This window comes from Fukomys damarensis, unplaced genomic scaffold, assembly GCF_012274545.1.
Source record: "Fukomys damarensis isolate Sample0158 unplaced genomic scaffold, DMR_v1.0_HiC HiC_scaffold_11, whole genome shotgun sequence".
In the NCBI taxonomy this organism is placed as follows: domain Eukaryota; kingdom Metazoa; phylum Chordata; class Mammalia; order Rodentia; family Bathyergidae; genus Fukomys; species Fukomys damarensis.
The window spans coordinates 1,036,999-1,106,714 of record NW_022900923.1 but is presented as its reverse complement, the minus strand read 5'-3'; the positions used below and the strand labels follow the sequence as shown (position 1 = coordinate 1,106,714).

The following is a 69,716-nucleotide window of genomic DNA, read 5'->3' as shown; positions in this document are numbered from 1 at the left end:
AAGTTCTGGGCATCTTCCAAGTCTATGTCTGGTTACAACCAGACCCATCTCCCTTCTAATAGCACTTGAAACAGAGGAGTTCTATTTCCATTTAATGTTTCTGTGCTTCAAAAGCAGTTATTGTTCCACTTCCATGCTGCAGATGTTCTAACTCGAAGGAGCTGGCAGGTCAGCTTTACTGCCAACTTTATATTTTTGAGCTTAAGTAGAGGTGAGCTCACTCCACAGAGTTGTGTTCGCCCACTGACTTACCTGCCACGTGCACTGGGCTAAGGTTCCAGCAGGCAGCGGCAGTCAGGAGGCTTTGGTCCCAGGTGCCTCAGCGAGAGGTTCTCCCACAGCTGTCCGGTGCACCTGCTGCCAGTGACAGCCGCTCAGAAAATGGCCTGAGGCAAGGGATCAGGCAGGGAGGGCTGGCTGAAAACGGGACTTGTGATGTAACCGAAGCCGAAGGAAGCTGCTCAGCGGGGTGTGAATTGTCAGTCACAGCCAGGACCCCGCAGAACAGCTTCCTACACATCGGCTCTGGGAGGGTATAAAGATGATGGCCACTGGCTTTGCTGCCACCGTGACCGTGCTATCCTGTGGCCCGTCCTGCTTGCAGGAAGAATCTCTTCTTGCTCTTCTCTTTCCTTCACTCTTGTCATTTCTTCCTTTCTTCTCTTTTCACTTTTTCCTAATTCTTCCTTAACTTTAAACAAAAGTCACGTTTACCTATTTTCCTGGTTGTCCTGGCTCATTCTTTGGGCGGGACAGAAAGAGCCTGGAATCACCAGCCAGGGTGCCGCCTGGCAACAGGCCGTGTGTTACTGAAGCCTAGAGGTTCCCCCGTCCAGCGGGTAGAGCAGACAACCACCCAAGCCTCGGGGTTTGTGTATCCCATCTGCAACCCACGAGAGACCTGGCCCTGCTTCCGGTATGGAGAACTGCAGGAGAAGACTTGCGTGGGCCGGCGTGGCTGGAAGGCCTTCCCTGACTGCAGCCTGCACACTGGGTCTTGTGGCTCCACTGGGCTGGTGTGGAGTGGGCAGGGGCTTTTGGGCTGTGGAACAGAGGGAGGGCAGTGGAAAAGGTTCCCCACACAACACCACCAGAGAGCAGCTTCAAGACGAGCCGTGAGAGAGCCCGGGCCACAAAGCATAATTCACATTGCTCAGGTTAGTCAACTCTGGTGGCCATGAGATGCTTCTGCTTTCCCTGGTTCTCACACTCCTTCCTCTTATTTGTGTACAAACCAGTCCAGGCTTCTGTTTTCTGCAGTGCACAGACTCCAACGCTCTCCTGCTTGAGAGCACCTGGCTCCACCACAGCACAATTTCTTTAGGTTGCTGGGATTGTGGAAGGAAGGGGACTTCACACACACACACACACACACACACACACACACACACACACAGGCAGATTGCTTGAGGACAATTCCAACAACACGGCAAGAGGGAAACGCTTGAGATTCCCATTTAGATCCCGGCAGAAGCAAGCACAAACCCACCCCAGGTGTACAGCCCTCACTTTCAGTCTGGGGTTGTCCACTGACTGGGATCAGTCAAACATGAGCCCATTGCAATCAGGACATAAAGAAGCAAATCTTAATGAGCGATGACCAGCAGAAGTAAAATGATCGGACCCTTAGAGACTTGAAACATTGGCGCCATCAGAACAGGAACAGAGTAACCAGCATAGCATTTTTAAAGAAAAAATGGAATAATAAAAAGAGCAACGGCCTGGGATTTAGTTCAGCACCTACCTCCCAAGTGCAGGGTCCAGAGTTCAATGCCTGGTAACAACAACAACAACAACAACAACAAAAAAAAATCAATAATAAGACCAAGCAGAAAAGAATAGCACATATGAAATACAGATTTGAAAAAAAACAGAACTTTTAAAAAATGAAAAATATAGCTTTGCTATTTAAAAAGAACCCAGAAAGCAGGATAAGATCCTACTTAACACAAGAGAAGGTGAGTGGGCCTGCAGGGAGACCGTCAGTGAGCCCTAGGGCACAGCACGGCTCAGACAGGCGGAGCCAGGTGTGAGCAGTGGCTAAGAGATGTCACATGACGTGGAAGAGAGAGGGTCTCCAACGGCAAGCCAGAGCCCAGAGGAGGCACAGGAAAAATGGGCTAGAACTGCAATTGAAAGATTCTTTTCCAGCACCAAACAAAGACAGCAGTCTCCAAACAACACAGAGAAAAAAAATCCAAAGCTGGGCATATTAAGAATAGCACAGGGGGGCCAGGGATTTAGCTCAGTGGTTCCGCCACCTGCCTTGCAAGTGCAAGGTCCCAAGTTCAATCCTCAGTAACAAAGGGGGAAACAAAAAGAATAGCATGTGGAACACTACACAAAAAGAAGGTCTCAAAAGCATTGAAAAGCAAAAATGGGTCTCCTAAAATGGTGTGGCGGTCACCCCCATGGCAACTTAACAACAAAAACCAACGCTGAAGACATGGGAGTGAAATCTAAATGCCACAAGAGAGGACAGTCAAGCCAGGTGTGGTGGCACACGCCTGTAACCCTGGCACTCGGGAGACTGAGGCAGGAGGACCGCTGTGAGTTCGAGACCAGCCTGGGCCACATAGTGAGTTCCAGGTCAGTCTCAACTACGTAGTGAGACCCTGTCTCAAAAACCAAAAAAAAAAAAAAAAAAAAAAAAGAGAGAGGGAGAGCGAGGACAGTCATCCCAAGATTTTCCACTCAGCAAAATTCCCACGCATGAGGGTGGAAGAGAAGCAAGTGGAGGGCAGGAAAGCTGTGCACTGGGAAGAAGGAAAACGTACTGTAGCGAAGGTCGGAGCTGCAACAAAAGAACCAGGTAGGTAGATGGTAACATTGTCTGTAAAGAGTTTACCATTTCCTCTCCATGCCTAGCTCATGGGTATACAAATGTTCAAAAGCACAAAATCAAAATATGGAGAGACAAGAGTAGGGGAGTAATGGCTACGTGGTTGGTAGGAGAGTCGAGGCGTTCGTAGCAGAGGTTAGCAGTTTTGCACATTAAACTTCCAAGGGAAACCACGAAAGAATAGAAATAGCGTGCGCTCTAACATCTAAACAAAGAGAAAAGATGGGATAAGAAACAAAAAGTGCAACGTTCTTAGGGAGAGGAATACAGACGCTCAGAAAGTTGAGATAAATAAACAGCAAAGAGAACAAATGGCAGAGGAGCACAGGGCTGTCAGTTGTCATAATGCGTGAGAAGACGCCACACGCCACACAGTATACATCAGCACTGTCACTCCAGGTATTGTACACTCAGCTACGTGTATTTGCTAGGGACACATTTAAACGTAAGTGTAAGGATAATGTGGGAAATCAAAGCTACACAAGGAAGGATTAACCGAAAGAAAGCTGTCATTTGAGAAAAGAACATGTCAACACCAAAAACCGTTCCATTACAGAGAGCCTGCTGTGGAGCTGCTGTCAGTCCGCCCACAAGATGAGATGGCCCGCAGGCCAGCCCTGGCAGGACACTTGGACATCCCGCCTGCCTCGCCAGACACTCTCGAAATACTTCTTCTACACGCTGTTGTGCAAAAAAGGGCAAAACACAAAAAGTGCAGTTAGTATGGTTACTGGGAATATATAGATTACATGGGACAGTAGAATATTTCTAGAAAACTCACCACGGGTCAGACTATGAAAGAACTGTCAAAGTTTCAAATATCTGTTCCGTGCTGACCACGTTTTCTATTCACCCCGCTACTGAGTTAGAACTAAGAATCATATGCCTCGGTGTTTAAAAGCACACTCTTAAATGCTTTGTGGATTAAAAAATCATAATAGAAACTTAAAAATATTTAAAACAAGATAATAATTTTAAAATACTATATTCTGAGGCCTACAGAATGCAGAAAGATAATGTAAGAGAAACTCAAATGCTTATCAACACAAGAAAAGAGCGGCTCAGTATAACAAGCTCAGCACTCAAGATATTAGAAAAGGGACAGAGTAAACTCAAGGAAGTTGAAAAGGATAACTGTAAATGTAGGAATCGATTAAGTGGGAAACAAAAATGTAATACAGGGGACTAACAGAACCAAAAATTGGATCTTTGAAAACACAAAGAAGTTAAGTAGGAATTCTACAAGGAACGTTCAGGAAAAACTGGATTTACAAATAATGTTAAAGATAAAAGCAAGGGTATAATGAGAGATCCTACAGAGAACGAAAAGATAATAGCGTACTTTAAAAAACCATACACCCAAGAATGCATAAAATGGCATTAACTTAGAAGAAATAAAGGCAATCCTTCAAAAAAGTTAACGAGTCCAAAGAGCCCACAGCCACTGGCAGAGTGACTCGATTTCCTGGAGAATTACCAGGCAATCAAATTCTCCCCAGCACGGACACGACTTGTCATACTGATCCCACACAAATCCTTTGAGAATAAAAGAATGCTCCCTAACTTATTATGTGAGTTCACTGTATTTTTTATACTAAAACTCAAAAAACACCATTAAGAAAAGTCATAAGAAAACCTTCACTCATTAACATAAATGCAATAATCCCACACGAATATCAGCAAAGTGAACCTTGTACTTAATGAAGAAAGATAATGCATCACGACTAAGCTGGGTTTATTCCAAGAATATAAGGCTTAACTTTAGAAAGTCTGTAATTATCATTCGCCACATTAGCATATTAAAGAACAAAAGCAAGATGGTTATTTCAATTGATGGAGAAAATACATTTGATAAAATTCAAAATAATGAAAAAAAAAACTAGCTCAGAAGAAAAATGAATTTCTCTAATCTGATAGTCTACTAAAACCCCACTGTAACCATAATTTTTAATGATGAAGCAACAAAGCCTTTTTTAAAGGCAAGAAGAGAATAGAGAAGTAAAAGGTATGAGGCTTGCAAAGTGAAAACCTTAAGCTCTCATTATTCTCAGATGATATCGTTCCCACATAAACTGTTTTACCTGCAACCCCGAAAGCTTACACATGCTTAGGTTGCTTTTGTGACTGCCAAGGACTGGAAACAATATGGTATCCATGGTGAAATGGACAGACGCACAGGGGCAGGCACATGGTGGCATCTGCTCGTCAGGGGACAGAGACACAGCCCGGGGGGCCGCGGTGGGTCTCATAGCTGACACCAAGTGGAGATGCCAGACCCAGTGCGCACTTGGCAGGTGAAGGACGGACAAGCCTGGCCATCTCCACAGTGGGGATGGGGCGGCCACCTGGGGGCAGGGCCATGGACAGTGGCACAGGCACAGGGGGCAGTGTGGGGCTTAGTCAGTGGCTCTGCATTCTCCCAGCTGACCAACCTTCCACAAGGAACAGAGCCACTGTGAGACTCAGTTTCCCAAGTGGGAAGTGCATGTAATTACAGTGCTCACCTTGCTGGACTACTGAGAGGCACCAGGGTATCGTATGTGAAGCTTCTAGCTCAGAAAGTTCTGGAAAATGGCAGCTGTGGCTATCAGTGTGATTGCTCCTCACAGCCCATGCTCTAGGAGGCCAGCGACTGCTGGGCAGACAGGAGACCAACACAGCTGCCCTCTACAGATGGCTTTGGCTTCCCCCACGTGGCCTGGGCTCCACAACTGTGCCACTGCCCATGGCCCCGCACCCTAGGTGGCCTGTACCCCGGTGAGCCTGTGCTGGTCTCACTATCACAGGAGCTCCTGCCAAGGCCACACACATGGAGGGTCTGCGTCCTCAGGAGATGCTGAGGCATTGTCGTATTTCCCACCCTTGTGCATCCTAAAAAACCTCAGAACTAGGCGAGGCAAGGCCTGATTCTGACCCTTAGTTGGACCTGCTGGAGTCCAGGCGCTTGCTGTGGAGCTGAGGCTGTGGACCGCACCCCACCCTAAGGATCCAGGGGCAGCCGCCGCCACCTGTGTGCCTGGGAGACGGGTTTAACAAGAGAAGAGGGCAGCACCTGCTTCTCTGCCCCAAATCTCCTGCTTTTTGTAAAAGCATCTAAAATCAATTTTGGAGTGCAGTTTTCCTACAGTGCTGTTTTTGCAAAGTGTTTGTCACTTAATTGTTTGTGCTTAGTGTTTGAAGAATAGCCCAGTTCAGGGAGAATGAACACAATGTGCCTATTCAGTGTAACCTGTGTGATGTGGCACCAGGGCCAAGCCAAGCCCTGGCATGGAGTGGGCTGGCAGGGCCGCTAGGGAGACACAAGGGCCCGCACACATTCTCTGAGGACGGGACCCCAGGGGCCCCAGGTGTGTGCCAGTGGGACTTCTGCTTTGCACCAGGATGACCTGGGGCTTCCGGAGCAGTGTGGAGAAGGAAATACTCCCGTAAAAGCAGGAAGGAGCACGCGGCCAGCTGTGCTGCAGGAGGGGCTGCACCCTGCTTCTCAAATCAAGGCTTCCTGCTGTGCGGCCTCTGCACTCCGGGTGGGGAGCCCAGGACTTGACACAGCAGCCGGCTCCCCAAAGGCGGTGTTCAGCTCAGCCTTGGGAGCGACTGGATTACAGCTGACTTGCTCCTGGAGGAGGGGTCGCAGGGGCAGGACGGGAGGGGAGCCTTTCGGCAGCTTCTGGGTCACCATCCTGAGCAGCTTCTTCCACACCCTTTCACTGCACAGAGCCAGCCAACCATGGACTGAAACGTCAGGAATCGTGAGCCAAATAAAGCTCTCCTCCTTCGAAGAGCAGGAGTCAGGTGTGGTGTCCAGGGAGGACAAAGTGACTGAGACGGGGCCCTGCTAGGGCTGCTGACTCCGGCCTTGACAGGGCCGTCTCTCCCTAGCCTTCCACGTCCCAGGACACTGGTGCCTCGGTCACGGTGCTGCCCAGGGAGCACGTATCACCCCTCAGTCTCCACGCAGACTCCTTGTTCCCATGGTCCAGCCCTCTCCCCTCCTCACTGTCTTCCCTGGCCACCGGGTCTCATCCTTCACTTCATCCTTTTATTCTATTTTCTCCTCAGCTCATATCAGCTTATGAAATTGACTTTTTAAAAACTACTATTTTTCAGAGCACCGTGAGGAACCTGCCCGGCTGGGAAAGGCACGGGCACAACGCGCGTCTCCAACCTGCTCCTCTGCTCCCTCCTCTCAGCTGTTCTCTCCGCTCCCTGAGCAGTGGCCGCGCCGTCTGCATCCACAGAGCTGGCCTGGGCCTGTGTGTCCCATGGGTGCCCCCTGGCTGCACAAACTCACAGACCTCCCCTTCCCTCCTGACTGACAGCTGCAGATGAACTGGAAGCTGGCGCACTGCAGCCTGCACCTGCAAGCAAGGTGGATGTGAGCTCCCTTGCGCTTGTCCCGGAAGGCAAAGGAGACAAGGAAGACGACGGGAAGCCAGGCCGGCAGCAGAGGGAAGTCCGCAAGGGCTTGTGCCGGCTGCGCTGAAGCCCTGAGTCGGGACGACGGCCCGGAAGGGACCTGCTCACCCAGAGTGCTGTGCTTCGTGCTGGGGAAGTGACTCGGGAGCTGGCGGGCGGGGACGCAGATGGGGCACAGCAGGGGCTCCGAGACCCTCCGGAGCCCCTGCGGCTGGGCACCTTGGACTCTGCTGATGAGGCTCACGGGGCAGCGGCCCCGCAGAGACCCCGGCCACCCTCTTTGCTCTGGGCCTTTGCTAGGACGGAGGGAGACAGTTTTGCCCCCAGGGCTCGGAGGGTCTGCACCCCAGAGGGGGGCTGTACTTGGGCCTCCTCAGAGCAGGCCGCTCACCAGCCGTCACCGGTGCCCACTGCCCACCCTCCTCGCTGCCCTGGGCCCTGCACAAGCTCCTGCTCCCCACTCTGTCGTCTCTTCCTCGGCGTCACAGGAAGTGCCCAGCCCCGGCCCTCTAAAGCTGCTTTCTCACTGTCCCAGGCCTGTGAGTGGGGACAGCATGTGAAGCGGGGCCGGCCGACGTGGATCTGTGTCATTCCTCTCAGATGGGACTAGGAAGACACTGCCGTTTACTCATTAGCCCATCTGTCGTCCAGAGCCTACTGTGTGCTCAGAACGGGCATCCTGGAGGGAAAGTGCAGCGTCCCAGGGCCCTGGGCCTCTGAGGGGTCATTGGCCTACCCGGAACGACCTGCTAGGGCAGAGCAGTGAGACGGAGCCGGGCTTCAGTGTGAGGTGCTGCACCGTGTGAGCTGCTGCACCGTGTGAGCTGCGGCCTGCGCAGCGCATCTCCCTCAGCTATTTGGGGGGTGAACTGGGCCCTTCCTTCCGAACGCAGTGCTCCTCCTGCAGACACCAGGCAGACGTCCGGGGACCGGGACCACCTCAGGACAGCACATCCCTCGGGCCTGGAGGTCCAGGCGTCCTCGCCCCTCCTCCAGCCAGACTTTCCAATGTGTCTGCACCAGGCACGCCTGCTCCGGCTTCCTCACCGGGCCTGTGGGGGTGTCCAGCAGGTGAGCACCTGCTGCCCTCGCCTCTTTCTGTGGGACTTGCAGGGGTGGGAAACACAGGAGCTGTTGCTCTCTGAGAAAGCCCCCTTGGTGGTTGCCACCCATGTGCTGGGTCATCCAAGCAGCCAGGGACGCTGCTGTCCTTCAGGACTGAGCCCTAGGGTTGTGCTGTTGGGATGCAGGGAATCAGGACAGGAAGAAAAGGTGTGAATGAAAGCGGCTGAGAACCGACAGGACGGGGATGATTTCCAGGTGACGGTGCATCCGGGCTCCTGAAGACCCAGCGAACACGGCAGGTGAGAGTCTGGGATAGCCCTGCTGTGTGCCTCTGTTTTCCCACCTGTGAAGGGGGCGTCACAACAACCTGTAAAGCTATGAGGGCCACACCGGGATGACACGGAGCAGGTAGGCAGGGCTGGTTGGCAGAAGCCGTCACCACTTCTGTGATCTCCAGAGCTCGGCGGGGACACTGGAGACAAGAGGAGGTGGCAGCTCTCCCAGGGGCTGGGGCGAGGGGAGGGAGGAAGGACAGAAAGCAGTAGGGAGCCTGGGGCCCCCGGGCGAAAGCAGCCAAGAACACTTCAATTGTGAACACGGCCTTCCAACTGGAATAGGAGGAACTCAAGGCAGGAAGAAAGGTCAGGAGCCACAGCCATTAATCTACTTCTGTGGAGCCGAAGGCCTCAGTGGACAGAGTGGTTTTTCCCAAAGTTAAGGCAAGCTCCCTGCACGGGCAGAGCTTGACCTGGACCAAAGTGAGACTACTCATAGTCTCTACCCTCCCAGCCTGAACACTGATGCTTCTCGGCAGAAATATTAATGAGTGGGTTGCAGTCACCGCCCACGCTCCCCTGGTGGCCCCAAACCGTTGCAGTAAATCCGGAAGACCCGGAACTAGAGACCAGCCCGGCTCCAGGGATTCTGCACAAGAGAGTAGGGTCTTAGATTCTGCACCAGTTTTCAGATGCAAGCAAGCAATCATCCAACTCCAGTTGGCTTTAATAACAGAATACGCTGTCACAAAAATTAAGAAGCCTAGAAATTGTGTAGCTGTAGTTCCTAAAGCCCCTGTTTTCTCTCTTCTCCCTGCCCCCGCTCTCCTATCTGCTGGGTTATCTTTACTCAGTGCAGCAAAACAGCTGCACGGGTGCAGGCCTGGCGGACACCTCTCGGCTCAGGGAAGAACACACTCCTTTGGCCTGGCCCTCCGAGGAAAGGACCCACCACATGCAGGTCTGCCCCATGCCTGTGCTTCCGGCAGCACAATTCATAACAGCTGAATCTCAGAAGTAGCCTGTATGTCCTTCAGCTGATGAATAGATAAAGGAAATGTGTATTTATGCACAATGGAGTACTACTGTGCCTTAAAGAAAGGTAAGCTTGGAGCCAGGGATTTAGCCCAGTGTTTCCACCACCACCTGCCTCACAAGCGCAAGGTCCAGAGTTCAATCCCGGGTACAAAAGAAAAGGGGGGATAAGCTTGTGGAAAAATGGATGCAACTTGAGACATAACGTTAAGTAACTAAACCAGACACACAAGCTTCAGTCCTGCATGGTTTCTATTACAAAAGAAACCCAAAGTATAAATAAGAGCAAAATAAAGCATAAATGATAGGAAGTGGGAAGAGCTACCTCAAATGGGCAGGGGGTCAAGGGGTGGAGGAAGGGGAGCAAAGCGGATGAGAAGAGGAATGGGGTGCACTCATGAGGCTGCACCAGCTCCACCGAGGAAGGTGAGCATTACACACTGCACATATATTAATACAGACTTTACCTCGGCCAGGACACACAATCAATGTTCTGAGTCTCTGCTGCAGAATAAGAAACAAATTAATTTAAAAGATTGGCTACCGGATCAGACTGAGAGCTACACAGGAAGTCGTGCAGTTACAAAGCCGGAAACCCTCCTACAATTGGAAAATGGCCCGCTCTCTCCTGCGGGCCAGATTGCCAATCCTGAGTTGGGAGCAGGAGCACAGGAGGGAGGCATGAAGGGTACTGCCCAGGAGGGCACAGGCACTGGGCCGCTCTCGCAATTCCACCACAGGCCAGAATCTGCAGACCCGAGTAGCTGTCAGGAACAGCGCTGGTGAGAATCCCTAAAGAAAAAAGCTCAGGGTAACCTTGTTCTGCAAAGGAGTTCCAAACCAAGCCTTGGTGATGACGCACTCAAACACTGAAACATGGAGACGCGGGTGATTGGAGCCCTGCCACATCTGTGTGTGGTCACAGAGCCCAGCGGAGCCATGGTGTGCACCCAGGGTTCGGCTGAGAACCACGAGACACACGCCACAGGGCTGCGTCCCCAGGCAGCCCCCCAGCACGTGTGCCTATGCATCTGAACCATTCTGAATGGCTCTACCAAAGTGGGAACCTAATAACATCCAAGTGGCATGGTCCCATCTGTCCCCAGCTTTGTCGAAACACCTGGTGTGATAAACCATTTTCTGGAGAGCCACACTGAGGTACACTGGCTGGACAGAGAAAGAATTGTGTCAGCAATTTATGAATGAGAGGAAAAGTGGAAAGTTATTTTATGAATCATTCACACTATGCTGATGAACTCGAGAACAGCTAAAGACTTAAAAAATAGTTCAATTGTTTTGAAGCTTCTGATTGAAATAATTAAAAATTATAAGAAGTACTAAAAGCATAAATGTATGTGGACAGCTTTGAATAAGTAAGGCTAATATGATTTACCAATGGAATTAATTAGAACTAATGTATGCATCCTAGAAATGATTAAAGACTGACAGAGGAACATCCATGCGGGCTTAAGGAAAAGCTTTACCATCATTTAGAAAAACTCAGTATGATCAAGACTGATTGCATTCTAGATCCACACACATTATCATAGCATATTACATTCATCAATTTAAAAAGAGCACTTGTTGGATCAGATTATCCTCAAACTATACCTGAAAGAGAACGAATTACCTATGTTCTGGTTGATGGTGAGGAAGTTTTGGCCCACTGAGGAGTAATGGAAACCATCCTAGCTTTTGCTCCAACCTATGTGTATGAACAAACTTTATTTGTAGGCTTCCTATTAACATCTTGGTTAAGATTTATATGCAGCCACCTCAAGTACAGAAACTGAAAAAAAGTAAAGCTTATGAAAGCACGCTCACACTTCTCATTATAAGTTATTTTTGAAAAGCAAGACTCCATGTTTTATTTTCTAATCATAAGTATATAATATGAAGAAAAATGTAATATATGTAAACATAAATCCCCTCCTGTTTTCCCTGGTGGGCCACAGAAGCAGAGTTGTCATTTTCAGCGCGTGCCGTGACATGAAATATACTAGAAGCAGAGCGTTAATGTGTGGCAGGCGCTGTGTATTCAAAGGCAGCCACAGTGCATCGCTCTTCCCAAACTCAGCAGCGGGCATCCTTGCTGAAACACTGTGCAGTGTCCTGGGTGACACCATTGTTAGTGAGACACTGGCCGGGAGACTGACGCCCAGGAGGAGGCCGGATCCAGGGCCAGGCCCAGGGCACACGGTCTCTGCAAAGCTGCTGCTGGAGGGGCCCACGCAGGCTTCAGTAAGCCCATGAATAAGCCTTTCTTTTTCTTGATGATGAATTTTCATCATTTTAATATTAGCACCATAGAAACTAGAGCAGCATCTTTCCCATGGCTTCCAGTCTGTTTCTTTAGAGCTATCAATCCCTATCTTCTATAAGTTCATTATCCCCAAGACTGGCTGAGCTTGTATACTTCCTTCTTTTTGCCATCCTTTGGCTAGTCATTGCTGATATTTTTCAAATATTTCATATTTTCTAAGTTCATCCAGGAACTGGAAATATGGATAGCCATTTGAGCCTTCCTGGGTCTCAGAACCCATGAAGCCACAGTGGGTGTGGGGTGGGAGCAAGGGGCTTCAGCTTCAAGTTTCTAATCTTTATGTGTAACCCTTTGCTCCAGACTGAATCTCATACTGCGTCTCTTGGCCCATGTAACAGGCGGACACAGATGTGGGTGAGCCCAGGAAGCTCGGGGGTGTGAGCAGCCAGCCTGGGCAGAGGGAGGAGCTGGGTGATGGGGTGGACAGCCAGGCCACAGCCACTGCATGGGATCTGGAGGAGCCATTGCTTCAGAACCATCTCCGGTGGGACAGGAGTCCCAGGCCTTGGTCCCCCACAGACAAGTCACTGCACGCGGACTAGGCCTGAAAGGACGTGAACATGACACTTGTCCTCAACATCCACGGTCACCAGACGTGAGCTGGCAGCAGCCTGACAGAGTCCTTTCTCAGGGGTGATGGGCAGCGAAGCCCAGCAACTCCTCTCCTAACCAATGAAGCTCCAGTGATGTTGGGCTCCAGTGCTCTGCTGGAGAAACCTAGGAGCCGCCTCCCTCTGCCATGAAGGACAGGGCCAGCCCCAGACTGCCTCATGCCACTCAGAGCAGCAGGACCCATGAGCCCTGGAAACGGTGTACAGCCCTTGTGTCATGGCTGGTGTCCCTCTCTGACTGTGCCCTGCCCCTCGCAATGCGCCCCCACTGACTTCTAAGAGACCCCAAACTGTATCACTCGGGCTTAGATTTGGCTCCAGCCCTTTCTTCTGGAAACCTCTGCATTCACCAGGTCCTGGTATGGCCACCTTCAGAGGACCAGGAACCTCAAGTGCCAAAGCCATGGCCTATGCTCTGACCTGCTGAATTCTGCAGACTCCTGGGGCCTGAGAAAGGCGCTCATGTTCATAAAGCTCTTTGTAAAGCACAGCTCCCTGTTGTTTCTGCATTCACCCCACAGGGACCCAGTGCTTGAGCTATAATTCTTACTGTTGTGCACAATACTGTCTGTGTGTACAAACATTCACACACCTACATACACACACACGAATGCACACATGTACAGAAAGTTTGCCTCGACTGGTACAGGGTGGTAAATTTTTGCATGCGTGTCCACTTGTGTTACCACCACTCTGATCAAGGTGTAGACCATTTTCAGCTCTTCACAAAGCTCCCTCAGCACCCCCAGAGTCAACATTCCACAGAGGGTACCTCCCGTTTTAACCTCTTAGTACTTTAATTTCACTTGGCTTTGAGTCTTATGTGAGTGGGATGGTGTGGTAGCCTTTACTCAGTGTTGCTGACTGAGTACGGCAGTGAGTTTACTGTCTGTGGAAAGTGGGGTTTTCCCAGGCTTTTGTCTCTTATGAGGAAGGTGGTTGTGGGAGTGCCTGTTCACTGACTATTACGAACAAAGCAGGTAGAGAGTCCTCATTCATGTCCTTTAAGGGACGTGAGCACTCGTTTTTAGGGCCGTACTCATGTCTCGGTTTCTATCTGGATGAGCCCCCGAAGTCTCATATGCTCACAGGCAAGGCTTTTTTGAGAGCTGACTGGATTACGGGACTTACAGCGGGCCTGCTGCTAGAGCCAGGGTCTGGTCAGAAGCGGCGGTCCCTGGGGTGTGGCCTGGAAGGGCGCAACTCCCTCCGGCTCCTCCTCTCACGCTCTGCTTCTTGGCTCCCGCGCCATGAGCACCTTCTCCTCCCCCAGACCTCCACCGTGCTATTTCTTCTTGGGAGCCAGCTGAGCATGAGCTTAACTGCAAGCCAGAACAAACCCCTCCTTTAAGGTGTGTCGGCATTGTCTCAGGGATGAGAAAGTGAAACCCCTAAGTATGGAATTGCTGGGCTGTAGCTTGTGTCTGTTTGCTGTTAGTTACAACTGCCAATCATTTTCCTAAGTAGCTACCATAGTTTACATTCACAGTGGCGCCACACACCTAGCAACCCTTGTTATTGTCACTGCTTTTCAGTTTGACTCCTCTGGCGGGTGCAGTGGGGTCTCCTGTTGCTTAGACTTGTTCTTCCACAGTGAGTACTGCTGTTAGCACATCTTCCTGTGCTGGTGACCAGCAGATACCCTTTTCTGTGAAGGGCCTGTTCAAGTCTTTTGCCTATTTTTAAAAAGCTGAGTTAAGCTCTCTGTCTTTTATTTTGAATTCAAGAAGTCTTTCTATATTCTATGTGTGACTTCTTAGACGCCCATTCGTGACTCCATCTAACAATCCATGACTTACACTTCTGCTCTCTCAATGGCTTGTTTTGAAGATATAACTTATTAACCTAACTCCTTTCCGTGGCCAGCTCACTTTTTTATTTCATGCCCAGTATTTATGATGTCAGTTGACATTATAATTATTTATGGGGTACAGAATAATCCCATACATGTGTACGTTGTGTCATGATTGAGCCAGGATAACTAGGATTTCCCTAATTTCTATTTCCTCAAACATGATCCATGTGTTGGGAACTTTCCCTTCTTCTATTCTCATTATTTTAAAGATATACAATCAATTGATATAGACTATAGTTACCCAATTGTGCTATATAGAACATTGAATCTGCTTTCGCCAACGAACTGTGTTTTGGTACCTGTTACACAACTTATCTTTATCACCTTTCCCCCTCCTTTCTAGTCTCTGGTGACCTCCATTCTACTCTATTTCTGCCAACATCTTTTTTTCATAGTTCTGGAGACCTGAGGTGAAGGTGCTGGCCAACTGGGTCCCTGGTAAAGGTACTCTTCCTGGCTTGCAGAGGGCTACCTTCTTGCTGGGTCCTCACAACGTGTGCAGGGATGGGAATGTGGGGAGTCGGTCTTTTTTATTCCCTAACAAGGCTTCACATTCATGACCTTATCTAACCCTGTTTCCAAATAACAGTCACACTTGAGGTTAGTGTTTCAACAAAACACTATGGTGGAAAGTGGACATAATTCAGTCCACACACTATAAATACTCTTATTTTCATTTTATAGGGGGCCAGATGGAGACATAGAGGGGTCAGAATGTTTCCCCATATCATTCCGCTAGTAGGTGGCAAAGCTGGGATTGCCATGGCTCCATCTGGCTCCAGGGTGGCCGGCACATTTTCAAAGTCCTGTTTGTTTGCCCCAGGACCATGGGAGTGCTCTGTGTCACCCTCACCATCCGTATTCATGCCGTGACCTATCTCAAAGCGCTTTGTGTGTGGTGCGCAGTGGAGGACCAAGGCCCTCTGCATGTGTATACGTAAGTACACGTGCGTGTATGTAATGTGTGTGGGCATCGCACAAACCCAGGATCACTTGTGCAAAAACCCACCCTTTCTCCACCTCAAAATTGCCAGGACACCACTGATTCAATCAAGTGATGACATGTGTGTAAGCTTGTCTCTTAATTTGCTATTCTGCTCAGTTGGTCAGCTTCTCCACCACGGGGACCAAATGCCCGATATCCACAACCCGAAGGAGGAGAGGTTTATTTGGCTCATGGCTCAGGGTATTCAGTCCATGCTTGGCCAGTTGCAGGGCAGAAACCTCATGGTAGAAAGTCATGGTGGAACAAAGGTGCTCAGTTCATGGTGGTCAGGAAAGCAGAGCAGGGCAACCGTGCCAGGGAGGAAAGTTTAGGGGACCAGATATAGCACCCAAGGTAATGCCACCCAGACACCCAGAAGTGTGTTTTACTAATTCGCTCAGCAGCTCCTGAGCCAATCAAGTTGACACCCGACCTGAACCATCACATCCTCGGTGGCCTGATTGCTGGACATGGAGCCAGAGGACTCTACATTTGCCCTGTTGGGTTTCATTCTTTCTTTGGTCTGATTCTTTTCTAGCTCCCTTTTGTAGTGAGAATATTTACCTTGTACCATTGTTCCTTGGGATTGTGGAATTTGTATTGATTTTGTACAGAGATTCACAACTAAGAGTTTGCTTTGAGTCTCAGAAAAGACTTGGCCTTGGCCTTTTGAACAATGCTAGAACTGTTGAGACTTTGGGGAAGGGATTATGTGGTTTAGGTTGCATGCACCTTCAGCTGCAGGGTAGTACAATTGAGCAGGGATTGGCTCTGCTAAGGCTCCCTTGCCCGTGGGTCTCCCTGCTCCCTGTTGTACCCATGGCCTCCTACCCTGAGCCAAGCCGTGGACACACCAGTGAAGTGTGGGTTGTGCTCTGGTCCTCAGGGCCCTGCCCCTCACAGAGCACCGCTCCCTCCTGCTGGGTCCTCTCCTTGCCGTGTGCCACCTCTCCCCACAGCCCTCCTGTGGATGTCTGGCTCCCTTGGGCTCCTCAGCTTCCTTTGAGCCTCATCTCTCCCACCAGGCTCTTGTCCCTTGCCATGGCTGTCCTGTGGCTAAAGTGTGCAGGTGTGACAGCCCCTGCACATTGGTGCCAGGCCCTCAGTGTGCCCCCAGTCTAGCCCTGAAGCACACACACTACTGTTGCTCGCCAGAGAGCACAGACCCGGCCTTCCTCAACCCGCTCTGCCTTTGTCCTGCAGGCTCGCCTCCCATCCTTAGTGCTGGGAATCCTGCCCTCAACTCGTCACCTGCACGGGGTCTTTGCCCACCATCCTCAGGTGGCTGTGACTCTGGTCTCATGCCTTTCTAAGACGAGGTCCACCTTGCACTAAAGGTGATTGTGGATGTGGACAGTGTCACCCCTGGGCCATGCTAATCCAGCACACAGTGATTGCAGTGAGCCTCAGTTGACTCTACCAGCAGACAGAAGCTGGGCTCTGCATGCAGCACCTCTTGGTCAAAGCCCGGAGCCTCAGTGGGGATTTGCTCTGAGGGTGGGGTGGGAGGCTGTGCAGATTTAACTTGAGGATTTGGCTGGTGGCCCATCCATGGCCCCCAGCAGGATGCATCAAGGACTCCAGGGCTCTCCAGGCTGCTCCTTGGGTACACAGGCCACCCTTCCACCCTTCTCCCGTGGCAGGACTACCCCACCCCGGCCGGGCGGGTCTGGCTGTCTTGCACCCACTCCTCGTAGTCTCACCTGCTGCCTGCCGTCTGCCACCTGCAAACAAATTATCCTTCTTTTCTCACTTCCAGGCTTGGCTCTAATTATTTTAGCCACCACAAACACCTCTTCAACAAAAGAACCCAGCAATTAATTTTCCCTTATCAGGGTGAGTGTGACGGATCCCTCTAGGAGAGACAGCTCTGAGTGTCGAGAGCAGAGAACGGGGCTTTCAGGACGCAGTTGTCGCCTCTAATCCACCCCCCGGAGGATGCTGGTTTCCTCGTCTGGGACAGGTGCCCTCCTGGAGCAGAGAGTTATTTGCGCCTGGGTCCTCAGGCGGTGACAACCCCACTGTGGTCGGGGCTCTGGCTGCTCCTCACAGCGTCTGCGGGCGGACAGGCCCAGAATGCAAAGGCCGTGATCGCTCTCATTAACCGTCTCTGCGTGACTGTGTCATTTCAGTAATTAAAACCCTCACTAATGTATTCCACGTAGCACCAGAATGGGACGTTAATGTACGGCCCTTATTAATTTTTGAAAGAGAGGTGAAATTTGAATAACCTGCTTCCGGCACACGTACGTGCTCCGAAAAGAAAAAAAGAAGCTGAGTACAATTTTGATTAATGTAAACTAATTAGCATTCATTGTTTTTATTCCCTTTCCTCACCTGAAAAGTCACACCGAGCACTGCATTGTCATCACCTGCGTTAGTTTTAGGACGGCGGCTGCACTGGCATTGGCGCTGGCACTGGCATCTACCACAGAGGTAGCATTCACATTGCTGATTGCACAGAATGAGCCTTCGCACTGCCCGCTGCAGTCTTAAAATCCTATCTCGCTCCTGTCACACTGTTGGATTTTTTACCAAAAAAGAAAGAATCCCTGAAATTACAGCGAGAGATCCAAACGTCAGCGGTTAAGCCCATGGCCAAGGGCGGGGCGAACCCCCGCGCGACTCTAGGAATTCCTATTTCCTGCAGCACAGTCCGGCTGTCCGAATGCCGACACTCGATTCTTTAACATACCTGCAGGTGTGCGGTCCCGTGTGTGCTCACCGTCCCAGGCACCCCCAGGCTCCCCAAACGCCGGGTGTGTGGCCGCCCCCGCCGTACGGAAAGGTCAGCGGAACTGAGTCATGGCATACAGATGGGCTCCATTTGATCTGAAAGCCAGCCTCCTGCGTGGTTCACCTGGCACGTAGCCAGGGAGCCTGCTGTTCCCACTCAGTGGTGACAGCTTCAAGATGCACACCGGGACACAGCAACTGAATGCTATTTAATCCTTAGTCTAAAAAATCGTCCCTGTTACTGCAATACGTGTCCCAGAATTTCTTCTGAAAAAGAGCAGTTTCCATCACAGAAGCTGAAGAGGACAGTGTTTTGTTCCTGCCGCACACTGAAGCAGGCAGGTGATCAGCTGGGGCTTGTGTGTAGGTAATTTTGCTATCTAAGTTTGATTGTGCTGGTGTGTGCTGTAATTCAGTACCCATCAGCCCCAGTAGCAGCTTTTGGCAATTGTTTCATAACCTCTGACATGTACTAGGCTCCGCGCCGAGCTGGGGTCTGAAGCTGTCAGTGGCTCCCCGTTGCCTTAAAAAATAAAGAACCTTCTAAGTTCTGCAAGATCTGACTCTAAGCCCAGCTGTCCTAAAGCCTCTCCACCACCTGCCTTCGGGTCTGCTCGCTGCTCTGGGGACACACGGTGCATAATCAGCCTGCTCTTCCTGTCAGAAGGCCCTGCCCAGTCTGTATGTCCCTTGCCTGTCCTGCCTGAGGCCGGGTACACATGCCGTCTCCTCTCCAAGGCCTTGTAGTGCACAGAAGTGTGTCATCTGTGTCCCACAGCCACTTGTGCACATGGAATGAGAGTTCTCTGATTGTAGAAATCAGCCTAAGAAACCATCCCCACCTGGGCTGGTTCCCCAGCCCCGGCCCACACCTTGAGCTGCCCTGCCTGCCTCTGCCCCTCACTGTGACCCTGATGGGAGGCACCGGAAACACCTCGGGATAACGTGCAGTGACACAAAGCCCAGTGGTGGGTCCCGGGGAGAGTCCCTAGGGTCTCAGAGTAGTGTTGGAGCTGAGGCAGAGCCACTGCCCAGAACGACTAGAGAGGAGGGGTGCCAGAGGGGTTTGGGAAGCCATGACACTGACGCTGAGCAATTCCGAGGGCCCTGGGGGCGTGAGGGAAGCCCTCGGACTTCTGCGGGAAAGAGATAGCCCTCTACTGAGTCTGCGGGAGTCAGGAGAGAGGAGCAGGAGGGTCTGGTGCAAATCTCACAGTTCTGTCTAATTACACAGGAAAGCTCTCTAATAAATTCAGTTTTCATTAATTCTGAAAATAGGGAAAACTGTAATTGTGAATTAAATTGTGTTAATCAAGATAAAATAATTTTATTCATAATTTTTAGTTTTAGTTCTCAAGGAAAGCACCAGTCAAACAACTTTTGCCCTGTTTGCTACACATTCTCCCATTTCCGGGAGCTTCTCTGAGGCCCAGTTCCCCTTGGGTAGCCAGGGCCTCCTGGGCCCCTTTTCAAGGACATTTCTTCCTTCTCTGAAAAGCTGTAGCCTTCTTCTATGCCACAGAATATTGGTCAAACTTCCCATCACCGGGGCACAATACCTGACAGCCGCAACTTACGGGAAGAGACACTGAATCTGGCTCATGGTCAGGAGCTGCAGTCCATGGTCAGCTGGCTCCAAGGCAGGAATATGGCAGATGCACATGGCAGAGCGGATTGGCTCATTTCATGGGGCAGACGGAAGCAAAGCATGAAACAGTGCGGGAGAGGAAGGGGAAAGGGACAGTATAGAATGCCCAAGGCCACCACTCCCTGGCCGGCCCAGACACATTCAGGAGTGTGCTTTGCTAACCAGCTAGGCTTCTCTCAATCCGGCTGACGTATGAACATTAATGGCCACAATTCCCTTTTTCAACTTCATACCCAACCACATCTCCATAAACCGAAAGGAATCTCCAAATAGAGGCAATGACAAGCTCGTGATTCCACTAACAGCCATCTCAAGTACAGATGGAAATTCAATAATCCCTTCCCCAAAGGCTTAACGGTTCCAGCATTTTTCAAAAGCCCAAGTCTGAGTCTTTTCTGATCCTCTAATTCTTAGCTGAAAATGTCTGTAGAAATAAAAACAAGTTACATAATCCCAAAATACAATGCCAGGGTAGATATTCCCATTCCAAAAGGGAAGAATGGGAGGATAGGAAAGAACGGTGCCAGGAGTGTGGCACATGCTTATAATCCCAACAGTCTGGAGGCCAATGCAGGAGGATTGCCATGAGTTCAAGGTCAGGCTGTTAAAGCAAACAAACAGCAGACTAAAGCAAGACTGAAACCAAGCGGGACAAGCCCTAAGTCTCATAGCTCCATTCCTGGCACATGGGGCACACGGTGGTAAAACGTGAGCTCTGCAGGACTCAGGCAGCCCTACCCACCACGCTAGCCTTGCCAGGTGCTGCCCGCATGGCCTCTTTCTCAGCCTGGCTCTGCTCATGGCCTGCAGCTTTTCTCAGCAGACGTCCCACGTTGCTCGCGTCTCTGACCTCCTAGAGTCGCACTGCACTTCCGGCTTCATTCCCACAGCTGCAGGCACTGCCCTCTCAGGAGCTCCTCGCCTGGGTTTCCAGGACTCCCTTTGAAATCTTGGGGGAAATGTGTCTGACACCACAGCTCCTGAATTCCTCATGCTGGTGAAACCAGCATACACGGACAGCACCAAGTTCTGCCAAGAATCTGGGCAGTAGCCAGGACTCCTGGGGCCACGTCAGCAGCAGTTTCCGAGTATCTGGATGGCTAGGCACAACAAAGTGAATCGGTCTCCTCCGAGGTTCCTGGGATGGCACAGCAGTGTTTACTGGATAAACAGACACACCGAGGCGTCAATTCTAGAGTCCAGTTTCGCATCTGGCAACATCGCCCTCCAGATAAGACTTCGGTGTGAGGCCTGTACTGTGTGCCAGTCCAGTGGGGTGCTCTGCGCAGGGCACAGGCTCATCAGAGGGACAGGCAATGACACTGCAGTACAGAGCTGCTTCCCAGTCCAAACGCTGATTGCCACTTCAACAGACCAGGAGACCCTGAGGCCTTGTCACTTGCTCCCAGGAGGAGCTCTGAGAGCCCTGGGTGCTCGTCACCGACTTCCTGGTCAGAAATTCACAGCATGAATAGACAGACAGGTGATGTGGTCGGGCCTGAGCGGGGCCTGACAGATCTGCTCAGAAACCTTCTCCTTGCGGGATCTTCCCTGGCACACACCACCAGGCCTGGTGCCCCTCATTGCCTGCCGTCCCTGTGCCAGACTCCTGACCCTAAAACCACAGGTGGAGGGAGCACTGCAGCCTCTCCTGAGTCTTTGGGCTGGCAGCCAGTGGTGCTGGCCACACGTCCACTGTCTGCCTTGCTTGAATTCCTCCTGTTGCCCCCCAGTAGACTCCTGACACCACCCTTTACAAACCGGCCCCACGGACGATGCAGCTCTGTGCTGCCACCGTGGATGCTGGTCCCTGACACCTGGCTCTCCGCTTCCCTGCTCTACCGACCTCCCCAGGCCTTGGGGCTCTGTGTCCTCATCTGACCCCTGAGCCGACTGTCCAGGACACCTGCGCCTGGCTCTGCTTGCAGTGGGACCTGCCCTCCTACCCTCTGACCACAGCAGTCGCCTCCTGCTCTCTCGTCCTCAGGCATTTCAGGGGCCTCTGTGTACCCACCTGCCTGGCCTTCATACCTCCCCACACGAGGTGCCCACTGCCCTCTGCCTTCCCTGGGCTCTGATCTTCCTGCACCGTTCTTTCCAAGAGGTTGCCACAGCTGGTGCTTTGTGCAGAGTTCGGCAAATGTCCTGGAGCCAGAAGCAGGGCACTGTGGTGAAAGGCCCAGAGTTGGGAGCAAGCTGGCACCTTCGTCCGGAGCCAGCAGACCACCCTGCCTGGGTAAACTGGGCTCAGAAATTGGACCCACAGGAGACACTGCTGCAGCCTCAAGACCCCTGGCAGGGCACTGAGCCTCAGAGCCCTCGCATCCGGTTCACAGGAGCTCACTGGGGCCCAAGGGATCGAGGTGGGCACAGATGCACAAACCCAGCCATGGTCAGGGCCAGGCTGGAAGGGCCAGGGACCACCTGGAGGGGCCTCATTTGATCCTCTCTGTCCACTCACCTATCTGTCCATTTGTCTGTCTATCCATCTAGCTCTGTATTTCTATCTCCATAGCTGTATCTGTCTATCTATATCTCTCTCTCTCTCTCTCTCTCTCTCTCTCTCTCTCTCTCTTCTCTCTCTCTCTCTCTCTCTCTCCTGGTATATTTTAGATTTGATGTCCCCAAAGGCTGTGTGCTGAGGGCCTGGTCCCCAGCCTGTGGTGCTTTCAGAAGGGCTGGAGCCTTTAGGAGGCAGGACCTGGAGGAGGAAGTGAAGTCACAGAGTGTGGCCAAGAGGACTTTGGGAACCCAGCCTCTCCCTCTCTGCTCTTGGCTTTCTGGGCTCCCTGCAGTGAGCGCCTCCTCTGCCACCGCAGCTGGGTCTAGTGGCCATGGGCTGGAACCTGAAACCATGAGACCGAACCTTTCCTCCTTGCAAGTTATTTATCTCAGGCATTTTGCCACTGGGGTAGAAAGTGATCTTTCTGCCTGTCTGTCACTCTCTCTCGGGGTAAAATAACACTACGAAAAACTCACCGCCTCAACCACATGCTGTGGGTGTGCAACTCAGTGGCATGAGTCACCTTGCGCTGTTTCCAGCGGTCCTCACCCTCCATCTCCAGAACATTTTCATCCTCTAACTAATGTTGGACGCTGACACCCGCTGCCCTGCCTGCAGCCCCAGCCCTCTCCACATCCCTGCTGGCCAGTGTCCCCTCTGGCTGTGGCCGTGCCTGCTGGGCCCCTCAAGAAAGTTTTCCTGAGCAGCTTATTCTCCTGAGAACAATGTGGCTGAGGCTCCCTGTGCCCCAGCACAGACCACCGCCGGCATCCACCTGTGGGCTCCACGCCTTACCCGACTCAGGGCTTGTGTCCTTTGGCTGCTCTGAAAGTGCTGCTGGCAGCACCGGTTTACCTGTTGTTTCTTTTTTGAGACAGGGTCTCACTATGTAGTTGACACTGACCTGGAACTCACTATGTAGCCCAGGCTGGTCTCGAACTCACAGCGATCCTCCTGCCTCAGCCTCCCGAGTGCTGGGATTACAGGCGTGCACCACCATGCCCTACCTGTTTAACATTTTTAATTTTAATGTTTAACTACACAAGAAACCTATGCTCATTGTAGAAAAGCTAGAAAATTTAGATAAATATAAGAGGAGCAAATTAAAACAATCCTTCACTCATCCTCAGAAAGAACCACCATGAATACTCAGCGCCCATCCTTCCAAACGTCTCCCTCTGCAGCTCTTTCTTCTTGATATCGGTGTCTGTAAGCAAGCTGCAAATACACCATGCATATGAGTTTGTCAACTACTCAAACTTACTTGATCTTGTGCAGCATCCCCATGTCTTCTTCCCTCAGACAGACAGACAGAAGGCAGGCAGGCAGGCAGGCAGAAAGACAAACACAGGCAGGCAGCCAGAAGGCAGGCAGACAGGCAGACAGGCCAGCAGGCAGACCTGTGCAGGTACAGCCACTGCCGTGGTGTGGATGTTGCCTGCCCAGGGCACCTGTGTGATGTTTTCCCAGCGCTGCTATTGCTGTCTAAGGGATTGGCAGGGACTCCTGCAGCTCAGCCTGGGTGTCATCTGGTTATCTCTGAGGTTAAGCTCCTCAGTGGTGTCACTGACAACTCCCTCATTTTACACATGTGGAAACCAGGACCCAACGCTGGCACATGACTCGTCTACCTCCACACGTGACTTGGTTGTTGGCATGGAAACTGCACAAAGTGCACTTTTGAGCTCCTCTGGGTCTGCCAGGAGCCCAGCTTTGGCCGAGTAGTGGCAGTAACCCCACTGTGCTGCCCTGCCGCATCCACCCTCTTGCGGCTGCCATGATGACCCTACCAGCTGCTGCCAGGCTCCGGGTAACCCTGATCCCCGGGCTGAGCTGCTCGTGGTCGGGGGCCTGCAGGTGGCACACGTGCCCCAGGGTAGATAGGGTGGGCACCGGATATGGGGAACACACACTGGATCTGCAGCTGAAATGGAACAGAAGAGGGGTGCGTCTGCTTCCTGACCTGGCCCTTCTCCCCACCCCTGCACCACCCTCCACCTGGATGGAGTGGACTTCTCCCCGCCTCCTCGCTCCTCCTGAGCCCTCTTCCTCTCCCTGCCTCCTCCTCCTCCTCCTCCTCCTTCCTCGGGAGGAGCCACTGCCCTCCTCCCCAGCTCCCCAGCCTGTGTGGCTTGCAGGCTCGGTGCCTCGGGTCTACACTTTGCCTGGGCAGGGCGCACCATGGCAGAGTCCTGTAGAACTGTGATGGAGCCCAGACCAAGGGACACCAGCCTGGCTGTGGCAGCGCCAGGGAGGGCAGACCTGGGTGGCCCCACCCCTGCAGAGGCTCAGGGCTGTGCAGGTGGCAGGAAGCCTGGTGGCCTTACTACTGGGGCAGGGCATGAGGGAGCCAGGGCAGTGCTGACAGGGAGGGAGGGACGAATTGGAGCAACAGGAGGGGCAAAGAGAAAGCTGCTGGCAGTGGGCGGTGGAGACGGCTTTGCCCCTGCAGCTGGCCCAGGAGTTGCCTTTCATGCGAGTCACACCTGCCAGGTGCCGCCTATTCCTCCAGGGAAGACTACAGTCGAACGTGAGAGAGGTGCTAACCAGCAGATAGGGACAGCACTGGGCAGGAGTGATCAACAGCTTTGCCACTTTGAAATGCACATGAGGGCGCCCAGGTGGCGGCAAAGCCAGTGGAGGGTGGGGGGTTCAGTCACATCCACCCCACTCCTGGCAGGGAACCTCAACCTCGGGATGGTGCTGTCAGTGTGCTTCTTCTGGGACCCAGGTTTTTGAGCCTTTACTGTGTGCCAGGCACATCTGAGCTTGAAATAGAGACAGTGACTGCTCTGGGAGTGTCTGGAATACAAATGCAGCTGGGGTGGAGCCAACTCCCCTGTCGGCGTTGGCATTGCGGCAGGACGGAGGTGGGCATCGCCACGGGGTGAGAAGCATACGCAGTGCTGAGGGCCGTGTCCCGGGACAGCCGTGGGCACAGTGGGGCAGTGGTGCACAGCGGGCGCTGGCCACACACTTGGCTCTGGGTGCTGGGGGTCTGGGGCTGGTGGGGGCAGCTGCTGTGGCTGTGACCATGGCTGTGACGTCAGACGGAGCATCAGGGAGCACCCTGCGCGCGCCTGTCCCATTCCTGCTGCAGCCACTGCCCGCACAAGCCCCATCTCCTGGCACTTCTCTGCCCACGTCCAGCTGACCACCCTCAGTCATGGTCGGGCACAGTGAGGTGGGCATCACGGCCTCGGAGGCCGGAGCTCAGGGAGTAGCCGAGTGGCACAGGCCCAGAGAGGCCATGTGAGGAGGGCAGAGCTGACTGCTGGGCCGGGAAAGGTGGCTGAGACAGCCAGGGGCTGGTGGCCAGGGAGGCTGGGCTGAGGACTTGCAGGGAGGCTAAGGAGCAAGAGGCCGGGCCCAGGACACTTCCGGGCAGCCGGGTGCAGGTGAAGGGGCGGGGCCTCTCCTCCCCTGCTTCCCTCCCTCCTCCCCTCTCCTCTGCGTCCAGCACCCCTGGAGACACTGAGCCGGTGTCAGCTCTGTTGGGCCATGCGGGTAACCACAGCCTGTGTGAGGGGATGGACGGTGAGTGCTGGGCCACAGCAAGTGCCATTCACCGGATGCTGTTCCCTCAGGTCACAGCGGGCTGTGGGTGCGACACCCCGGCCATGCTGGGGCTGCACCATGGAGGAACTCGGCTGCGGCTCCATGTGCTGTGGGGGCTGGGGGCGCTAAGGTGAAGAGTGGCACCAGGGCCCTCAGCCCAGGACCAGGACCAGGACCAGCGCCCGCCTGCTGCAGCGTCCCCTCGTCCTGTTGGCCTGGGTGCTGTGGCCGGGTCCTCAGAGTTGCCGATTTGCCCCTGCAGGCTCCTCCTGCCCGGCTTTCACTCCCTGGGCACAGGGGCTGTCAGACGGGCACTCTGACCTCACCCTCCGCAGCAGGCCACCCACCACGCTCCTCCCAGGTGTCCCGGCTCCTGCTCCCTGCTCTCCTGCTCTCCCCATGTGCACACATGGGGTGCTTCCGAGTGCAAGACATGGGGCAGGGGAGGGCTAGGGGACACTGACTTTTACCCATGCAGGAGCCTCATCTGTATCACTTCCTACCATACCAGCCACCCCACTTCTAGGAAGACTCTGTTCCCCAAAGGGATGGAAAGTACTCAGACACCCATGTACATGGCAGTGTGGTTCATGGTGACCCAAAGAGGGAAACAGCCCAAGGTCCACTGACAGATAAACAGAATGTGGTACAGGCAGTTGGTGGAGTATTACTCAGCCTTGAAGAAGAATGCAATTCTGATACACAACACACACCACAGGATGAACCTTGAAGACACGGTGCAGAGAAAGAAGTCAGTCACAGAAGAAATGCTGTTTAGATCCCACTCGTCCACAACTCCCAGAGGAGTCAGTCAGATTCCTGTTCACAGGAAGTGGAGTGGTGGCTCCCTGGGGCTGGAGGGAGGGGAATGGGGTATGAGCATTCCAGGACCAGGCTCCGGCTCGGGATGGTGCAAAGTCCAGGACAGGGATGGTGGTGTGGCCGCCAGCAGTGTGAGTGTGCTCACTGCCACCTGCCGCATACCTGCAAGTGGCTACCAGTTCATGGTACACATGTTTTACCATGCTTGTGAAAAAGCAAAACCTGGGGATCCTGCCCCAGACTTCTCTCCATGGCCCCACAGGTATCAAAAGAGGCAGCTCCTCCTGCCACACGTGCACAGCCTCCAGAGGGGGCTTTGTGTGTCCCTGCGCAAAGCAGGACGTCAGGGTACAGGTGGGCAGGGACCAGCATGCTGCAGATGACCCATCTCCACCCCTTCCCTCTGAGCTGCCCTCCCTGGCCCCTGTCCGCCCTCCTCCAGCTCCTGAGTGCCTCTGGGGAGCTGGTCAGAGCAGGGAGCAGGCGGCCCTTGTTTTCCGGTTGACTTGATGGCGTAGTCTCTTGGTTTCTGTTGCATGCTGGGCCTTGCACTGGCGGGAGGACAGCACCTGGGGGAGAGGCACCGCCTGCTGCTGCCTGGCTCTGTGCCCAGGGTACAGCCCAGGACACAGTGGAGCAGCTGTCATCGTGACTGATGCATGTGCCCAGGGCCTGAGGGCCAGACGGAAAGGTGGGGGCAGAGATGACCAGATCAGCAAGCTGGGCCTACTTCGTGGCCGAGGGAGCCATGGAAGTTTCCAAAACAGTAAGTAAAACGGGATACTGAGACTTCTTCAGTCTTTGAGCAAATTAACAAACACATGAGCAGCCCATAGCCGCACGCAGAAGCAATCGGCGGGGGACAGACCAGCCCGGTGTCCCTCAGCCTTCAGCACTTGGGTTAGCAGCTTCTGCTGCTTCACAAGGTTGAGGTGCAAGTCAAGTCATACCTGCTGTGTTGTACGAATAAAAATGAAACTGCTGTGTTTGTCAGCTTTCTCCTACTGCGACCAAACAGCTAAAAGATTAACTTGGGCTTATCTGGCTCACGGATTCAGAGGGTTCGTCCATGGTCAGGGCCTCCTTGCTCTAGGCCATGGTGAGGCAGAACCAGCAGGGCAGAGGGGCCCAGCGGAGCACAGCTGCTCACCTAATGGCTTCCAGGAGGCAGAGAAGGGGCAGGGGAGCCCCAGTGAGCATCCTCCTCCTGCTGCTTTGCCTCCGTCCGGCCTGCCCTGTTGGATGGTGCCGCTCACAGTCGGGCAGGTCTCCCCCTCAGCTTGCCGTTCCCATGCCCATCATCTCTGGAGACACCCCCACCCCCCAGGGGCATGCTCTCTGTGAGTCTCCTAGGTGTCTCCAGCCCCATCAAGTCACAGTGAAGATTAATTGTCTGAATCGCACCCCAGATAGAAGTCTGGGGTCTCCCTCCAGGTGCCCCTCCTCACCTTTGCTGTCAGCTGCCTTTGCCACTGGTCCTCTGAGGTGCTTGGCTCCCACCTCAGTTGCTCCCACCTGGGCTCGCCCTGCCTAGGTCTCAGCCCTGACCCCCCTTCTGGGGCCCCTTCCCCTTTCCAGCAGTGGGGTCATCGTGATATTCCCAGGAGCCCAAGGCATAATCATAGCTTTTTCTCTAACGAGAAAGTCTATTGCCCTCCTCAGCTGGAGACCCAGATCCTCTCCTGGGATCCTCAATCCCTCCCTTACTTGGGTACAGGACTTAGTGCCTCATAGATGATCTGCCCAGCTAAGGAAACCCAGGAAGCTCCGAGGTTCATCGTAAAAGAGAGGAAGAAGAAGGGGCAGAGTTCCCTACATGTGGACTGCCAGTCTTCATACTGTGCCGGGGTTTCTCTGGCTTTGCTTGGAGTTTTGCTGAATACTGTACACCCTATGTACAGCTATAACACCTGGGGTTTAACCCCAGCACCACAAAGAAAGGACTACCCCCCCACTATTGACCTCCCTGGCTCAGGGTCCAGGTGCAGTGTACAGGAAGGAGGGGCTCTGGATCTCTGTTCCTGTGGGCACAGCTCCCTGGTTCCTCTGGCAGGAAGGACAAGGCAGCCACCCAGGCCAGCTGCCCTCGACTGTGGGTGACTGAGGTCCCTGCACCATGAAGTCTCACCCCACCACCCCACCTGACAGCAAGGGGCACCTCCAGCTGCTGACCAGCTCAGGAAAGGAGGAAAAGCCAGGAGCCCCAGGTCAGCACAAGGAGACTGAGTTAGAACCCAGAATGGAGGGGTAGCCCCAGCCAGGAAGATCCCAGCCCCAAGGCCCACCTATGTAGGGCCAGTGGGGCTTGGGGACGCCCCAGGAAGACCAGAGATGTCCGCTGCTGTGCCACGGGGAAGCTCTGTCCAGGGCCAAGTCCAAGGAGTCCACAGGCACAGTCAGGGCCACTCAGGAGCTGCTGGGTGAGGTGACAGGGGTGGCAGAAAGGGGCAAACCAAGCACAGTGCAGGAGCCAGAGAGCCAGAGCTATAGCCAGAGCAGGATGCAGTCCAGGCAGGACCAGGCCCGGCCCTCTGCCGGACAGAGCACCATGACCTTGAGCAAGGACTATCACTGTCCCACCTCAAGCCACTTCCTCACTAGGAGGTCCAGGGGCACAGTGTTCGTCTGCTTCTGTCCCATTAATTAATTAACATTTATGAGGTAGCTCTGGGCTCCTCCAAGAGAAGTGGCATGGAAATATTATTATTGTTTTAAACAATGCCAGGCCTGGATCACAAGCCGCCACTGGAGGGTCTGTTATCTTACCTCAGTGGCTGTCTGCAAGCTGATTAATTAGAACTCAATTTTTCAGACTTTCTAATTTAGATGTTAATAAATTCAGTAATTTTATCGCTTTATTGTTCTAGATAAGCTCCTTCGGGGACAGTGTCTCATTTCCGAAGGAGACCTGTGTGAGAAGCCTCACGACTGCATTGTAAATGCCTGGCATAGAAATGATGGCAGCTGCACTCCGGAGGCCTCGGGGGATGGGGCCCCAGTCTGGATGCCACCGGGGAGGTGAAGCGATATTCCGTGGGCAGTGAAGTGCTTGCACAGCTGGATATGCTGTCTACTTTCTCTCCCTGACCATCTGACGTTTCCTTCAACTGGCTGCCTCAGTGTTTATCCAAAAAAAGAAGATACGGAAGCAGAGAGAAGGGACATTCACGTGTCCCTCTCCGCTGCCCCTGGGCCACCGTGTCCTCTCAGGGGAAGGCAGGTCGCCAGCCTCAGCCATCAGGGCCTCGAGCTGTGGATGGGGGCAGGGAAAGGGCAGTGCCATCCCAGAGTCAGATGCTAGGGCTGTGGGGTCCTAGCAGCACAGGTCCATGCTGGGCACGGGGCCAGGGCTGTCACCTTCTCCGGGAGCCCGGTCAGGACTGTCCAGGACCTGTCCGTCTCTCCTGGCCGCTTCCCGTTTGCTCCATGGAGCTCCAGCCCTGATGGCCACTGTTCCCGATGCTCACAGACGTGGTGGGGGCCCAGTCTTGGACCGGAGCCTGCAGAACCATGAGCTAAGTCCCCGCTGCTCTTGCTGCTAACTGCCCCAGGCATCGGTCAGTGATGGGAGTGAGGGCCACGGGCCAAGGACGGAGCCATGCTAAGAGCAGCACCGCCCTGGCCTCCAGGCAGGCTGTGACCGGGAGTGAGAACTTTAGCGGGTACCACAGGGCTGGAGTCCTCGCCTGCTTCCTAGCTGCACTGGCCAAGCATCTCAGGACGGCTCTTCCTGGATCTGAGACCCCCAGAGCAAAGGCTACTTTCATAGTGAGCCTTTTATCATGGATTAGTCCTCAGAGTCGCTGAAGCTTTAGGCTGAGAAGAAAGAAGACTAAGACCACCCACAGCCAGGTGATTACAGCTCGGATGGTTTCCGGCTCACACAGTTCCCCACAGGTTGTTTAACCTTACAGTGAGCAAAAGCTAAACACAGACAGCGAAAGCCATGCTCTGAATCTGATCTTGCCTTGTGCAGACTCAAGATGCATGGCAGGATGGACTCTCGCAGCAGGGGCACCGGCAGCAGGACCCTGTCCAGTAGCAAGCACACAGCCCAGTCCCACAGAGTGCTATATGGCCAGCGTGCATGGCTCAGCCTCCAAACTGTGTCAGGCCCTGCTCTGTGGGAGGTGCAGGGCTCTGGGCTTTTGTGAGGTGGGTTAGGCCACGCTGGGGTGCCTGCCAAGTTTGGTTCTTGAGTGCATTATCTCATTATTCTATTTCCAGTGTAGGTGGCTTTAGCAGGACAGAACCCTACCTAAGTCGCACAGCATCTGTTCAGCACTCTAAACCTGGGCATTACTAGTTGGCAGCACTCTGAGGTTAGAGTTGGAGACATAGAAAACAGTAGGCTAGGGCCCCTCTGGGCAGCACAGAGGGCCGGGTAGACACTGGTAGGGCCCTGATGCCAGGGTTCTGTTCCTGGCCTGTGCCCATCATGGACAGGGAAGGACCTCTTTTCTTCCAGGACCCACAGGCCACTAAAGCAAATGTAGGCTCACAGCCCTCCCTGACCCCTGGAGGTCGAGGCCCCCCCCACATACCCTGGGCTGCAGGTGCTGGCAGGCATCAGGCTGCCCTCAGCGTCAGTGTCCCCAGCTGTGGCCCCCACTCTGACCGGAACGTCCCTCCTGCTCTGCCTCTGGGAGTGGAGTCAGACTTCAGGGGGGCCAGGCTATGTGCGTGTTCTCCCAGGTACCCCATTTCCACAGGCCACTGGAAGGATAGGTCCTACCCCATCCACCCAGGGAGACACACGGCTGGGCTTCATTTCCCACCAGCAGCAGAGGTCTCAGGTTCAGCCCCAGGCTTCTGTCACATGAGAACCCCTCCCCAGAAGGGTACAGAGTACCCCGGCTAGCAGGGAGGGAGGAGAGAAAAGGAAAACGCAAGAGTCGGAAGGAGGAAAGAAGGAAAGGAAGGAAGAGCTAAGGACAAAGGCAGAGAGGGTAGAGAGGGAGCCGGGGTTCAGCTCAGTGGTTCTGGTGACTGCCTTGCAAGCTCAAGGACCTGAGTTCCATCCCCGGTACCAAAATAAAAAAAAAAAGTAGAGAGGGAAGGAAGGAGGATAAGAGAAAAGGGAAGAAAGGGGTAGAGGGAGGGAGAGGAGAGGGGAGGCAGAAGGAAGAAGAAGGAAGGCGGCTCTGGGCCCCACCCCCTGGCACCCCACACCGTGCCTTCCTCCCTGGCAGCAGCTGTTCCCCTTTCCCAAAGGTGGCCCGGAGGGAGCAGCCTCTCCTTGGAAAATCAATCCCCATTTTCCATTTCTGGGGGGGTCTCGCGTTGTCTCCCAAGAGCACCCTGCTTCCCAGGGCGTGCAAGGCCCGTGCACCCTTGCTGCACGCCCCAGAGAAATGCAAGGCGGCTCCAGTCACGGCTTTAATCTCCCATCTTCCCCACCGGGCTACACTCGGCCACAGACTGCAGCCTGGCTGGGGTCCCAGGAGAGTGACCAGCGAAGGCCACTGGAGGCTGATCGTCCGCAGAACCACAGGCAGGGAGGGCGAGATGTTGCCGACCCAGAGACACGGATGCCACTCAGACCAGTACACAGCACAGCCACTGCGGGAGAGAGCGACGTGAGCCCGCACTCCGGACTGGGCCTTACCCCTGCCCTCCTCTGCATTGCCCAGGTCTCCGTCCTCTGGGCAGGGCTTGCTCAACCCTCGGAGGCCAGGAGTCCTTAACCACCCGCTGACTCCTAATCCAGGGAACCACGGAAATGCGAGAAAGCTCCAAGAGCAGGGCTGTGTCGTGGACAGTCCTGTCCCACGCCGTGGATTTTCCGACCATGGACTGAAAGTATGCAGAAAAATACTGTCTCCAAATAGAAACACAAACACTGTTCTCCCGTCTCCTCCCCGAACACAGGGCAGAAACCGCACAGCAGAGAGCTCAGGTTGAGTGTGACCGAAGTCCAGAGCGACACCACGTCTGTGCGCGGACTGGGCGAGTCTGAAGCCCACACTGTGCTGTGCGTGGAAGGGCCCTGAGCACGGGGTGTCGGCGTGCGGGGTGCTGGCCCACGTCCACGCACCCGGGGAGCCTGCACGAAGCTGCTGCTCCCCGCCCCCCATCTGCGCCCTTCCTAGACGTCTCCTCCTGCACCTCCGGCCCTGGGCCCGCGCACACAGGTCCCGTGTGTGCACCTTCCCATGTCCTCGCCTCCTCCAGCCCCACACTGCGGTCTCGCCGTGCACAGGTCCACAGCCGACTCCTCGCCAGGCCCTGCCCCGGCACAGACAGAGCGAGTACACTTCCCGCCCCAGGAGGAGGCAGCGTGGCGGGGCCATCGGGACCGGGGCTGCGACTCTTCTGCCCAGCAGCAGGATGAGGGCCAGTGCTCCTGCCTGCACCCCGGACCCGTCCCCAGCCAGCGACAGCCCCCAGGCAAGCAGGGGTGTGTTCTGCACCCAGGGGAGACTTGTCTTCCTGCCTCTCCTGTCCCTGCAGTCCTGTTCTTTGTGCCCGATGTCCTTCTACACCTCCCTGAGACAACTGGTTCCCGAGGCGGCAAATCTGCGTGCCACTCCTCATCCTGACAGAGAAGGGTGTACGCCTCTGACACCGTCTGAAATGTGGCTATAGCCTCATCTTCAAGATAATAATAATAATAGAATAAGAACACTGGAAAGTGGCTGCCTTCCTCCCTGACGCCTCACAGAGCAAGCATGGGTTTGCCCATGAGCGTCCACATTCAGCACTGCACCCCAAGGCTTTCAAAGCATTCTCACTCATTCCAGTGACTGACCTCAGGCAGGGACAGCTGGACGACACCTGTCCGGTTCCGGTCCAAGACCCTGAACAGTTCTGAAAGGCAGACAATGAAGGAGCCTCAGAGACCACCCACCCCTCTCCCACACCCCAGCCCCTCGGCTCCGCCCTGGCCCCAGGGGCCCCAAAAAGCCTGGGGAAAGCCCTGGGTCAGATCTCCAGCGAAAGGAAGAAAGGGTCACGTCTGGACCCAGTTCTGGGGCACTCTGGGGCAGCACCATCCTTTGCCCAGTGGCCAGCCCAGCTATCTACAGAAATGGCTGCTGTGACCTCACCACCACAGAAGCCTGTCAGAGCCTGGCCGCTGTGAACAGGCTGTGGGGTGGATGTCAGGTCCCCAGCTCCTGGTCTCTTCCTCTTCCCAAGGCCACCCACACCAGACGCTGCTCCGTCAGTCAGCAGGTCCGAGGCCCACAGCTCGCCATGGCCTCCCCAGTGTACATGGGAGCAGACACCAACCATCTAGGCGGCCCCGGCCCCATCCAGCTACCAGGCTCTGCCCAGAGTGGGTGCTGGGAATCCCCAGGCAGCTTCAACTCGAGGGCCCCAGGGAAGGTGGTTCCACTGGGCCCCCAGGGCCTGCCCTGCCCCAGGCCTAGCCACAGAGCGGTCAGGGAACTGCTAGGTCTTCCCCAGGCCCTGCCCCTGCATCCTGCTCTCAAGGGAACTGGAGGGGACGGGAGGGGACAGGGCACTCACTGAAGAGGCTCTCCAGGCGGACCATGCAGGCCACGAAGCTGTCAAAGTCGATGCTGAGTGCGTGGCCCGTGTACCTGGTGGCGATGGTCTGCTGCACCTGGTTGTTGAGGCTGAACCCTGAGGGCGAAAGGGGGCGATTGCTGAGTGCGTGGCCCGTGTACCTGGTGGCGATGGTCTGCTGCACCTGGTTGTTGAGGCTGAACCCTGAGGGCGAAAAGTGGGGTCACAGGGCCGAGCCTGTGTGGTGACCAGTCCACCACCCCCCCGTGCACCGGCCAGCCTCCCCCGGGCCCAGACCCGCCTCGGAAGCAGAGGCCTTGGCTGCCAGCCTCATCAACCCACAGAGCCCCACCTCTGCCCCGCCTGTCACCTCCCCATGACAGGCTCCGTAGAGCAGAGTCTCGGGCCAGGCATGTGGCCACCTTGACACCAACAGTCCCAGCGGTTCCCTGCATCACCCTCCGGGAACGATGGGCCTGTCCTCACCCGCCCTCCCGAGGGCCAGCCTCATGTCATGGGTGTCCACGGTCCCCAGGCGGCCAGGATCCAACTCCTGGAAAATCTCCTGTGGCAAAGATTAGATCTGGTCAAACCAGGCCCAGAGTGGCTGGCAGGAGTACCACGGAGGGTTGGGGAAGAGGGACAGGCAGGGCCAGGGAAGGGGGGAAGAGAGTTACCAGGTACTTCTGGACCTTCAGCCAGAGCGTCCTGAGCTCCACGGGTCCCAGGGTGCCGGTGCCGGTGCTCTGGGCACGTTAAAGGCCAACACGACAAGCCTGGCCCACGCTGCAGCCCCCTTCTCTTGTGAGCCTGTGGGCCACAGCCTCAAGGCCCTGGAGCCTCTGTGTGGCCACAGAGAAGGAGGAAGTCAAGTGCAGACTAGAAGCACGCACTGTTTCTCCTCTGCCTCGCCACCCTGCCTCTGAGCCGCTGACCGCGGACTGACACCTTTGCACACCGAATAAACCTCTCCTCCTCTAGTTTGTGGGTGTTGGGTTTTTGTCTCAGCGTCGAGAAAAGCAGCTAAGACAGTTGCCCTTGCTCCTGGGTGAGGTGAGAGGCGAGACGTTCAAAGGATACGTCCAGCAAGCTGATCATCTCTCGGCAAGTGTAGATGCTGAATCCAGCGAACTTTATGTCTGTTCCTAAATAGACAGGAAACAGGTGGGAACCGGGGTGGCTGGGAAACGGGAGGTGAACAGCCTCCAGCACTGTGGGCAGCGGGCAGACACCGAGACTCCCAAGGGGGGCGTCACCACGCAGCCTCTGAACCCCAGACTCGCCAGCAGGGACCGGCAGGTCCTCACTGCTGCGCTTCAGTTTCCTCCTCCGCCACTTGAGCCGAGCATGACGCTGATGGTGCCTGGCGAACGGCCGGTGGGACGTGAGCCAGCGAAGCGAGGGTCAGCCACGCTGTGCCGGGGCTGGGTCGGTCTTGATAAAAACCCCGGCTTCAGGGTCAAGGCACCCTCCACACACTGCCCAGCCCCACTGGTCACTGCTGCCGTTTATACCCAAGGACTCAGGCCTGGGGCCCCACAGCCTGCACTTTGGTCACAAACACCCTGTCCAGCAACAGCCATCGCCCTGGGGAATCCCAGGTCCCACCACCCTGTTCCTCTCCTTTCCCCTCCTTCTTCCTTCCCTGTCTGCCTCCTCGCACTGGGAGCCCCTTGGGCTCTCCCGCCCTCTCCACTACTCTCATGGCAGCAGGAGCCAGAGGGACAGAGAGGATGGAAGGGCCACCTCTGGGCCCAGGCCCAGCTACTCAGCCTGCATCCCACAGGGCCCTGCTGCAGCAGGGGAGAAGGGCCCTCTCCCAACCAGTTAAAGACCGAACCTGGCCTGCCCCGGGCCAGATGGAAAGCAGCCCACAACAGACCCTCCTGCAGAGGCAGAGGGGCAGGATCTTTCCTCCAGTGCCCAGGCCTGAGAACCCAGGACCCTGTGGTGTAGAGATAGATGGAGCCAGTGGGCGAGGGCAGGGACAGCCTCTCCTCCTTCCCCAAAGCAGCACCACAGACTGGATCCCTCACGTGGTCTCTGTGCCGGCCCCGAGTCAGGTGTGGCCCAGCTTCCCCTCCGCCCCGGAATCTGCACACCACTCCTGACATCCCAGACGCCTCCGCCCTGCCTCCTGCCTCCCAGCTCTCATCTTGCTGGACAGAATCTGCACTCCAGGTCAGAAGCCAGAGCCCCCACAGCTTCATCCCCTCTGTCTGCCCTCCCCAGGTCCATCTCCCCCAGTGCCCACAGACTGAGGAGCCCAGAAAGGGACTTACGTCTGGAAAACATCACATTCAGAACCCTCTTGAGCTCATTGGCACCAATCTCAGAACCCTAGAAAGAGGCCAAGGGCTCGTGATGCGGGGCCTGACACAGAGCTTCCTGTTGACACATGGCCCCTGTGGCTCTCAAAGCATGTGACAGCTGTAGACCCCCATCCCCTCTGGGGCCCCGATGCCTGGCCAGGGCTGGGTGTTGGAGCATCAAGATCTGTACCCACCATAGCTGCCCCCTGTCCTTCCTGGCCGTGAGACAATGACTTGGGCTTCACTGCTCCCAAGGGCGGAGCCAGCTTGTGCTGCCCCAAGGCTTGGGCGGAGGGGGCTGGTTGGATCCTCCCTTCCCACACCCAGTGAGCCCTGTGCAGTCGCCGCTGCACCACCCCTGCCCCAAGCAACCAGCCAGGGCACGAGGCCACACTGGGCACCACATGGTCATCCTGACAGCAGCATTTAGGGCCCTGAGAAGCCTCCAGGGTAAACTGCGCGCCCTGTGCCAGTGGGAGGAGATGGGGTTTTCCCTCACCATGTGTCCTGATCCCGACCCCACCACAGAGCTTGGACCCCTCGGGGCAACAAGCCAGGGCACCTGTGTCTCCAAGCCCAGAGCCCAGGCTGATCAGTTGAGCCACGCCTGCCACACTGCGCAGTTCCGCCTCCGAGAGTCCCTACTTACAGAGCCGTCGGCCTGGCTCTCTTGGCGGAGGCTCATCACAGGGCCAACTTCCACAAGGAAGGCCTCCCACAGGACCCCGCTCCACCTTCCTCTTCCCAGGTCAGTTGGCACAGCCAGGCAGTGGCCTAGAGACCAGGGTTGCTGCCCCCAGCAGAGCAGGGTGAAGGCAGCCCAGGAGCTGGGGCCTAAGGGACACAGCCTTAGCCTCCCTGCCTGACCCAGGGAGTGAGGACCGGAGCCCACTCACCTTCCCCGAGAGCTCCTCACACAGTCTCCGGAGCTCCTGGTCCCCAGGGTCAACCTCCACGGGATGCAGCTGCGGGACGGCAGGGGCAGTGACCGAGGAGTGGGGGCTGGAGGTGAGAGCCATGCGTGCACTGCCTGAGCCAGGCCTTGGGTTTGGGGGTACACAGGACACCCAGCTCCCAGCCCCCGAGGGCTCCCACCCCAGTGGGCACACAGGGCCAGGCCCAGGAGCCTCTGGGTGACCCATCCTGCCCCTCTAGCTCCGTCCCTGAGTGGCACTGAGAGAACTGAATGACACTGCCATTGGGGTCTGGGCTGGGCCTGGGGACTCTGGGAGGGTCCACGTGTTCTGCACAGCAGAAGTCACCCCGGAATCAGGGTGGTGTTTATGCCCACATTCCCAGTGTTAGTCGCTTTCTCCACCAAGATCATGATGAAAAGCAGCCAAGAACGAGCCCAGGCCATGCAGCAGAGCCCAAAACCCCAGGCCCAGGGCTGCAACAGCTGTCACTGCCGACCAGATGTTGCCAGGGCTCCACCCACCGCCCCTGCTCCGCTCTGACATCAGCTCCCTGGGCCACGCCACAGGCAGCATGCACAGGAGCTCATGAGTGCCAGTCATGAAAATCACAGGCTGCTGCGAGGATGCCTCTGGCCCGGACTTTCCAGTAGGAGAACAGGTTCCATCCAAAATAAAATGGCCCAGGCCACCGCCACCTCACAGAGTAGAAACATCACAGCTGCTCGGGGCCTGCGAGGGTCCCAGGAGCCAGCCGCTGTCCCCAAAGTCCCTCCCCAAGTACAGACAAAAAGGCCAGGACCACCAGGCGACACAGGGCATGCGGCTCCGGCAGGACTGAGATTCGCACGTGGCGGGCTCTTGCAGGTCAACTGCCCGGCTCATTCATCCTCCCAGCTGTTCCATTGGTGGGGTTGGTGATGCCCCCGCAACAGAGGGAGAAACTGAGGCTTGAGACATAGGCAGGGCCCAAGAGCCCAGGGCCCACGAGTGCTGGAGCCGAGTCCAGGCTGCGTCTGCTGCTGCAGCCAGGGCCACAGGGTCCCGGCATCGACGGTGCATCCACCCCACCCTGTCAGCCAGAGCACCTGGGTCTGCCTGGTCAACAGACGAGGGGGGAACCAGCCTCTGCCCCCCTCCCGGCCTGGCCTGCATCCACTGCCACAGACAGAGCTGGTCGCTGACCCAGCACCAACGCAGGAGGTCAGGGGGAGCCCGCGGGGGGTGCTCGGCCCAGATCCCACACCAAGCTCTCCTCTGCCACCCGGCCATGCCCAGACCAAAAGCTGCGCTGTGCCTGCCTGGCTTCCACTGCCCTCCAGACCTCAGGAGACCAGGCCAGGCAGGGAGGGCCCGTCCCACAGGCCTCCTCTCCAGCGCCCGGAGCGTCCCTCCCTCCAGGTCCACCTGACAGATCGGGAGGAGTGAGGCACCCCCTGCCGCTGGGGGCGACCTCAGCCCTCGACAAGCACAAGCTTCACACATAAGCAGCAGGGGGAACAAACACTCACCTCGTGCGGGTTTCCAGCCACAACAGCTCCAATTTCCCTGCAACAGACAAGACGAGCAGACTGAGAAAGTATTCCGCAGAGCCCCTTGGTGTGCAGCCCACCCACCCGGGCCCTCCTGAGCCCAGGGCTTCAGCCTGGGTGCTGGGAGGTGGGGAGGGTCAGCCTGGCTCGCTGTGGGAGTGTTTGCTGGTGGTCCTGTGCTGGGACTCGAACCCAGGGCCTTCACACTGGGCTACATACCCAGTGCTTTATTTTTTGAGACAAGGTCTCACGAAGTGTTAAGCGGCCCGGGCTGGGCTTAAACTTGCGCTCCTCCCTCTGCAGCATCACGTGTATAGGATGTGTGGTGTCTCAGTCTGACTGTGTGCTCTGTGTGGTGTGTGGATGGTGTGTGCACAGTGAGCACACTGCTGTGTGCTGTAACCAGCTCTCCCACACACCCTTTGCCCGAGCCCCGATGGGCAGCGGCCCCCAGCCAGGCTCCCTCAGCCTGGCCCGCTGCTCAGAGCCCTGTATCCTGCAGGGGGGAGGGACCGGGTGGGGACATGGGAAGGACTGGGCCTGTGTTCCTGACGTGTTTGCCCTGTACAGGACGGCCTGGTGCGTGGACCCCACCGCCAGGAGAGACCGTGACGCACAGAGCCCGGGCCTTCTGCTCCGAGAACACGCGCAGGCAGAAGTCGCCGTCCTTGAAGGGCTCGAAGGTGGACGGCACCACCAGGTACTCGCCAGGTGGCAGCTGCACACGGCCCCACACCTCTCGCAGGTTAACATAGGTGTCCGAGCGCGCAGCCGGCTGGTGGCCACAGAAGAAGTCTCGGCCCAGGTGTGAGTCTGTGTGGCCCGCCAGCTGCAAAGAGAGCAGGTGGTCAGCTGCTCCTCCAGCCGGAAGACCGGGCCCAGGGCTCTGACCATCCTGCAGTCCACGTATGGCTGATAGCTGAGTTTTCCCTGCTGAGAGCCAGGAGGCCAAGGGGACTGTCCAGACTCAGCAAGTGTCCACTGTCATGGGCTCTTTGGCAGTGACCTTGGCTGACCTTGACTGTGCATCGGAGCCAAACTGGGCCCTCTGAGCCCTGAGCCTGGAGCCTCGAATGGGCCCGGTTTCATCTCTCCAAGCCCAGACTGCGCTGTGTCCTGGTGTGGCCCTGAGCCCAGGGCACACTGAGGCTGGAGAGGACAGCCTGCTCCTCAGCAAAAGCCAGCAGGAGGACCACTGTCCTGCCCCGGGAAGGTGCTGGGGGGTGAGAGGCTTTGGCTCAGAGGAGGCTGGCAGCCCGCCAGGGGAGGGGAAGGGCTGCCACGCCCTGCCCAGGGCTGTGGAGAAGCCCACAGAGGCAGCAGACTGATGCACACTGGTGCGGCCCTGTTGCTGCTTGGTGAGGACCCTGGGCTTTGTGTCCCTGACAATCGCCATCCTGACCCCAGATGGTGGGCAGGTGAGGCCCAGATACAAGCCCATGTACCTGCTGCCTGAAGGCCACCCCAGGCAGGGTCCCAGGGAGCAGAGCAGAGCCACCACCCTGCCTGGCCCGGGCTCCACAGGACTCAGGTGACCCAGGAAGAACTTCCACCCAGGTAGGGCTCGGCCAGCACGGCCAATGTCGTCCCCTCCCCTGCAGGTGACAGCCAAGGAGAGACCCCAACCAGAGGAATCCCGGTTCTCACACCCCAGGTGGGGAGGCTGCGGGGCCCAGGCGACACTCAGTGAGGAGAGGGGAGCAGGCACCCAGGAGCCCCAGACTCAGAGCCAGAGCCGGATCGAGGACAGCGAGCTGCACCCCAACAGGCCGGGCTGGGTGCTGGACCAAGGGCCCTGGCCCTGCAGAGGCACAGGCCGCTTCCCCAGACTCATCCTCTCCTCCCTCCAAAACAAACACCGCATCTGTGAGAAGCAGGCCGAGGGAAGCTGAGGCAGGACAGATCCACCACTCCTAGCAGCAGGCCTGGCCCTAGCAGAGGAAGCCAAGAGTACAGTTCTCAGCCATGGCTGCGCATGGAGGGAGTCACCTGGATCATTTACAAACCCGTTCCTGGTGCCCAGTCCTCACATCAGGCGGGGAGCAGCCTGGGTGGCACTGGGAGCTTGAAGGCTGCCCGACTGCAGCCAAGTCAGCGGGGGGTCGCTGGCCAGCACGGCCCCCGCCCTGCACCAGTGCGGCCACCAGCAAGGCCCAGCACTGCCAGGGAAACACCAGGCATGGGCCGGCCTGGTCCTGGCCCATCTTACCCTGGGAGGTCCTCTCCACCACACAGCACTCACATACCTCCTTGGGGACCTGAGGGGCAGAGACGAGAGCCACATTCACAGATGGCCTGTGCCCAGGGCGGGGCTCGTGCCCTGGCCGGAACCCTGCCCGTGGGCGCTGGGACCAGGGCAGAAGGAGGGTTCTACTCTGCTTGTTCTCAGCTATATAATCTCCAGGACCCCTGCTCTTCGAGGGCAGTGTGCGTGGGCGCTGGCAGACAGCGGAGGTCTCTGCAGACCAGCAGACAGCTGTGGCCAGGGTGGGGGCCTCCCTGGAGCTGGCATCCCTCCTGCCTATGGCCATGCTGAGTGGTCCCAGCCCAGCCGGACCCCACACCAGCCTGCAGACTCTTCTGGGATGTTTCCATGGGAATATGGGGGTGAGAGTGTAGAATCTCTAGAGCTCCAGCTGCTCCGGATTCCTCAGATACTCCCTACCCCCAGATACTCCCTACACCTCAGATACTCCTGATAACTTCAGATCCTCCCTAGGCTCACCCCCTTAACCTGACTTTAAACCTTCAATTCAGAAACATCATACCCTAAACTATGTCCCTGGCCACAAGAAAGAGCCCAGATCACAGATACTGAGTATTTCACAAGCTGCTATAGCTTGGTGTCTAGAAAATAATGTGCTTTGTGTATTATTCCTGAGAGTAACACACACACCGTGCCCCACAGATCTATTGTGAGCGAGCACTTTGCTGACTGGCCATGTCTGAGGATGAAGCCTAACTCTACGCTCTCCAGTCTCCACTCACGGCCGGCTGTCTGTGGTGCCCCTACCTCCACCGCCCCCTCCACCTCTGAACCCCGCTCCACTTTCAAAGTCCTGACGGTCTCCTGAGGGAGGCTGAGGTCCCACCCAGCGTTGGTCCGTTTCACGGTGGGAGGGCCCTGTGCTGGTTCCCAGCTCAGATGGGGAGCCCCTGAGGGCCGCGGCCAAATATAATGCCTGTGTCCAGCTTCTCCTCCCCGCCAGAACCCCACAGAAGCTCCCGTGTGCAACCAGGGCCTCCTCACAGGGTCCTCGGCTTTGTTTTTCACATTGGGGGGACAGGAGAGCCGTGGGGTGCGGTGGAGCATGTTCATCCACAGATCTTGGTCTCCCCGCCCACCCCACCCCACTCAGCCCATGGCCCCGGAGCAATGAGCCTCAGGCAGGGCAGCAGGAGCAGGACTTGGCTTCCACTCACGATGCCTTTGCGGGCACTAATCTACAAGCATTCATTTATGCCAAGATGCTGGGGCTGCAGCAAGCTCTTTGTCTCCTGATGAGAATTGTATTTTTCCCAAGAAATTCTTTTTCTCTTTTTGGTACCAGGGATCAAACTTAGGACCTTGCACTTCTGAGGCAGGCGGTGGAACCACTGAGCTAAATCTCGGCCCAAGAAATTCATTTCAAACAAAAGTGTAGAGAAGGCACTGGGACCTCTCTGGAGCTCATTGTGAGGAGTGTTGTCTGAATAAGCGAGCAGACTCCAATCTGCTGGCCAGAAGCAGGCTGCCCTGGAGCCATGAGGCCTTTGCCCTGAGCCGCACCCCTTCCTCACTGAGCCCGGGCCGGGCTCACACTTGCAGTTGTCCTGCTTCAGCCTTTCCGGGGTCTGGATTGATTGTGAGGCTGAGCCCACGAGGGGTGGACAGCAGGACAGACTGCACCCTGAGTCAGGGCCACCTCCGCTTCAGCCCAGAGACACGGCGTGAGGGGGATCGAGGCCCAGCGCGTCCGGGCCGGGTGGGAGGAAGGTGCCTTACCCTCCACCCACAGCACCTCGTCCTGCGACGCTGGCATCTCTGACAAGCCTGACACAGAGCCAGCGAGACAGGAAGAGCTCAGCCGGCTGCAGCTGGTAAGAAGGGGTCTCCCTGGGGTCCGGCCTGGGGGCTCCGAGCAGCAGGTGACAGGAGCACTGAGCAGGGAGGGCTCGCGGAGAGCCGACCACATACCTGATAGATGGCAAAGCCTATGCTCAGCAGGCCCTGGCCCAGCCGCCGCCTCCTCCGCCGGTCCTTCTGCATCAGCCCCAAAAGCGCAGTGCAGCAGGGCTCCCCCACGCCCTCCTCCTGGTCCTCGTCCGCCTCACCCAGGTGGATTTTGAACTGGGGATTGGTCCAGTACGTGGCTGGAGTGGCCGGCAACGGTGGGGGTGGGGGAGGGAAGATGAAACGAAAGAACAAAACAGAAGCTTGGTCACCCAAGGAAAGCAAGCCTCTGCCCCTCCTGGGTCCACCAGGAGCCCAGACTGCCTGGCTGGGGACATGTGCAACCCTTCCGTCCCAGGACTGCCTGCGCTGCTTTGGGAAGCAGCCCCTGACCTCCCTGGGAGGCAGAGTCACTGCCATCTCCTTGTTCTTGGCTCCTGGATGAAGGGAAGTGCATCCCTGGGGACAGAGGGAACAGTCCTGGCCGCAGGGCTCGGCCCACAGGTGGAGCCATCTGATGTCACAGGTTCTCCCTCCCACAGGTCCTCAGCCCAAGAACCCCAAGAGTAGATCTTGTCCATCGGGCTTGGGGCCTGGGCCGCAGTGTTGTGGGCCCTGATGAGACCCCCACTCTCAAGGCCAGTCATCCATGGGGCGAGGAGCACAGCCGTCCAGACACTGCTGCCCCACGGGCTATGGATAGGCCTGCCTCGGCTTCAGATGCCGTTTGTTTTATTTGTTCTGTTTGGTTTGGTTTGGTATCAGGGATCAAACGTGGGACCTTGCACTTGAGAGGCAGGCGGTGGCACCACTGAGCTAAATCCCCGGCCTGAGAGGCTGTTTTAAAATCATCTCCCAGGATGGAGGGTCACCACCAAGCGCAAGAATCCAGACACCCAAGGGCACACAGTAGCGGCGTGGCCCAGCCCAGCAGCAGAGCGGAATCAGACAAGGGGACCGAAGGGTGTCTGCTTGCTGGGCCACAGCAGCTCTGCATCCATGGGACGGGAGGCACTGTGTGCTTGGCTTGGATCTGTCTTTGAGGGGATGAGTTTTCATGTCCTCAAAGTGAAATGACAACGGCACTCCAATGCCGCAGGAGCCAGCTGCCACTTTTCTTCCTAGCAGTAGAGCTGCTTATTCAATTCTTCCTGCCCAGAGCCTCCATTTGCAGATGGTTTATTAAGGCACAAATGTACAGATTTCAGAACGGATTCAGGAGACAGAAAGCTGGGGGACCCTGCATTCCTATGCTATTACTAAAGGGCCAGAACCTCCACTTCTGCCAGGGGACTGGACTCCATGCAGAGGCTGGGCCTGCAGTTCCCAGCTCAGCATGGCCTGTTTCTAAGAGCCCACTGGAGTGAACAGGACCTCATTTCTCCCAAATGCAACCTGACTGCAGCCATAAAAATAACACACCCCACCGGTGTGTGCCAAGGTCCTACATGCTCCGTGCACCAGGCACACAGGCCCAGAAGGTGGGGAGTGGGCGTCATCTCCTGTCTTAGGGCCCAGAAACGAAGCTCAAACTGGGGGAAAGAAATGCTGCTCCCAGCCCTCAGTCTGTCATGCTAAGCACAGACCCCTTGCAAGGCCGAATTCTGGGGTCTGCAGCCAGGAGTGGGAACTCTGGATGCGGGGGGCTTGTCCAGACCCAGGACTGTGCCCCAAGGGGTTTAGGGAGGAAGCCACTCCTGCAGGGCCCCACACCGGGAGGAGTGACCCGGCCACGCTCCCATGTGACAGTAGGTCAATCAGCCCAAATCAGCACAGAGATGCAGGCAGGGCACAGGCGGGAAGGAGGCGGAGACACCAGGCTTTTCGTTCCTGTGGCTCCACGAAGGGCCGTTTTTGGGGTTCCTCCACCAGGAACTGCAGCAAGAGCGACCTGGGAGGAGCCCGCCACGCACACAGAAGCGGTCTCTGGGATGGGAGGTGGCAGCTAGCTCCCGACGGTCCCTCCGTGGGGCCACACTCGTGCCGGCTCCGCCCCCGCCCCGCCCCCATCGCTGACCCGGAAGCAGATGATGCAGCTCTGCAGGGCGGGCGTCTGCGGTCCCCAAGCGTCACCCGCATCCACCAGCCACAGCCCAGCACTCAGTGGGCTGGATGGGGTGGCAAAGCCAGGAGAAGAGCAGGCCCCAGGCGGGAGCCAGTCAGGCTCGGCAGGAAGAACAGGGCCTCGGGGCCAGGCCGGGTGGCACAAGCGGTGATTGGAACCCACATCAGGCCCAGTGGGGCTGCAGCAGGAGCAGGGTCGCAGGCTCAGGGCGGTCACCCTGAGGTCCAGTCCTCGGCCCCTGGAGGACACGCTGGCGCCGGCACCTCACCCGGGTAGTTCTGGCAGCCCCCGGCGGTGGCACCCCTTGCCCAGCGGCCGTGGAACAGCACCAGGCTCCACTTGTGAGCTTCCTCGCTGCTCAAGGAGTCCGGGGACAGGTTGCAAATCTCCAGGCGTGAGAACTGCACCAGGAAGTCGGAAAAGGACATCCTGACAGCGAGAGAAACTGAGGCTGAGAGGACAGACAGGCTGCTCCTGGGCAGCTGGAAGGGGATGGGCGGTGGCCAGGTCACCCACCAACGTCTCGGTCGGTACCATGTCGCCCTCCAGGGAGACCGGACTGCCTGCCCACTTCACAGGGCAAATGCTCACCAGAACTCGCCGTCCTCTGCCTTCTGGTCCAGCTCTTCCCTCTGCCTGGGGTCGATGCGGCTCCACTCCGGTGCCCTGGGGAGGAATGGACAGAGGCAGTAGTGGGATGGGGCTGCAGTAGTGGGGACCTGAGGCTGACCCGGGGCTGTCGAGAGGGGATGAGGCTGAATATGGCCAGAGCACCCAGCCCCGAGGGCGGGATGGGGACCTGGGTCGGGCCGAGGCCTGCGCTGGGCGTCTGAGCAGCGCTGGACTTGGGGACAGTCCACGTCCTGAGCCCGCAGGGAGAACGGTCGGCCCGGTTTGTGGCAGCTTCCCTGAGGGGACCCTGTGTGGCCTCCTGCTTGTCCTGCTCCCTGCCCAGCTCACCCAGTGTCTGAATAACTGAGAGGTGTGGAGATCCCAGCCCTGGTTACAGTCAGCAGTCAGTGCCGGGCCAGCCCCTTTCCTGCCTGTGGATAGGGCAGCCCAAGCCCCAGCCACTTTCTGCCCACAGCTGGCCTCTTGGCCCCCAGGAAGCCAGGATCCTTGAGGCTTTTTAAATTCTCTGCTACTGGAGATTGAACCCCGGACCTTCACACAAAGCCGCATCCCCAGCCCTTTTTAGTTTTGAGACGGTCTAAATTGCAAAGCTGCCAGGCTGATCTGGAACTTGTGATCCTCCTGCCTCAGCCTCCTTCAGTGCTGGGATTACAGGTGTGCACCACCACTCCTGGCTCTCAGGGCTTTTTTATTTTGTTTTTTTGATTTGTTTTGTTTTTTGAGACAGGGTCTCACTATGCAGTTGAGATTGACCTGGAACTCACTTTGTAGCCCAGGCTGGTCTCAAACTCAGTGATCCTACTGCCTCAGCCTCCCAAGTGCTGGGATTACAGGCGTGCACCACCACTCCCAGTTAGGGCTTCTTTAACTCATTCTAATAAGACCTAATTTCAGGATATGCTTGTTATAAACAGATTAGAAGACATGTCAGAATTCCAGATCCAGCCTATCTCCCACTTGGTTTTTTCAGATATAAAATATAAAACAGCAGGATCTAGCTGCGCTTGGGGTCTCCTCGGGGTTGCGGGGTTCACCAGTGGCCACTGCTGGCGTTGCTGACGCCTCGCTAGTCCCCATTGTGCAGCTAGGTGGAGCTGAGCTTTCTCTGCATGGTGGAAATCGAGAGCGGGCACAGTGGTTGGGGACGTGAGCCCTGAGACTGCCCTGCCGTCATGACCAGTGCCCACCCATTGGGCCAGGGTATGAACCCCGCTCCTCTCTGCCCCTGGCCCAGACCCCGTCTCCTCAGGAGGGCAGTTTCCTCCTACTGCACAGGTCCAGCTTGGGGAGGCACCGGCGCTGGTGCAGGTGGTGTGGAAGGAGCAACCTGGGACTTCAGAACCTGTGGGGTGGCGGGAGGAAGCAAGCAGGCCCCGCAGGGCTTCTGGCCTCTCACAGACAGGGCAGAGGCTGGAGTCAAAGCCTTGCATGAAGCTTCTGTTCACCGGCGCCCACTGTGACCTGGGCCCCTCCTGGGCGCGACCTACTCGTCACTCCAGGCTCCCGTCCACTCCACCTGGCCCCATGGGTTCCGTAGTCGGATCAGTTGCTCCAGGCGGCCGCTGAAGTCCACCTGCGGTGACAGAGAGGCCTCTGAAGCCAGCCGGGTGCCCTGCCCAGGCCCCCAGACACCACACTTGCTTCCTTCGCTGGCTGCTTTCAGCTGCAGCCAAGCCCTGCTTGTCATCATGTCTCTGAATACGAGAAGAGCGAGTCTAGCATGGAACCAGGCGGTCTGCTCCGCTCAGACTCCTGTCTTGACTCGTGTGGCATTGGGGTGGGATGCAGGGGCCACTCGGCCACATCTCCCCCTCTTCTCATCTTTTATTCGAGGCAGCCCCACTCGGTGGCCCGGCTGGGCTTGAGCTCAGGACCCCTCCCCAATCCCGCTGGCAGCTGTCTGGGGTGCTCAGACCTGAGTTGAAGGGACCTGTTATGAGCGCCCTCCAGAGGGCACCAGTGGCACTGCAGCCAGTGTGTGGCGTGTGTGCTGAGCTGCGGCTTAGCGTGCACCGCGACACCACCTGGCCTGCACTGGGGAGGCCCACTGATGCGGTCCAGTTCTCGGAAGCCTGAGATCCAGAACTCGGTCCTACAAGAAGACCTGGGAGGAGTGGGGTCACCCACAGCCCTCGTGTCCCTCAGAGCCCCGCGGGGACTTTGACTCCCACTGAGGCCAGCCTGGGGAATGCTCAAGCCTCAGGCCCCGGGAGCCCAGCACCCCTGCAGGGTGGGTCAGGGCTCTGGGCTCGGTGGGCTCTGCCTCTTGGACAGCAGAGGTAAGGCAGCAGCCTGCAAGGGAGTCCAGCCCCTCCGGATGCACTGCCCACCCAGCTGTGCAGCCGCCAGCCTCAGACCCTGGCCTGGATCGCAAGTCTTTGCTTCATACATTACCCCATCCCCACCCCGGGGTCCTCATCCAGGAAAAAAGGGGCCCAGACAATGTCCTGTGCAGCTCAGTGCACACTCAGGCCACCTGCGCCTTCACACACACACACACACCTGTGCACACACACACGATGGTCTGGTCTGTTCGGTCTGCGCTCTGAACTCCCCCATCATGCCCCAGCCCAGCATTTACACAAGCACATTCAGCTCACAATTATGGGGATGACTTGATTAGAGAAACACACTTGTGAGAGACAATGAGTGTGCACTGAGTATCCACACGACCCTAGTAAGTCAAAGGGCTGAGATGCCATGGGGACCCAGCACAAGCATCTCCCAGTCCCGGGCCTGTCTGTAGCCTGTTTACCCACTCATACAGTGTGTCTTTCCACTGTAAGCCCCTTAAATCCTTCTGGGAAGTACACAGAACCTGGAAGTAAAAATAATGAGCTACAGCTCACGCTTCCCACCTGCCTTACAGATGCAAACCCCGCCCACCTCCTCGGTATTTCCAGCCCTGAAAGTGGGGTGGGGATTTACCTTTCCTGTCCTGCTGAATCCGTGGGCTTCTACCCTGCGTCCACCACCACCACCACCACCCACCCCCCGTGAGTGTGGACAGACCCTGACCGGCTCAGCACTTGCTCGAGGTCAGAGCCAGGGCTGACACCCAGAGGTCCAGCCACCCAGCGCCGAGGGACAGGAGGACCTTGGTCAGGGCAGGAGCTGCCTGCACACCTGTGGGCAGCCAGCAGTGGTGCCAGCATGCAGGGAGCTGGAGGCCACAGAACCTCTTCTGAAGGAGCCCTGTGTCCCCCCTGGGCACCCAGCCTTATGCCAGCCGTGTCCCCTTCCTTTCTCGGGTGGTTTTACCTCTTCCACCCCAGTGACGGAGTACGCGTGGCTCTTCACCAGCTTCTGGTGGGTGAAGGCTTCAGTTTCAGCCGCGCTGGAGACCTGAGTCAGAAGCGATCGCCAGAGTCACCGACTCAGCCTCTTTGGGGCCGGCCCTGCTGCACCTCGAAAGGACACAGCCAAGGACCCGGCAGGAGGGCCATTCTGGGCGGTGACAAGTGGCTGGGCAGGGCTGCGTGGCCACAGACCCTGGAGCCCTCTGGCCTGTCCCCAACCCTTCCCCCACACTGGGGACTCAGGGCTGTGTCCACTCACATCAATGGAGCAGCCCAGCAGAGACCCTGCACGCAGGGCCTTCCGGATGAGGCGGTACAGGTTGGCCGGTGGCTTCCGCAGGTCATAAGACTCTGAGATGCCACCCGTGAAGTCCTCGAAGCCCTCCACAGTGGAGCCTCCGGCCAGAGCCTCATAAGAACCGTTGAGCCTGTGGAGAAGAAGTGGCAGCTCCTGGGCTACCACAGCCCTTTGAGGGACTGCGGGCGGGGAGGGCTGGTGTGAGGGCCCAGGGTCTATGTCAGGGACCTTTGCTGCTTCACACGGCCACAGCTGGCAGGCACAGCAGGGGCCGGAGACCCTCACTCCAGCCTGGGAGTGCTCTGACAAGCCCAGGATTCCTGGAGCACGGAGCCATGAGAAGGAGCCCATGGAGCTTGTGCCTACCTAAGGCCGTGCATTTCCTTCTTCATTCGCCTAGAAACTCACTTTGTGCCGAGAACCTGCCTGGGGAGAGCAGGGTCCTCGGCCACCCTAGGGGGACACAACAGGCCCTCTGCATCCGCCCAGGGCCCATGACCTCTGTCGCAGAGGGCGCCTTTTCTCCACCCAGCAGGTGTGGGTGCAGGAAGGCCCTGAGGCGTGTGGCTGGGTGTGGGAGTCCTTGGGCCGGCGGCACTCACTTGGCGTAGGCCTTCTCCAGCAGCGCGCTCCAGAACTCCGAGCCCTCGGCCGAGTGCAGGAACAGCAGCTCCCCATCCTTGGTGGGCAGCCTGTCGTCCACCACCACCTCCACCCACTCGCCATACTGCCAGAACTGTGGGCGGGGACGGGCGGTCACACGGGGACACAGAAGCCTGCAGGCCAGGTGTGGGGACCCTGCTGCTGCAGTCTGGGGCAGGCGGGGGTCTGGGCCTCACTGATTCACAAGGGCAGATGCGCGGGGACGAGGAAGCCCCTAGAGCCTCCCGGCCTCCGAGCTGTGGACAGAGGCCCGGACCAGTGTGGCCCGGAAGCACGGGCGGTGACCAGACGAACATCTCTGACCCTGGTCCAGGCCATCGCTGGGTGGGAAGAGTGGGGTGGGTGACAGCAAGGCTACGGGAGTGGCTCTTAGTGCCCACCGCGGTCCCAGGGTCGCTCAGGGCAGCTGCTGGGCCCACACCAAAGCTGACTCCCGAAGACCTGGGGGCCTGAGGTACAGAAAGTGGGGACGAGGGCCATGTAGGGGCCACACCTGGAAATGGAAGATGCCTGCATAGTTCTCCTGGAAGCTCTGGTTCCCCGGCACCACACGGGACAGCAGCTTTTCGTTCAGGGTCAGAGAGGCAATAGCCGCCAGGAGCCAGCAGTCGCCTGCGAGGGCCAGGCAGAGGGTCAGGACCGGCTGCCGGGTCTCCCCACTCTCCCGGTCCCCAGCATCTCCATCTGTCTCCGCCTGCTCTCGCTGCCGCAGCAGAACGCCTGAGACCTGCTCACGTGTAGAGAGCGGAGATGCATCGCTCACCACTCTGGAGGCCTCGGAGCTCAGCAGAGCTGGGCGCGGCTGCTCTCCACACCAGCATGGGCCTGGCCGTCCTCCCCATTGGGAGAGTGGAGCCAGAGGAGCGGCCACTGACGCCACTCACAGGGTGGAGCCCTTCTTCCCCTTCTAGGCTCTGCCTCCACGCACCACACAGGTCTCAGCACCCACACAGGAGTCTGCACACGTGCCACACAGCCACGCCACAGCCTCCCTCAGTCAGGCAGCCTGTGCCCTGAGGCACGGCCAGAGCTGCTCACCCAGCAGGGGAAGCTCTCTGCCACCCCCTTTCCTGCCTCCTGGCTCTCACGCAGTGGCACCATGCAAGGAACGTGGCTTTCGTCACTTGAGCGCACAGTGGCATCACGAGGTCCCAGCAGCCCAGGTGAGGTGTTTTTCCATAACTCAGAGAGCAGCCCTCAGAGAAGCTGCTGGTCACACCTGAGAACAGGTGGCCTGGCTGCCACAGCTGGAGTGAGATAAGACAGTGGGCCTGGCCACAAAGCCACACACAAAGAAAGAGGCTTGTAGGGCTTCTGATCAGACTGTCCATACCACTGCCACTCACAGTGGGAGGAGCAGGGCTGGTGGGAGGTGCAGGGGACAGGGAGAGCCATTCCTAGAGAGCAGCCACTCTCCTGAGAGAGCCACCATCCTCTTGACAGCCCGCCCAACCTACCAGTCTCACAGCTGATAAACATCCCCAGTTGTCTCAGTGGTGACAGCCACGGCCAAACCACCTCCACAGGAAAGCGGTTCTGAGCCCGGGCCACCTGGGTAGGACCAAGAGGTAAGAGAAGCAGGGGGACTTTCTCTGCCTCCCCCTGTGGAGACCGAGCTGGCAGCCCCGTGCCCCACAGAGTGGACAGGACATGCAGGGAGCCCTCCAATAACACTGGTCTGTGGACACCTGCCAGCGCTGCAGAGCTTAGCATGGGAGTTGGGTCCAGGCTGCCCCGGAAGGGAGCAGCCTTCATCAGAACTAGAGGGGCAGTTGGAGAGGCCCCAGGGTGACAGCACTGCCCACTGGTGAGGGAGACCTTGTGCCCAGGCTGAAGCACTCGTGACCAAGCAGGAGCCCCACTGCTGCGACCTTGGCCATGGGCCTAGTGGAGGAGGGCGAAGGGGAACCCAGCAGTCGGCATCTCTGGGCTGTGTGGAGATCCCAGGAGGCAAGGTCCTATCTGAGACAGGGTGCATCTTGGAACAGCAAGAGAGAGGGGACGCCAGAGCCACTGGGGCTGACCACAGCGAGGGCCCGACCTCCCATGCGGGAAGCCCACCCTGCCCTGGCACACTGAGTCAGGAGGGACATGCGCCTTCCGAGCCCTGGCTGGACACCGCACAACAGCAGCAATGACTCGCCAGCCACACCGGGGTTGCACCGGGGTCTGTGACACCAGGGTCCGTGACAGCGGGGACACGGCAGGTGCTCACTAATCAGTCCCCATGCCAAGGAGCTGAGGTGGAGCCTTCAGGGGACACCAGCCTCCAGGGAGGGTCAGAGGAGACTGCCTGCTGGACCTGGGAGCTCAGGGACCGCGGCCTCCCAAGGCCTCGTCCAGCTGCCCTGACCCAGGCTGCCTGCTGCAGACACCAGCACACCGGACAGCACTGCGGGGGTGGGGGTGCTGTCCGGTGGCTCCAGGGCCACCACAAATCCAGGGGCTAGGGGTAAACTCTAGTGCCAGGCCAGGGAAACTGAGGAAGGGAGTCCCAGGAGGAAGGAGAGGATGGCGCTGGAAGTGGAGAGGGACACAGCTGCAGCCCCACGCGAACAGCAGTGGGGCCCGCGAGCAGCACGCAGGCGGCAGTGCGGAGTCACCCAGACAGGGAGGAGAGGAGACGCATCACTGACCACTCCTGCACTCACCCAGGACCTGTGGAGCCCGCCCGCCCTGCCGTGAGCCCTGCCGAGCACTGCGGCACCCTCCCTGCACCCCGGGCTCCCGCGCCGCTCCCCCAGGCACCAAGCCAGACCCTGCCGGAGCAGCCTGCGGCAGCTGACGCACACCATTCGCACAGCACGAACACCCGCACAGAACACAGGAGCCGGAAACTCCACGCACAGCTGGGACTGAGCAAACTTCCTGCCAGGAGGAAGTGGGACCCTGAGGCTTCCCACGGGCCGCATCCTGAGCCGGCGCTGGTGCTGATGTCAGGATGGTGGCCTTGCTGACGGCTGGGCCACCCCTGCACATCTGGTGGACTCAGTGTGGTCCCTGCAGGCCCTGCAGGCTGTGCCAGTGGGGTACCCTCTGTTCCCCATGTGGCTGCCAGCTCCAGGAGCAGAGCTAAAGCGAGACACTGGACGTCCCGCCCCTCCTGTGCTCAGCCGGGCGCCTGGCTCCAGCTTGCGTGGCCTTCAGGGTCCCCAGGACTCCCGAGTTCTCCTGCTCCCGAGAGCCACATCACCCCCATGCTACACCGTGCAGGAGGGGTGGCTCGGCCGTGTCCCTGCCCGATGTCCCCCAAGTCCGGTCCTCGTAGAATCATTTTGTGTCACCCTCCACCCCAGGCCTCAGGGAGCACGGCTGGCCGGAGGGGACCCTCGTCTGTCACTCTCCAGCACTGGGTGGAGGAGCACCTGGAGCCAGGGTGAGAGGAAAGAGGCCCAGCCTTGCCCTTAGACCCCAGAAACAACATGGGTGTGGGGCTCAGGCCTGGTGTTCAGGTCCCCAGAGCCTGCACACCTGCCAGGTCCCCGGCCCTGGGACTTGGGTTTTCATGTGTAAAATGGGTTGGTGCCTCTCAGCTATTGTACAGCAGCAGCATTTGATACTGAGCAAAAACGGAACTGATTTGTACCAGGAGAAGCGCTTCACGGGAGAGCACACAGATGCGTGACTGGCTGGAGAGGGACGGGAGGGACGGTGCCCCCAGAACCACGATCCAGTGAGAGACTTGCCAGGACTTGCAGAACAAGACCTCCCGCAGGTGGACATGAGGGTGAGGTTTCCAGTGTCTCCCTTTAGCTCTGCTCCTGGAGCTGGCAGCCACATGGGGGCTCGGCACGGGATAATGACACAGTGGCAGCTCCCGGTGTGTGCTCACTGTGCCGCAAGTGTACCTCGGCGTGCACTCCTCTTATAAAAGCAATCTGTCACCAAGCTCTGCGTGTGTGGTGCGCAGCAGCTCGCCCGTCCCCTGCCTCCTGCCTCTCTGTGGTGTCAGGGCCACATTGACGGTCCAGCCTACGCGTGGCTGGCGGGACTGCCCTGCAGCCCCATCCCAGGCTTCTCAGAGCTGACCTCCATCGTTAGGGGCCTGAGACCTCGCGCGCTGTCCCCACTGGTGGGGGGCGTTGGGACGTGAGAATAGCACACACGTTGTCTGTGTATCTGCAGCCACGGCGCTTGCCAGCCATCCTGAGTACCCTTATGAGCGTGCCCCCCTCTGGCTCCCCAGGACTCAACAGGAAGAGACAGAGACCCCAGTGGGCACACAGGGACGCATGCAGAGCTGGGAGCCACACAGGCGGGCTGTGGACAGCCGCTTGCACCCACGGCCTGGAGAAGGGCAGGCGAGGACAGTGGGCGGGGCCCAGGTCAGAGCCAGCGGAAGGGGGGCTGGCAGTATAACTCCCTGGGGCTGACTGCACCCCCTGCCCGGCCAGAGAAACTCGGTGCAGGCTCAGATCTCAGGCTGTCACCGTGCAGCCCCGGGAGAGGCTCTGAGGCCGCTAGGTGAGGAAGCTCCTCACCCACAGCAGCACCTCCTGGGTCCCTTGCCTGCAACCACGGTCCCAGAGGTGGCCCTGGCAGGCGCCGCTGCCCACCTCCTCCCAGCACCCCCACCCACCCTGCCCCACTGCAGCCTGCTCTGCACCTCCTTCCACCCCAGCCTCCTTTGTTAACAGAGCTCGTGCCCTGCATGCACAACAAATCCTGCCACAGTGGGATTCCAGGGAGGCACTCCGGTGGCGACAGAGGCCAGGTCCCAGCTCCTCCCGTCACCCCCCAGAGCCCCAGGTTCCCACAGGCCCACTTCAGCCCACACACACTCGGCACAGGCAAGGTGCATGCTGGGTGCCCACTTGCTGACGGGCACAGCAGAGACTGGGCAGTCCTGTGACCGCCCCAGATTGGACGGGCAGTGCTGGGCCAGTATGAGGCCCTGAGAGGCCAAGGTTGCTGTGCCCTGAGAAGCACAGAAGCCCATGCAGCCCCTCCTCAGCACAGCGCGGTGTGTCCTGCAGCGTGGTCCCTCTCCTGCCCACCCGCCCTCTGACCTGCCTCCATAGCGGCATCTGGCACGGTGCCATGGCACAGCGGCTGCTGCTTCCAGGCTGTTATGAAGATAAACGTGAGATGAGGCGGGTACGGAGCTGTGTACATCTCATGATAAGCTCTTGCCCCAACACAGCCCACATGCAGGATCGGCTGTCTACACCTGCAGGAGACAAAGGCCAGCGGGGTGGCTGCCTAGGCCTGCGAGTCCTTTACAATTTCCATCCCAGCTCAGGCAATTTAGCAGCTTAGCCAGAATGTGTCTCAAAACAAAAAACAAAAAGGGGCCCAGATATGGCTCAGTGTGAAGGCCCCAAGTTCATCCTCGTGCCTCAGAACAAAAAGAGAAAACAGAAGTGATGGTGAGTGTGGGGAGGGCGCTTCCCTGTGCCCCAGAGTCTGGCTGACCAGGTGGGGCTGCCACCTGCTTCAAGCACACCCCCGCCCACCCAGGCCGTACTGGTGCCGCCATGGCCCCAGGCCTTGGGCTGTCGGATCTGGGGGGACATGCTGGGCTCTGCTCCCTGATCCTCCCATGTCTCCCAATTTTAGTTTTATTCCCAGACAGCTCTGCAAACGCACCATCCCCTCAACACGGTTGCCACAGCCTCCTGTCCCCCAGGTCTGACTGGAGGGGACCCTCTCTGTCCCCCAGGTCTGACTGTAAGGGACTCTCTCTCTCTCCAAACGGCCACCATGCTGGACCTGTGATTAGGAGGTGACAGAAAGAAGCAAAATGACCAAGGCACAAAAGCATCCACGAGTCTGTGATCAGACGTCCTCCACTGGACACCAAGGACACTGGCACCTGCCACCCCGCTGGCCGCCACGCAGACACAATGCACACTGGCTGCCCAAGGCCACGATGGTGTGACTGCAGTGTCCCCTCAGTCAGTCCAGTTGGAACTTGATCCCCAGTGCAGCAGAACTGGGGGAACAGAGCCCAAGAGTGCCGCAGACCCCCCAATCTGTGGTATCTCTTGGCCTCTGGAGCCTAAGAGCCTGGGTCTCTGCTGCGTGTGGCACCCAGTCTGCAGGGTCATGGTGACATGAATGGATGGGACAGTGGCACCGGGTCCCAGGTGGGGCGTTGTGAGCCAGGGGGAGGGACACCGGGATCCGCCCAACCTCAGAGAGCTGGGCAGGGCGAAGTGGCACCTGGAGAAGAGGGGACGGCCACAGCACTGGGACCAACCAGTTCCTGGAAAGAGGGAGCTCTGGGCACCAGGGACAGACCCTTGGGGAAACTAAGGGGCGCTGCACGGTCAGCAGAGGGTGAGGCTGCCACCCGCCATCTGGGCCAGTGTCAGCTCACTCTCGAGGCATGGCAACAGCTGTGGGGATGATGTAAGTGCAGTGGGAGGAAAGAAAATAGCCCCGCCATTTCCTGTACCATTTTTCAAGGGAATATGCTCCTCCAGCCTTTCCAGCAAACTGCTAAGGAACAGGGGCTTGCATTGTTGCAGCTCCTTCCGTGGCCAGCCGGCCTCAGTCATGAGGGTGTCTGGGAAATAATACACCCCTGCCATCCCCACCCTCACAGTCACCAGGCAAGCTGCTCCCGGTTCCCATGGCGACCCAGGAGGGAACCCCGGATCCAAGGGCTGACGCAGGCAGTCAGTAACAGCAAATCTGCCCAAGGACAGTCCTGGGCTAGGGGGCCCCTGTGGGCTTCCCAGAGCTGCAGGGGGCCCCAGAGAGTTAACAAGTTCCAAAAACAGGACTGAGTAGGAGCGGTCAAAGGCCATCTTGGAATCAGAGAAGTGGAGAGAAAACAGAAAAAAGAAAGAAAACTTTGCCACTGAGGGACTTAGATTTTTCAGTTTCTCAGAATTGTGCACGAAACACTGCCAGCCAATCCACGTCTGATTCCTGCTGTTGAGAAGAAATTACTCTCGACAGCAGGAAACTGCCTTGGGACCTCCTGCCCAGCCCCAGGCCCAGCCTTACGTCAGAACCTAATGCTATTTGGAGGGAATTTTTTCTTAGTGGATTCTAGGACTGGAATTGATTCACCAGAAGGGAAATCACCAAGTAAACAGGTTGGTGGCTCTGTAAACACATCTCAGCGCCATCTGCAGGGCAAGGGGCTCAGAATGGAGGGTTTAATTACCGTGCCCTTGGAAGGGAGAAGAAGACCAAACTCCAGAGACAGGGCCTGGGAGAGTGGAAAGGTGGGCGTGAGGCTCAGTCAGTGCCAGCCAGGGTCCAGCACTGTGCGTGCTGGATGCCCCGATGATGGCTGCAGAGAGCACAGTGCCCCCAGCCCGTGTGGGGACCCTGTGGCTTCCCAATGGACACAGGGTCCTCCAAGAACATCCAACAGTAGGCAGGTGACGAGGTCTCGCCCTCCAACCCCCTGCACCCCGAGGTGGGGTGAAGTGCGCTCGGCCAGGGCCTGGGACAGAGCCCAGCGTCTGCACGCTGGGCAGCTTAGGCACAGACATGAGAGCAGAGGGGGAAACAGTAAGACTCTAGGTGCCGGAGGGGTTCAGCCACGTTCACGGCGTCAGTGTTCCTCCTGGGAGCAGGTGGCAGCCAGCAGGAGCCTGGGGAGATGGGACTGGAGGGTGGGGGCGGCAGCAGCGGGCGCTTGCAGGGTCACCCTGCTCCGTGGGCACAGCCCTGGCCTGTGGGTGGCTTGGATGTTCAAACGAGGAGCCTGCCTGTAAAAATCTAGACTTCTGGCTTCTCTGAAACAGCTGGGAATCTGCTGAGAATTCCTGTGTCTCCTCCTACAAGTACTCACCGAGCATCTGCCTGTGCCAAGGATGACACAGGGCCCTGAAGATACAACCAGGAGAAAGTAAGTCCCAGACGTAACGGGGCTCACCTTAGTGAGGAAGACAGGCACAATAAGGGCACAGCAGGACACGGTGAATGCCAGAGAACAAGTAGGATGAGGGGCAGGAGCAGGAAGCCCAGTGGCCCCGCCACGGCCTGGCCCCCAAGACCAGCACAGGTACAACGGAGTGCGGCGGCCCCTGCCTCCCTACAGGGCAGAGGCTGGGGCCACGGCCGGAGGGTCAGAGACCAAGGCTTAGGCCAGGTGGCCGGCAGCAACCACATAGCCATCCTCGGGCCCACAGAGGGCACAGAGTGGGTCTTGAGGCAGGCAGGAGGAAGGGGCAGAGCAAGTAGAGGACCCCAGGGAACAGCACGAGGCTGGACCCCAGTGTGACCTCACAAGGTGACCGTGGGTAGAGGGAGCTCTGTGGGACAGACCGTGCGTGGGCCTTGCATGGGGTGCACAGTGGCCCATGGCCACTGGAAACAGCACAGAGAGCAAGGGGAGGTGACAGAGCTCACGGGGCAAGGGACGGCATGGAGAGAGCAGTGCTGCAGAGGCCAGGAGGGGGCTTTGTCTCCATCTGTCACCTCGGGTCCCACCCCAGTGAGCTGGGTTTTTCCTGTGGCCTCTGTACTGCAGACACTGGCTGTCTCTGGGGCGGGATGGTAGGGTTGACCTGTGGGCGCATTGCAGGGGTATAGGGCAGGAAAGGCCAGGGCTGCCCCAGCTCCAGCCATCTCCACCTCCTCTTGGTCAGTGACGTCCCCAGAGCCAGCACACGGCCTGTCCTGAGGACGATGCCATCTCCAGGAGGCCCAGATGGCTGCTTTCTGCTCAGCTACAGGACAGAGCCCGGGGCCTGGCCTGGAGCGGGCCTTCGGTGGGGCTTGTGGCCACTGATTCTCCCGGCAGCGCAGATCGTGTCTTCCCGTGGGCAGGGCCTGACCAGGCAGGCTCTCAGGACCGTTTTATCAGAGGACTCTGGTTGCATCGCTTGTACGGAGGCAAAGAGCACTGTGCCCCCACAGGGCCTGGGCGCCCCAGAAAAGTCCCAGCGGTGGTAGAATCAGCTGGGGCAGCAGGACTGGCATTTGGCCTCCCCACCTTTGTTTTCTGTCTCCAAGGAAAGCCGGCTGCTGGGCTCTGTGTGAGCACAGAGCCGAGGGCCCATCGGTCTGGGACGCAGGCTGGCTGAGCAGGGACAGCAGAGGGGGTGCTCAGCACTCCGCCCTCCTGAGTAGCCAGCAGCCTCACACGGGGACCAGGGAGCCTTGCTGGAGATCTGTCCACACAACACAAGGGACCTGAGCGGTTCCAAAGAACCACGGCCTTTGCACAGCCAGACGGAAGGCTCTCGGGCTCTCCTGGGTGAACAGGCGCACAGGGCAGTGGAGACTGGCGGTGTGGATGGAGCCCTGGCCCCAGAAAGGCGGGAGCCAGAACACGCACGTGGGCATTGGCTGGGATTGGCACAGAGAAGCAGAGGAAGAGCTTCGGACAGCTCAGCAGCCGGGTGGGGCAGAGGGGACAGCACTTCCTCCGCTGCACACTTTCTGTTGTTTTCAGGTCTCAACAATGTATATTCAAAATAATAAAAATAGAACTCTATGAAATAGGCATCTTCCTCATTACTTAGGTCAACTGTTAAAAACCACACGATGTTTTAAAAGCACATCCTAGAGGGGCCTGCCTGTCCCTCATCCTGCAGTGGCCCTGAAAGCTGGCAGCAGGCGGCCCTCACCACCACACCGCGACTCCTCAGACCACCTCACCTGGCCCCACCTGCGGGCCACACAGCCGCTGGACCAGGGCAGCCGCCTCCCTCTCCAAGGCTGCAGCAGAGCACGGGCGCCTGCCTTTCTGCCCGCTCAGCTCCTCTACTCTGCCCGCCGCACATGCGAACCTCAGCTGGTCCCAGAGCCCAGGGCTCCACTTCACACCGCCTCACAGTCTCCATGACAATGCACCAGCCTCCTCAGGAGCCTGCACACCTGCCTCCAGAAGGTGAGACAGAACCTGTCCGAAGTCACAGCAGCCTTGCAGCACTGTGACCGGCACCTGAGCCGGGCTGAGCTGGGTGACACCAATGGGCCCTCACTCACTCACCCCAGAGCAGCCAGGCCCTCCCACCAGGCCAGGGCAGGCTGTGGCTGGGGGTGCAGCACCCCAAATGCTTGCAGGGCTTAATGGCCCTGCTCCACCCAGTCTGAGCTCTGGCAGAGGTGGATTTGCGGGCTCATTAAAGATGACAGCATGGGAAGCGTTCAGAAGAAAATGCCCTGCTATTTTCAGACTCATGATGGTTCCCAGTAGCTGAGGAGAAAGGTTTTCCTGGCTGGAACAAGGAGGAAGCAGGAGGGGAGCTGTGGAGAACAGAAGTCTACGGGCTGGCGTGGGTGCCGGGGTCTTTGTTCTGCTGGTTTCCACGAGCAGGGTTTGCGTCTGCTCGGCCTCTCTCTCCCGGTCCGTACTGCAGCTGTCACTGGACAGCGGTTTCACTTCAGTACTGGGCTGTCCGTATTATAAGAGCTGTCTCACCCCTGAGGCTTCCGGAGCAAAAGCGAATCTGCCATCCAGGAAAGCCTGAGTCTCAGACCACGGAGACTGGAACCCACAGAGCCAGGGTGCAGTCGCACCTGACTGAGCTCCACAGGGTCTGAGAGGCTGCGGAGGGTTTGCCTGTGCATTGCTCTGGTGCTGGACATGGCACCCAGGGAGGGCTGGGCGCAGGGCCACACACTCCACTGCTGATCGGCTCTGATTCCTAGTGCCCCACCCACAGAAGGGAGGCCAGAGAGGAGACCTTCGTTTGTTGCTAACTGCAAAGGACCTGCCTGGCGGTCCAAGCCATACAGATGCAGCCAAGCTGCAGGGAACCGCGTCTGCCACAGGAGACGGCGTGGCGTGTTATCACTATGTGTGGAACCCTGGCTGCCCCCAGCAGAAGGGGCAGCTGTCTCCTGCCATCCTGGCCTTCAGTCTCACAAAAAAGCCTTCTTCGGCAGCCAGGTCCAGCCACTGCCTAGGCCACTGCTCACCACACCCACCGCCCGTGCCCACAGCAAACAGGACTCCCGTGACTCACCGAGATCGCCCTGGCGGACGTCTGTGCGTGTGGCTCCACCAACGATGAACTGAGGACTGGGACACAGCTCCTGGAAGAATTGGACTAGCCAGAGTCCCAAGGCGTTGGGGTGGCCGGGTGGCCAGAGAGGAGACATGGCGAGCTCTGGCCCAGGTCTGGAAGAGGCCGGGGAGGCCATGTCCTGGGCAGAAACGCACGTTTCTGGGACTCTGAGCCCCAGGAGTGGAGACCCACCTGGAGTGGCTCAGCCCAGGACCAGCCCAGGCCCCGCGAGACCTGGCTCTGTCACCTGTGTACTGTGTGGGTGCGGAGTGGGGTGGGGAAGTAGGAGAAAGAGAAGGCGATAACAATGTGATAGTGTGGCCTGCCTGTGCACACGACACCCTATGTACACAGGGGAGGAACCGGCGTGGGCCGTGACCTGTACCGGGAAGCCCCGTGTCCAGCACGCACGTGGCCCTGATACCATCGCTGTCTGACCTGCACTTCCGGCGACACCCAAAGCAGCCCATGCCCTGTGGCTCTGCGGGGCACAGCAAGGTACCTAGGGACTTTCTCCTCCTTCTGTTCACCCAGCGAGGAGTCACCGAGTCCCCATTCTGTCTGCAAGGGGATCCCACAGTCTTGCAGGCCCCCGCCCTGCGTGGCCCTCACTCAAGCCCCCCCTTCTCCTCACCGTGGGCCGCTTCCACACGATGCCTTGAGTCTGGGGGGAGCCGGGTCCCAGCTCCTTGTAGCCCAACGCTGATGGACATGCTGGGAACTCCGGATCCTTAAACAGCACCCCAGAGTCCAGGCACTGCCGCCTCAGCACCTCGAAGTCCTGGCCCAAGCACTTCACTGCATTCTGGTAGGAGCCGAGCCCTTCAGCAGCCGCCCTCTGCCTGCACACGCCTGCCGCCTGGGCCGCCATGACCACTCGAGGGAGGAAGGTGGCTCTGGGACCCGCACCCCTGGGAAGGAGCTATGAGGCTGCGGGAGGGAGGCGGAGCAGGCACCAGCAGCCCCGGGCCCTGCTGCAGTCACTGCCAGGTCAAACACACGCCCACGGTGCCCCACCTGCCGCCACCTCTGCAGACAGGAGGCTGGGAGCCTGCGGGGCCATCCCTGCCGTCAGCCCAGAAACCCACAGCCTCTGGGGCCCCCAGCTCTGAAGGCCAACACCTGGCACTGGCCCCTAGCTGAGATGAGAAGCTGTGTTCTTCTTTTCGGTACTGGAGATTGAACCCAAAGTCTTCACACTGAACTACACCCCGCCTTCCCCCGCCCCCGGTCTGTATTTTGAGACAGGATCACACTAAGTCACTACAGGCTGGGCAGGAGCTTGTAGGTGGGCACCACCCCTCCTGGGGAGAAGGCTTTGTTGAGGCAGAAATCACCGAGGAATCACTTTGAGGGCGACCTGGAGCAGGTGGGCAGTGGCTCGAGTGGTCTCCTCTCCTTTCAGGAAAGTCTGGTTCCACATTCCTGGGGGGGCAGGAATATGTGCCAGGTGAAGGCTGGGCCACCAGCAATTAGCTATCTCCTCAGGCAAGTGATCTAACCCCTGCCCCTTCATTTCCTCATCTGTAAATGCAGATAATGAGAGGGCCTGGCTGGTCGGGTTTGGGCAGAGATGAGGTCCCCACAGGGCGACACAGGCAGCCTTCGGTGAGGTCAGCGGTCACCACTCTGCAGCCGAAGCGGCTTCTGATCTCAGAGGTGAGTAACTCCCCCACCCCAGGGATGTGGACCGAATCCACAGCTTCTGAGCAGGGGTGTTTGGCCAGCTGGGAGGTGAGCCCGGGGCCCTGACCTCTGGAGCTTGTGAGTGTTGCCTCTTAGGGAAGAGGGCCTGCCAACAGGACTGAGTGAAGCATCCTGAGGTGCAGAGATTATCCGGGCCCTAAATGCAGGTGTCCTCCTGGGAGGGGGCAGCACAGACCAAGGAGAAGGCAGGGAGGCCCGGGAGGCAGAGGCAGGGTATGGAGCAGCAGAGGAAGCTGCAGCAGCCGACTTAGGGATGGGACCCAAGTCTGCAGGCCCCTGGTTTCAGCCCAGGGATGGGACTTGGGGCTGCTGGCCCCGATGGGTAGAGAATGTGTTCTGTTGTTTTAAGCACCCAGTGTATGCTTGTTTTAAGCACCAGGTGTGTGCCCTGGGAGGCAGGGACAGTTCTTATGCACCCCGGAGTACTTGCTGAAGATGCTGCTTACCTACCCAGCCCTGCACCACCCCACCGGAAAGTAATGAGCTCTGATTCAGGAGGTCTGAGATCAGACCCAGGAACCTGCCTCACAGCCCTCTGCCCAGACGATTCCATGCCTGAGCTTTGGACCACCTGGGCCCCAGGCTCCAGGCCAGTGATGTCCATGCATCCAGCGCAGGAGAGCAGGTGGAGCTACGCCAGCAGAAAGCAGGGTCTTTTCCCTGGTATACAGAAGGAAACACGGGACCGCAGGTGGTTCCATTACACACAAGGTTACAGTGGCCTTCAGGGGCCTGAACCAGTGCCTGAAGGACACGCGCCCCTGCTGCCCTCCTGGTGGCCCTCCTTCCTGCCCCCAACACCCTTGGGACATGCAAGGTACAGAGTCAACTTGCCTGCTTGGGAGCCACCCCGGGACCTGGGGGAGCACACTCCTGGGTCATGGAGGCGTGACCTCGGGAACTGTATCTGGTCCCCAGCCCCCTCCTCTCTGGCCCTGCTCTCCTCCCGTGCTTCCTGGTCCACCATGAACTGAGCAGCTCTGCTCCCCCAGGCCCTTCCGCCATGATGCTCCTGCCTCGGAGCTGCTGACCATGAACTGAATCACCTGAACCATGAGCTAATTAAACCTCAATCCTTTGAGTTGTGGTTCAGGTGTGTTTCCCAGTGATGAGAAGTGACTAACACCCTCTCCCCAGATTTGGCGTCCGCCCACCGTTAAGCTCATCAAGGACTGACTGTGACATCTTCACCAACCCACAAGCTGAGCCTGGTCCTGGGATGGCCTCCTGCACCCCTGAAACCAGAGCCACGTGGCCATTCAACCCACACAAAATCCCCTCGAGCACGTGGGAGATCTAACAGCCCTGTGTGGGATGGGAAGGAAACAGGTTTTTAGTTGGAGAATCTATTGCCTTGTTATCTGATGCTTTACCCTCCTCTGTGCCCACCTCCCCTCTGTCTCCCACCCGCAGACACACACACACACACACACACACACACACACACACACACACACACACGCTTCCTCCTGGACCAACGCCACTCTGCTGCCTCAGGCTGTGCACCTGCGGAGCTGTCCGTGAAACACCCTCTTTTTGCCCCTCAGCCCTCTGAGAGCTCCCTGCCCCCCAGCTGACCCCTCTGGGCACCTGGTGGTGACCTGAGAAGCCTGGCCTGACCGTCGGCTCAGCTCCCATCTGCACAGAGCAGAAGGCACTGCTGGCTTTGCTCACCGCTGCACGCCTGGGTCCAGGAAAGCAGCACCCAGCCTGGTGCAGTAACTATTCACTGTGCCAAAGGTGTGCAAGGCCAGGACACAGCTGAGCCGGGCACATGGAGCTGGCTCAGGGCTCCTAGGGACCCCGCCGCTCCCTCTATGCTGGTGCAGAGCCAGCCCTCCTTCCACCGGCCCGTACTGCAAGCACAGCTGGTTCTCTTCCTCCCCACAAGTGCACTCCGGGTGAGCAGGCTCTTCCCACCCTGCCTCAGCCTCTCTCCCCTGCTGCCAGACACCTGCCCCAGGCCCTCCCTCCTCAGAGAAGAACAGCAGGTGCGATCAGAGGGCTCTGTGCCAGCCCTCACGGGCACGCGGCCAGAGTCTACCTGTCATTGGCAGCCTCACGCCCCAGACAGCTGCAGGACCCGCGCCAGGCCCTGCCAGGTAGCCCTGGGCCCCGCAGAGGGATGCACAGCAGACACAGGCTTGGCAGCACCTCCTGGCAGACGGCCTGGATACACTTGAGCGCTGCTTCTAGCTCGGCAGCCAGGCCAGGGCTCCAAGATCCACGTGGTCGGCCAGAAGGACGTGGCAGCAGCCATGCAGCCCAGGCCCGAGGGTGCCTGTCAGGGGGCTGAGTGTGCAAAGCCGGTCTGCACAGCTGCTGTGCGGAATTGAGTGGTGAAGTTCGGCAGTGGGATTCCGAGTTCAGGGCACTAAGGCACGCAGGGCTGCACCCAGGCCGAGGGGACCCAGGGCCCGCACAGGGCGCCAGTGTGAATGCAGACCGTGGCGGCTGTCTTGGAAAACAGTCTGGCAGCTCCTCGAAATGCCACACACAGAGTTGCTTGGTATCCCAGCAACATCTGAGCCATGAGGCGCTGGAAGAGAAGTGCAGACCTCTGCCAGCAGAGAACCTCACACAAGCCCATAGCATTCGAAGCAGTCAAAGATGGAGACAGCGGAGAGCGGACAGACAAACTGCGGTCTGTGCGCACAGTGGAGAACTGCTCGGCCAGAAGAGGGGTGAAATGCCATCACATTCTAGGAAGCAGATGGACTTTATGGAAATTAAACAAAGCTAATCACAGAAGGCCGCACATTGCGTGGCTCCCATCATATGAAATGCCCAGAGTTTTCAAACCTTGGAGACGAAAAGCAGATTCGTGGCTTCCAGGGGTGGCACAGGGAGGAAAACTGGGCTGACTGGGGTTTCTTTTGGAGTGGTGGAAACAGGAGATCGGCCAGCAGTGACGGCTGCTTTAAATGCATAGTGCTTTGAAATGGTGGCTGTTACATTACGTGCATTGTGTTTTGATAAAAGAAAAATTTAGTCTTGGCTCAGGGCATTTCAGAGGGAGGACGGAAGTGGCCCAGTGTCCACTGTGGGCTCTCAGGACAGCACAGCCTCCTGCCGCTGAGGTGTCAGCCAGGGTCCCGGAACCCTGAGGACCAGCCTGAGGGAAGGGACTGCACGGCCACGTGTGGGCCCCTCCCTCTCCAGTCTGCTGTGTGCTGGGGTGGCACCGCGTTGGGCCAGCGGAAACTCAGCTTCAGCTGTCCCAGGCCCACACCCAGCAGCATCATGACCCCGCTGGAGGCCAGCGCTAAGTTGCTGACGGGCATCTTAGCGAGTCCAGGTCAGGACCGTAGGCTTGGTGAGCCTGGACTGGACGCTGCGCCGCGGTCTGGACACGGACTGCAGGGCTGGCGCCTGAGCAGGGGGAGGGGGAAGGCCCCGGCCACCACGCCTCTCCGGCTCCCTTCCCCGCCAGGCCTCCCAGATTCCACGTCACCAGGGGCAGGGTGTCAGGGTCCTGCCCACACACCCCAGGCCCCCGTCGGCAGGTCCCTCTGCTGAGTTCAGGGCTCAGGACCACAATGGGAGCCAGAAGAGGCAGCCAAGGCAGGGACAGTGACCCAGGGGCTTGGTGACACACCACAGCAGCAGAACACAGGCTTCCACGACTCTCTGTTATATTTGAAGTTTTCTTGTCAGAGGATTTTGGTAAAAAATATTAGTACAAAACCTAGGAAAAGCAGCCGACTATTGTCAAGGAGGGCAGGCTGACCTGCTCTAAATGTGGGGTCCTGCTTTTCCTGAGTGGGGGACCCTGACAGTAGGAAATGTGACACCGACATGCAGATGCACAGATAAACACTGCTGCAGGGGAGACAGACAGAAGGTGAGGACGGTGGCGCTCCGGTCCCCAAGAGCAGGGGCCTCGGAACCACTGCGGTTCTGGGGAGGGCTGCAGACAACAGCAGCTCATTCTAAGCAAAGATCCATTAGGGACACTAAGAAAGCCTTGGCTGAAGGGTGGTGAGAGCGTCACAAATCAAGGGGCCTGAATGCTAATAGTAAACAAAAGCAAGAAGAAAGGAAGGTCATGGTAGGTGGGCGCTCTGTGGGTTGAGAGTCTGCCTGGGGAGATGGAACCGACAGGCCTGGAACCTGGAGGCCTTGGAGAGCAGAGCAAGATGTCCCCAGCCCACGGTGCTGCCCCTCTGCGGCGGGCTCTTGGAAATGCCCCGTTCCCCACCTGGGCTCCTGCACCACAGGGACAGCAAGAGCACAAGGGAGGCAAGGAAAGCAGTTTCAAGAGCTGGTGCAACGCGGGACACATGGGACCTGGAGGCCACACAGAGCCGTGGCAGGGTGTGGGCGTGGGGTGCTCTGTGGCTGTCTGGAGCCCCTCCCTGGCGACCGTGTGAGCACCATGCATGGCCTCCTCTCAGCGTCCCTGAGTCCCTCCCCACCGCGACTTCACCCTTTCTATCCGGTCCTGCCAAAAGCCTCCCTGCCTCCTCCCTGCGCCCCAGCCTGACCCTGGGCTGTGAAGGACTCCGTGGCACCCCAGCCCCTCAGACACCACCGTCAGCCCCACAGTCTAGCCCTGGCCTCCCTCCATCCTGCAGAACACCCCCCTGTGCCCCTGGGGAATGAAGGCCCCTCCGGCCCCTCCCAGCCTTGCAGGCTCCTCCCAGCGCAGTGCAACCAGGGCTGGCATGGGGGTGGCTCAGGTCCTGCTTCTTGCCTGCCCTGGAGCTGGAGCTCGGGAGCAGGGACGTGACTCAGGCCTGGGCCGTGGAGGAGGCTGACCTCTCATCCGGCTGAGGCACAAGCTGCCCGGCCGCGGGAGATGCACTGCCTTTGGGGCTCGGTTCCCAGGGAGTCTCTGCCAGGACAGCAGAAGTGCGGCCGCAAGCAGGTGCAGAGGCCGCTGGAGCCTGGCCTGGGATGCACATGCAGGGCCAACTTGGGACGGGGAGCTCCCTGGGGACACAAGGGAGGCAGCAGGAGCTGAGCCAGTGGGCTACTCCCTGGTCCCACAGCAGGGCCACACAGGGGCCCCACCTTCCCCTATCACCCCTGCCCGGCACACACCTCAAGCCCAGCATTCTGGGAGACTGAGGCAGGAGGATTGGAAGTTTGAGCCCAGCTTGGGTGATTTGACCATTTAGTGAGACCTGGCCTCAAATTAAAAAGGAGAAGGGAGGGGTCGTTGACTCAATTCAGTCTCTAGAATCACAAGAAGAGAAAGCAGAAGGAAAGCAGAGAAAAAGAAGGAGGAGGAGGAAGAGGAAAAAGCAATCCAAGATGTCTCCCGAGCAGTGGTGGTCTCTGCTGGCCCGACCCACCCATCCCGTTTCCCTCCACACAGGGCCACTCTCCGGCTTCCTGAAAACACAGCAAGGCGGATTGTCAGTGTGTCAGTGAGCAGAGTTCTGGAAACCGAGCAGGACCTGTGTGAACGAGTCCAGCCCACAGGTCACCATGTGGCCACGCCTCTCCCTGCAGAGGGCTCAGCTGAGACTGCTACAGGCGGCTCCTCACCGACCAGAATTAGTCCAGGTCCTTTTCACCTCAAGCACACAGTTGGCCAAGGAAAGCAAAGCATAGTGCCAAAAGTTTGAATGGTGTGGGGTGCAGGGATACGAGCCCTGAAGAGCAATCTTGGGCAGAACAAGAGAAAAAGAAGGTCGAAGCAAAAATAAAAGTACACACTGCATCTGGGAAACGCAGCCTGGGCCACTGTGGGAAGTCATAATGGCAGCTTCTCGGCGTCCCCTTTCCTGCCGCTGCCGTGACTTGTGGAAGCCCCCGGGAGTCCTGGCATTGCCCTGGGACCTTGTCACTGACACCTCCAGCAGCCCTGTGCATCCCACTCCAGTATCAGGGGACACCGAGGAAGGAGCAACCTCTGCAGCCCCTTTGAAACCCGGATCCGGCTGCCCTCACCCAGAGGCAAGCTCCATCAGGGCACAGGGTGCTGCGGCAGAAATAGAGTCATGGTTACCCAGAGGTGGGGAGAGAAAGCTGCGAAGACAAGACAAGTAGACTCAAGAAGACCGCGGTTGACAGCTGATCAGCAATGGTTCTGTGACACCTAAGTCTAAAACAGAAATTCCCCAGGCTGCAGCTCAGTGTAGAGCATGTGCTTAGCATACTCAAGACCCCGGGGTCAACCCCTCATCGCAGGTAAACTAATAAACCAAAAATAAATAAATTTCTCAGATCAATTACAAACCACAAAAAAGCAATTATTGTCATGGTTTCACCTGAAAAATCCCCCAGAAGTCTCATGTGGCCTTTGGAACAGTGACCCACTCATGCGGGCTGGTGTCGCCGCTCCGTGAACCCACTGATGAGCTCATGGCTCTTCCGGCTTCTTTGGGCTGTGGCTGGACAAAGTGGAATGGCCTTGAAGGGCTCACACTGCCACCCCCCTCCCCTACTCTCTCCCTCCCTCTCTGCTCCCCACTTGCCATGAGTTGAGCATCTGTCATCCGTGTAGAGGAAGCCTGGGTGCTTCTCCTCCCTGGAGGGATGGTGGGGCTGGGGAGGAGCGGCGTCGAGGAAGGCGCCCAATGTGGGCCGTGTCCCTGCATCTGCCCTGGGCTTCCTGTGCCTGTTCCAAATCCGTACCTTGCGTTTACTTGTTTTGAATCTTTATGACAGTGCAGCTTCCTCCTTGATCACACAGAGCTCAGTCCAGGGCACACAGATGCTGACAACGCACTGCACCCATCCCTGCCTCCACCCCAGGGGCCACTTCACTGCCCAAGTGGAATTCCCGTCACTCTGGACGCTGGTGGGCCTCCTTGCTACCCGCCCAGGTGCCCCCATTCTACTCATAGGCTGCCTTCGACTCAGTTTCTCTGCTGACTCTTGGAGTTGCCTCTTTGCACATGTGGGTTGGGCTCACTGGGGAGAAAACAGGGCTGGCAAAAGGAGAGGGGTGGCAGAGGTTCTGACATGGCTGGGGAAGCCCAGAGCCAGCGCCCTGTCCTCTCCAATCCCAGGCAGACCCCCAGGAAGGTGCCACCCACGATCCCCTCATGTCCTCAGGAGCCGTCCCTGGCGAGTGTGGGGCCCCGGCGGGCTGCCTGGCAGGGAACTCCAGGG

The 69,716-nt window shown here is 57.7% G+C and overlaps 1 protein-coding gene across 1 annotated transcript; it reads right to left on the bottom strand.

Annotated features, from left to right (window-relative positions):
* Window positions 1-32,129: 32,129 nt before the first annotated feature.
* On the bottom strand, window positions 32,130-61,812 carry Capn8 (calpain 8). Its single transcript, XM_010642456.2, has 21 exons — window positions 61,576-61,812; window positions 60,900-60,969; window positions 50,510-50,628; window positions 49,956-50,089; window positions 49,315-49,483; window positions 49,018-49,101; window positions 47,244-47,329; window positions 45,715-45,789; window positions 45,392-45,552; window positions 43,083-43,258; window positions 41,152-41,163; window positions 39,523-39,734; window positions 38,885-38,921; window positions 37,356-37,424; window positions 36,430-36,487; window positions 35,228-35,292; window positions 34,825-34,893; window positions 34,634-34,712; window positions 34,148-34,264; window positions 33,426-33,484; window positions 32,130-32,236 (listed from the first exon to the last, which is right to left on the bottom strand). Exons 1-21 carry the CDS (start codon window positions 61,810-61,812, stop codon window positions 32,213-32,215), a joined length of 2,112 nt encoding a protein of 703 aa, XP_010640758.1. The 3' UTR covers window positions 32,130-32,212.
* Between the last annotated feature and the right edge of the window lie 7,904 nt (window positions 61,813-69,716).

Excerpts from the sequence above, each read along its gene's own strand:
- Capn8 (XM_010642456.2), bottom strand. The coding sequence starts at position 61,812 with ATGGCGGCCCAGGCGGCAGGCGTGTGCAGGCAGAGGGCGGCTGCTGAA. Across the intron at positions 37,425-38,884 it reads TGGCTGGAAACCCGCACGAG|CTGCATCCCGTGGAGGTTGA; the intron begins GTGAGTGTTTGT and ends GCCGTCCCGCAG. Across the intron at positions 33,485-34,147 it reads CCGCCTGGAGAGCCTCTTCA|AACTGTTCAGGGTCTTGGAC; the intron begins GTGAGTGCCCTG and ends TCTGCCTTTCAG.